The sequence below is a fragment of the Toxorhynchites rutilus genome, chromosome 2 (genome assembly GCF_029784135.1).
Source record: "Toxorhynchites rutilus septentrionalis strain SRP chromosome 2, ASM2978413v1, whole genome shotgun sequence".
Classification (NCBI taxonomy): Eukaryota; Metazoa; Arthropoda; class Insecta; order Diptera; family Culicidae; genus Toxorhynchites; species Toxorhynchites rutilus.
The window spans coordinates 50,866,054-50,935,415 of NC_073745.1; the positions used below are offsets into that span (position 1 = coordinate 50,866,054).

Genomic DNA, 69,362 nt, shown 5'->3' on the forward strand with positions numbered 1-69,362 from the left:
TAGGATCTGAAGTCGCCGTGAACAAAGGAAAAGTAGAAGAACGAACGGGAATATTTGCCTTGAGTATAAACAGTGGATCTCGCAGAGGCAAACTTTCATTCGACATCGGACTGTTGAGCAATCCAGTTCACATTGCTTTCGCTGCGCTTCGATCTAAGATTGGACCCCACCAGTGGTAATCCAACTTGGATATCGTCGTTTGCTTTTTCTGTTCGGTATTCGTTATTCGTATCGTGTGTTTTTCTTCCCGCGTCATGAATTGGACGTTTCGCGTAGTGTGTGATGAGCAAGAAGAAGAGGGAGGCAGGCTCTAGCCCTGCAAAAAACGAACGCATTGCCAGAAGCAATGAAATTCCGAGGCAAGCGTCATCTAATGATGCACGCGATGTTGGTGTAGTGAAAAGCGCTCGCACTGAACCGAGCCTTCGCAAGTGTGACACCGCATCGAACAACAGCAAAATAGGCGATTTCGGCGCGTCGGTCGAAAATGTAAACGGCTTCTTTGGTGCCTTTGAGAATGCATAAATGTATTAAACTGACGTTATGGCGAAGCAGGCGTTAAGGTTATGCTCCAAAAAAATATTTGGGGAATACCAAGCATCTTGAATGTCTTACTGGAATGTTATAAGTTATTTAGGTTCGCGTGCCAGTCGCAAAACTGCCTTCAACTAGGATTGTATTTGCGCTAATATTGATCATAATGAAGCATTGCTACTGTTTTCGAGGTTGTTGATATTAACAAAAAGAGTTTGATTCGCTTGTTTAGTCACCAAGAAAGTAAATGTCGTTCTGGTGTTTTGTATGTGATTAGGTTTCGCTTACCAGTAGCAAAAATTCCTCCACTAAGGGTGACAGCTGCGCTTCTCTCGAGCATGAGAAAGTAATGCAACTTTTTTTGAGGACAGTAATATTAACAAAAGCGTTTCTTTTGAGAATAGCGCAAAATGATGAGAAGTATTTGTATTCCTAGTAGTTTCAAGCCACCAATGTATGGTTCTGTATGCATGCTATGGCGAACGCTTGTTTGGCGCTTGTTTTACGTTATACGAACGATGCCTAGAGGTACGATTTCTTTGAGGTAAAACTTAATAACATGTAGATTGATATTTGATACTTGCAAGTGTTGTCATTGTTGTTGTTTCCATTCGGTGCCAAAGATATATTGATGTAGTTATGAGATGTGGAATAATGGTGCTGGTGTAACATTGCGAAAAAGGCCACCGGAATAGCGTTCGAGGTAAATTTTCAATGCATTGACATGAAATAAATTGCAACATACGATCAGCTAGTGTATTGTTTTGCGAGGGCAAGAATGAATCATCAATCAATTATCGTCAACTGATTCTACAATGAAAAACCATTTCAAAGATTATTCTACTAAGCAGTTGTTTCGAAAATTTCACAGCATTATAAAATAATATCCGAAGGTATAAACAAACGACTTATATAAAATAACAGCGTAGTTCTACGTCAACAATGCGGTTGTATCTTGGAAACAACCTCCTATAATTTTTACTTGATTTGAATTTTTGATTTTTTCAAAAATTCATAACTTTTGAACTACTGGACCGATTTAGATGATCGATATATCTACGAGGACGGTCCGATAAGTGATTAGCCTCATCGCCCGATGGTGTCAGTATCGCAAGAGAGATTACTTATCGTGTAGTACATTCTCGTAATTTCAGCCGAATCGGACACGTAGTTTTGTTTTGACCGTGTGTGGAAGCGTGCTTTGATTCGCTATAGCTGCAAGTTTTTTTTTTAAAGTCGACAGCCATTCCATGCTGAACCAATATAGTGATTCTCTATTTTCGTGAAAAGTGGTAGTTTTGTTCTTTGGCACCCTTGGCAACCCTAATGAAAAAATAAAAAATACGAGTCTAATATGTAACGATAAGGAACACAATTACCAATTTTAATGGAATATTGGTTTGGCATGGAATTGCTGTATACATACACATATTTTATGTAACATGAAGTTGTTTCATTTTTGTTAATGGATTGTTGTTGGTTTTTGGAGTCTGTTATGATTTTATGTTCAAATATACGTACTTGTTATATATGTATTTTTAAATGAAATGAAAAGATAAAATGCATTTTGAATGATAAACATATTCAATAAATTTGGAACCAATCGTATTGAATTTGTATGGATTTGTATCAGAATAATTGATTCCTTATACGGCTTTTCGCTTTGCGGGCAAGTTTCGTGGAACGAATCTAGGCCGTAAAGTGAGGTATGGGTGTATATACCATTAGACGGCAAATTTGTCCAGCATTGTTTTCGCCTGAGTCATCAACAGTGGAAATAATTAAACAAGTGAGCAATTTAACAAATAAAAGAGGTTGAGAGCAATTTAACAAATAAAAGAGATGTTTTGCGAGCGGATGCGAAGGTAAATGTTGTATGCAACACAAAATTGTGTGCAATAATTCGTTCTGTCAAACTAATGACTATGACTAAAACGTCAAATCCCTCTATACTGCCAGTGTACCCAATATTGCTGCGGTTCACTGACATTTTGGTTCTGTCAATTACTGTTGCTCACAACTCGGTCCAGTTATATAGTCGAATAGTGGCTAACCTTAAACTCCATGTTAAATGTGAACACCTCCATGTGAAACCGAAATATGAAAATCGCTCATGCAGTTAGAAATAAAGCAGCGCATTTTTCTTTATTTTTACTATCTCCGTGATTTCAACGATTTCAATCCTCGCAAATGATATGTTGGTGAACAAATGACGCCATATTGATTTTGATTTTGGGTAGCCTATATTCAATTGATGTCTAACCCCTGCTATCAAACAAATTAGCAAGACCTTTTTCGAATGTAACCATGTTGAAGTAATCAGATGAAAGAGTTCATGCATCAGTCAAATTTCATGCAAGATTTCATCAAAGCAACGAGGAAAGTGTCACCCACACAGTGATCGTTCGTCAATTGGGCCGGAAAATCAATACAATTATCGAATTTTACTCGCTAACTGGACTGCAAAACAGCAAAAGCAATAATTCAAATTGAAGTTGACATCTATTATTGATACATAAGCCCAGTTAACGTACGCCCTGTTATAGATAAGTCCAGTTGAAGATAGTCCAGTTAGCGAATGACTTCTGTATATGACAGTCGAGTCTCAAGCGAGTGTTTTCCGGGCTGTGGCAACATTGGCAATTGTATGATATCAATACTAGGAGGATTACAACGATTATCATGCAAGGACTTATTAAGATCGGCATTACATCGCATCACAAAAATGAAATATTATTTGGGCCTGATTATCCTGCGCGAATGGATTGTGACAGAAATGAACTCCTCAAAGTCACATGACCCAAGTCACCGTATCGCCGAAGGCGATTGCTCTGACGTGAGAGGTTCATTTTGGAGTAAAGTACCCAATGGATGATGAAATGGTGCAGTGTCCATTGAAATATTTTGTTTCAAATATTCATTCCTTGTTACAAATATGTACAGGAAATAATTTCGTTCATCTTTATAAATGTTTTCCTCTTATTATTATTGATGAAAAAAAAAATTACTGGGATAAGAAGATAAAAAAATATATTTTCAAATCTGTTTTTGCATACTCCCTTTGCATTAATATGAGTGTATGTTATTTCAATTCTTTTGATTTCGTATCCGTGTTTTGACCTAGTCTCCGGTGCTAATTCCGTAATAATTACGCCAAAAGTTTGGTGAAAGGTTGACTGTTTTTTATAACATTGCAGTGAACATTAATTTTATAGTCGCCTCACATAAAAGTCATCAAGGTAAGATATATTTATTATCGCATTTGAATAAATTTAAAAGCTGAAATTTAACCATAGACAATAAGCCGATAAAAATGATAAAGCTGTCAAGAATCTTGTAATTCTACTGTCCGAAACTGCGCTGTTATCGTCTGGATTCTCACTGGATGAGCCAGGTGTGCACGCATCTCGCATCTCACCACAGTCGCCTTCGGAAATTGAGTGAGGCAATTTTTGCGAGCTGTCACTTCTCATTCGCGCATCAGAATCAGCCCCATTATCTTCATGACTCATATTCCTAATTCTCAATGATTCAATTCCTTCTATGATAGACTTGATTATGATAGTCTGCAAACGAACATTATTTCACCGCGAAAGCTACTGCTCCCGATGCCTTAAAATAAGACTAATAATAAGAACAAGACAATGAGAAGAAATCACAATACCATACTGCCAATGTTTGCATAGGTGACGTAGCCACCAACACCACTCAGTGATGTAACATGCTTTTTTCTTGTTTTTAGCTAAATAACCATGGCTGGAAACAATTTATATTGATTAATCTGTCTCTATTCAACAAATAATAATAGTCAAAAGTGACCCGGAGGAGTGATATGATTTTTGTTATTTTAATTCAATAGGAAAACACAGTTGGCGCTTACGTCAACCATGCATATTTGGGCAGCATAACTATCCATTAAAAATAAAGCAACTTCATGATTTCATGTGTATTTTACCTCAACATATCACGAAATCGTAAGTATTTTAAACTTGTTTTTGGTGCTTCCCCATAAACTTTATACTCAATGTAACCAATGACGATAAACTTTTTTTTGTTTATCGATCCATATATTTTTCATCTTCCATTCCACCCTGTTATGTGTCACACTGATATTCATTAATCATTTTCAGTTAGACAGTTGAACTTCCTGTCAAAAGCTAATTTTCTTTTTCTTTTTTGTTCGTTACAAACCATTTGACGGTTATGAGTACATATAACAAACAGCCCTTTTCAGGGCTACTATTTGTAGTTCCAAAGTTTCAAAAGAGTTAAACTAACAGATTTCTGAACAATGAGGAGAATTACATTTTAAAAACCAACTCTTCTGAACAATGAAAAGAATTGCATTTAAAAAAAAGGGTGGATTATATCTATGATATAACCGCAAGGTTGACGTGGGACTTGCATGTATTTGCAATGCCGATTTCCCCAGACACCTAGGTTTAGAAGTCTGTATTAGTTAAACACATTTCATTCGGAACAAAAATACCCCCGATTTGCATGTGTTTTCAATGTCAATTTCTCCACGCTCCTTGGATTTAAAGTCTGTGTTAATGAAACAAATTTCAGTCGGAACAAAAATGCCTCCGACTTGCATGAATTTTCAATGGCAATTTCCCCATGCTCCATGGATTAGATGTCTGTATTAGGGAAGCACATTTCAGTCGGAAGGAAAATACCCCCGACTTACATGTATTCGCAATGCCAATTTCCTCACGCTCTTTGGATTCCAAGCCTGTGTTAGGGAAACACATTCAGTCGGAACAAAAATACCACCGACTTTCATGTATTTGCAATGCCGATTTCTCCAACACTGTTTGGTTTTGAAGTCTGTGTTAGGGAACACGTTTCGGTGAGAACAAAAGTCTCCATACTTCCATGTATTTGAAATGCTGATTTCCCCAAGACTGCTTGGTTATGATGGCTGTGTTGGGGAAACCGTAAATCGGGCCAATCAAAACGAGGTAGTTAGGGCGTTTAGATAACGCTTAACATTTTGCAGTTATTCGATAGTTTATCTAAGGAAAAATAATATTTCATTTATTGCGATAGAAGTGTAGAAATATTCCCTATCAATTGATGGAAACATCTTTTCGATCCAGTAAGAAAAGTTCGAGTTATAAGCATTAGGAATCTTTCATTTTTTCCTGTATGTTCTGTGTTTAGGTTTTCATTTTACCCCCCATATACTCCGGTTAGACGTAGTCCCACGTCAAAAACCAACTGTTCTGAACAATCACAGTCCTACGTCAAACCTCCGTCCATGCCCCTAGGCTCAGACCTTTCTACTTTTTTATTGTTTTCATGACTTTGGACTAGAGGGCGCTGTATTGTTTTGTATTTTTTCTTGAAAGCTGAGGAGGATTTTTTACATAACACATCTCGATGTCAGAGATGCCATTTTTTTTAGTTTTTGAGATATAATTTTTCAAAGGTAACCGATGGTTCCATTTTTTCTCCTTTTTCTCACTATAAAAATTCATAGCTTTTGAACTACTGAACCGATTCAGATGACCGACACATCAAATTAAAGCTTATGAATTAGTTTTATTTGGAAAAATACTATTTTTGCGACTTTTGGATTTTTGTCGTTATAATTATTGATTGAGTTAGTTTTCCACAGTTTTCTCAGCTAAAGACAGAGAGCGCTATATTTTTTTGCTGGAAAGCTGAGGATTTTTTACATAACATATGTCGATATCAGAAATGCTATTTGTTCGTTTATGAGATATGATTTGTCAAATTTAACATGTTTTAAGTCTTCCTATGTATTCCTGTGACTAGACTAGACCTATGCGACCAGAATCCGATTTCCCCAAGTGGGATATTGTTTCAAAGAAGTTTAGCTCGTTGGCTGCAATTTGATATGCCCTTCATCTGAATCGGCTCAGTAGTTCAAATGTTATGAAAAACGTCATTTTAGCGCCCTCTAGTCCAAAGCCATGAAAACAATTAAAAAAACGGTTACAATCAATAATTACGAAAATAAAATTGATCTTTTTTGCAGGTTTGATATTTTTAAATAAAAAGCTCATTGGCTTTAATTTGATATGTCGATCATCTAAATCGGTTTAATTATTCAAATTAGAGATGGGCAAACTGTTCATGAACTGATCAAAAGAACGAGTTCACCCAAAAGAGTGAACGAACTGCCGTTCTTTTTTGCTGGGCAACAGTTCATATGAACTGTATACCCAGTTCAGAACGAGCTGTGTACGGTGAATGATGAACTGATAATACCGTTCAGAACGTACTGATCGCCGACTGAACTGTGCATGCAGTTCAGAACGAACTGTGTACGGTAAGCGTTGCGTAAGAGGAAAGAAAACGAACGAGTGATAGATGAATGGTGCTGCAAGGTAAATAGTTCTCAAATTAACGAATGGAAACAAACGATAGCCTCATGAAACAACGAAAATAATATGTCGGTATTGTTGCGTTTTTTTATGTTGCGTTCAGGATACGATGGTTTTAAATTGGATTGTTAAATTATTTATAAAATTTCATATTTTGGAGTTCAGGATAAATATTTCAGTAAATTGTTATGCCAATCTACCTCACTTATAAAATATAGTTGAAAGCTGGAAGTTGATTTAAACAGTCTTGTTAAACAGTAAAATTCTCGTCGCTAATATGAAATATGTTTTATATTATATCATATTGTGCTCGATAATTTTGAGATGGACGTTCGCGGTTTGGGTTCAGTTTTGCTATAGCATTTATTGCAATACATCGTAAGCAAAGCAGCACAATGCTAGTTTATGCTGAAAATAATGAATAACGACTCAAACAAAATTAAAATTTCAAAATCAAAGTTTGATTTTCTATTGTGCTAAGTCATTTCTAACAAATATCGGACATATCCCGCCACTGTACAAAAGAGTGAGTGAACTGCTCAAAAGAACTAGTTCACTTAACTTAACTTGGTCACTGAACGGTTCATTAAAGTGAACCGTTTTGCCCACCTCTAATTCAAATGGTTATGATTTTTTAAAGAAAGTCATTTTTGGGATATAATTTGTGGAAAGGTGGAAAAAAGTTGATTTTTTGGACCACCCTAAAATGGAAATGGTCACCCTAACGAAAAATTAAAAAAAAATGGGTGCAAAATAAACAACAAAACTACCACGTTTCATAGAAATCTGAGAACCAGTAGCTTAGAGGCGAATGAACTGCAAAGTTTAAAGCCTCTTAAAAACAAAGAAAGAAGAAGAAGAAGAACCAGTATATCGGTTTGGCATGGAATGGCTGTATGTGTGTCGATAGCTCTTTGAAGCCATGCGTATTTTTATTTGCGTAATCAAATTGTGCCCATTACTTCTTGCTAATATCTACAACATGAGTTTAAATGGATTTCGGCAATCAAAAAGGAAAGATCCCTTGAATATGAATGAATTTAATATAATGCAGTGAGACTACTGTTTCCCTCAATAACAGATGTAAGATATCATTAGTTCATTAATGAGACGACAATTACAAAACTACGAATCTCGCCAGGCTATACTCATACTTTATACAACTGTGCCGATCCGTTAACGATCACCTAGCTGCACCCTTCTTGATCTGTGCAACGTTTACCGTTCTCGTCACGCCTGACATACCGTCCACAAACTTGGTTCGAAACAGAACATTCGCATTGTTAAACATACCATCCTTGAGGGACACGATGATAAACTGGGAATTCGTGAAATGTGCCTTCAGCATGTTACCGATGTTTTGGGTGTGAGACAAATCCAACGCAGCGTCCACCTCATCCAGGATGTAGAGCGGTGCAGGTTTGTATTTCAACATGGCCAAAATTAGCGACAGAGCAACCAGTGACCGCTGGCCTCCGCTTAGCTCCGTTAGAGACTCTTTCCACATACCATTGAAACCGACCTTCACCTCGAGACCCTTCATGAAGTTTACCCCATCCGGAGGAACCAGTTGGGCTTGTGTACCAGGCAGCAGAGTGCTGAAAATACTCCCAAAGTTTTCATTGACTTCGATCCAAGCCACCTTTAATTGTTTCTTTTTCTCCTCGTCCAAGTCGGTGATGATCTTCTGGATCTTTTTCTTATCGTCCTCTACAACTTGCTTTCGACGCATCACCTCTTTGTACTGCTCTTCCTCCCTCTCAAGAAGAACCATTGCCTTCTGGTTGATATTCCTACTCATTTTCTCTTTTGAGTCCTGCAGCTTGTTCAACTTCCTTCCAGCTTCCTGAGGGTCTTCCTTATTGTAATCGTATCGTGTATTTTTCACCCCGAAAAATTCCTTGTCTTCGGTGATCCAAGGGTACTTCTCTTCCAAAGATGAAATCTTATTGTATCCATCTTTATTGTCATTCCTCACTTTCTGAATTTCGTTCTCCTTTTTCTTGATTTCCAGCTCCAGTTCTTCATTTTGTTTCAACAACTTGTCCCGTTGATGGTATCTTGCCTTCAACTCCTTGTTCTGGCTGTTGATCCGGTCTTTGTGTTCCTTGATCTTCTGTTTCACCGCGGCCACGGCAGCCGTCATCTGATTGCTGTTCTCACTTATGTTCTCCAATTTCTGTCCCAACTCCGCTATCGTTTGCTCAAGCTGGGCCGCCTGTTCCTTCGCAGCTGTAATGCCCTTCTGCAGCTCCTCAATTTCGAGCTTCAACGTTTCGAACCCCTGCTCGTGCTTCTTCCAGTTCTTCCGGCTGTCTTCGCTTTTCTTCTTCATCCGCTTCATGTCATCTTCGGCCGACTTAAGTTCCCGCTCGCGATGCCCCTTGCTGTCCGCCAACTTCGCCGTGAGATCCTTGACTTTCTCATTCGCTTGCACTTGCGCCTGGCGAGCATCCACCATGGTCTGCCGGAAGGTTTCTGTGGAAATATTAGCAGGGTTGATGTGGTTTGTAATAAGAACGAGATGGTCGAGTATGCTTACCAGATTTTTGCTTCAATTCTTCAATTTCTTGCTGAGCCTGCTGGAAGGTGGTTTGGGCTAGACGCTGTTGAAGCGTGTTCAGCTCATAGTTAAGCAGGTCGAGCTGTTCCTTCATTTGACCAAATCGATGTGCGATTTTCTCCAGTTTGCTGTGGACATTCGAAAAGAATTCAAAAAAGAAATTTACTCATCGCAGATATTTGAGCTACTCAAAGTTTTTTTTGGTATAAAAAAAACAAAAACAAAAACAATACTCAACTCTTTAATGAGAGACTAACGATTATAACAAATTTCGCTAAAATCAGAACCAAAGACGCCAGATCTATGCAATCATCCGTAGATCGTCAGATTTATCGGACAACACCACTTTTAATATCACGAAGATTTCAAAAAATTTAAACACTGACTACTTCTTGGTCGTTTTTATCGAGAACTATCTGACCCGGCAAACTTCGTCCCGCCCAAAAATCTATGTTTTGTTATCACATCCTCGTTTTCTTACTAAGCGCACGTTCATGGGTCCGGTCGCAGAACTATTCATTGATTGATCTTCTAATCTACCCTTTAAAATTATTTTTTCTATAAATTTCACTACTTCTACCAAAACTCGACATAATAATATCAGATTACACTGGAGTCGCTTTTTACGGATCGGTTTAGTAGATTCCGAGTCCATGAGAATCAGACAGACAGACAGACAGAAATCCATTTTTGTATATATAGATGTCTGCTTGCCAAGGCCCCCGGCCAATGGTGGGAAATCCGCGCTGTTCGATGCCGAATGTTCTTGTTCTTCTTATCGCGAAGGGGAATTAAAAAGAATCTTCGATTTGAATCACCATTTTTGATTTTATTTCTCGTCGATATCTTCTACAACACAGAGCAGTGCAATATTTGCTGGCCTCGCACAGATTACAAAGAAAGTGAAAGGATCCCCTGGTGAAGTTGTGCGATATGTTACAATGGCCGGTTCTTAGAACCTAGTTTTGGAGCTTTCGATTCTCGGGAAAAACAATCTCACTTCAACAGAACATTTCCCACTCAAAAAGTTCTGAAGGTGTTGGTGATACATAATTTGTGGTAATCCAGCGGCATTCACGCGTTAGATGTTGTACAATCGCTGTGATCGATTTCAATAAAACGGTCGCCCGCTATCCGTTAATATACATATCCTAGTGCAACATACCGCACATAAGAATCTATGGAACTCATTGAAGCAAAACTAACAGTTTAACTTTTCTTCCAAATAAAAACATGACTGAAAATATTAAAAGATATCTACTAACTTTTCTCTTTTTTTCATTATAAGTATTTCGCTATGAACGCTTACATTCATGAGGAGTGTTACCGAAAATATTTTTAACTTCAAATAAATTTCAATAAATTACCATTAAACCCAGCCACACTAAGATAAGGAAACAGCTTAGACATCTTGCATAAATTATGTCATTAGGCGTCGTGCACAAACAACGTAACGCTAAAAATCCGGATTTTAGACCCTCTCCCCCCCCCCCACGTCACGCAATTTCCTATCTCTAATACACAGTAAGTCACGCAACTTAAACAAATGAACTGTGGTAAACGTGTAAACTTCCGTTATACAAGGCGACAAAAGTGTAACAAAGTGTAAACTTGCAGAATATACAGTGAAACGTTTATTAAATTACTAGCTGACCCGGCAAACTTCGTCCCGCCCAAAATTTGTTTTTTGTTATCAATACCTTCAAACATTCACGTTTTCTTACTATGAGCAAGTTCATGTGCCCAATCACAGAGCTGTTCATTGATTGATCTTCCGATCGACCCCATTGAATGTACCTTTTACTAAAAAAATTCCTAGTATTTCTAACAAAACTCATCATTATATATCAGATTATTTTCAGAAACAATTATCGTTAAAGATTTTTCAACCACTTGCCAGTAAAATGATTCTCCGTTACATGGAATAAATGTTTTATACAGAAAATACTTTTATTGGTATAGATAGAAGAAGATATAGGAGTGCGTTTTATCGTGCGTAGAACATATGGAAATTTAATTTTCCGAATTTTCCCTTTTTTATTCAGAGTTTTCCGAAAATTTTCAATTGTCATGTTTGGTTGGAATATTTTTGGTTGAAATATGTGTAAAATTTTTATGGAACCCCCTCTCCATTCCAGAGGAGGGAGGGGTTTTATACCATCATAGAAACATTTCTCATTATGCAGAAATTCGTGTTTCATTTTTCTGACAGCCCCACCTAAGAGAGGGGGTGGAGGATCTAACCATCATAGAAACATTCATTGCACCCTAAAACCTATACATGCAAAATTTGGTTCCATTTGCTTGATTAATTCTCAAATAATGCAGACATTTGAGTTTCATTTATATGGCAGTCCCACCCACCTTAGAGAGAGGGGTGGAGAGTCTAACCACCATAGAAACATTTATTGCACTCTAAGACCTCCATATGCCAAATTTCGTTTCATTTGCTTGATTAATTACCGAGTAATGTAGAAATGTGTGTTTAACTTGTATGGCGGCCCCCCTTAGGAGGGGTCTCAAACTATCACGAAAACCTTCCCCGGCCCCAAAAACCCCTACATACCAATTTTCATGTTGATCGGTTCAGTAGTTTCCGAGTCCATAAGAATCAGACAGACAGACAGGGGTTTAGAATGAAAGGGGTGTAGGTGATTTGATCGATTTCTCTACATCGATTCTCTCTTTTCGTCATAACTTAGCTGCAAATACATTCTCAGCTGTATTTGACAATGTGGAAGATAGGTCAGAACCTCATCTATCGGATTCTATAGCAAACTTAAATTGAATCGTTTTTGCAGTTGAGTTATTAACTAAAGAAAACGTTGATGAAGAGAAATCGATCAAGGCATTTACACCCCTTGCATTCTAAGCCCCTCATATATAGATTTATCACATGAGCTGTAATACAGCATGTTATTACACAATGCAACACAACATATCGAGGTTATTTTTGCAAAGCTTTTCTCATATCAATTTCTCGTATATCTCTTAAAAACGCTCGTATACTATAAAAGTGATTTGTTCTGCGCGAATTATTTACTGTCATTCTGTGTGGATCATCTTCTGTGCTGATGTTTTTTTTTATTCTTCACTTGAGAGGTTTTCAGCCTCCTGGGCTGGTTCGCCTCTTTATCGACGGCATTGCAAGGTTTGGTTGGGAAGAGAAAGAGGGAGAGAGTAGAAAGCAGAGAAATTAGAGAGAGTAGAGAACAGAGAGTGCTCCCGTGGCCGAGTGGTTAGCGTCAAACCTAACATGCCGGGGGTTCGGGTTCGATTCCCGTTCTGGTCGGGGAAATTTTTCTTCAAAGAAATTTCCTCTGACTTGCACTGTGGTCACGCGTATTCTAGAGCTTGCCACTCAGAATGCATTCAAGGCGTGTTATTTGGCATAGAAATCTCAACTAAGTACTAATGAAAATGACGCAAGTAATACTACGTTGAGACGGCGGAGTTCCTCTAGGAACGTTAGTGCCATATAAGAAGAAGAAGAAGAGAACAGAGAGAGTACAGAGTAGAGAGAGTAGAGAGTAGAGAGAGTAGAGAGAGTAGAGAGAGTAGAGAGAGTAGAGAGTAGAGAGTAGAGAGTAGAGAGAGTAGAGAGAGTAGAGAGAGTAGAGAGAGTAGAGAGAGTGGAGAGAGTAGAGAGAGTAGAGAGAGTAGAGAGAGAAGAGAGAGAAGAGAGAGAAGAGAGAGTAGAGAGAGTAGAGAGAGTAGAGTAGAGAGAATAGATTAGAGAGAATAGTGAGTAGAAAGAATAGAGAGTAGAGAGAATAGAGAGTAGAGAGAATACAGAGAGTAGAGAGTAGAGAGAGTAGAGAGAGTAGAGAGAGTAAAGAGAGTAAGGAGAGTAAAGAGAGTAAGGAGAGTAGAGAGATTAGAGAGAGTAGAGAGAGTAGAGAGAGAAGAGAGAGTAGAGAGAGTAAAGAGAGTAGAGTAGAGAGAATAGAATAGAGAGAATAGTGAGTAGAGAGTTCCCAGAATAGAGAGTACAGAGAATAGAGAGTAGAGAGTACAGAGAATACAGAGAGTAGAGAGTAGAGAGCAGAGAGGAGAGAGGTGAAAGAGGAGAGCGTAGAGAGTAGAGAGAGTAGAGAGTAGAGAGAGTAGAGAGAGTAAAGAGAGTATAGAGTAGAGAGAGTAGAGAGTATAGAGTAGAGAGAGTAGAGAGAGTAGAAAGAGTAGAGAGAGTAGAGAGAAAAGAGAGTAGAGAGCAGAGAGCAGAGAGGTGAGAGTAAACAGGTGAGAGAGTAGAGAGCAGAGAGGTGAGAGAGTAAAGAGCAGAGAGGTGAGAGAGTAGAGATAAGAGAAAGAAGAGAGGTGAGAGAGTAGAGAGAGAAGAGAGTAGAGAGAGAAGATAAGAGAGAGAAGAGAGTAGAGAGCAGAGAAGAGAGAGAATAGAGAGTAGAGAGTAGAGAGTAGAGATTAGAGAGTAGAGAGTAGAGAGAGTAGAGATTAGAGAGTAGAGAGTAGAGAGAGTAGAGAGTAGAGAGAAAAGAAAGTAGAGAGCAGAGAGGAGAGAGAGAGTAGAGAGAAAAGAAAGTAGAGAGCAGAGAGGAGAGAGAGTAGAGTAGAGAGCAGAGAGGAGAGAGAGAGTAGAGTAGAGAGCAGAGAGGAGAGAGAGAGTAGAGTAGAGAGCAGAGAGGAGAGAGAGAGTAGAGTAGAGAGCAGAGAGGAGAGAGAGAGTAGAGTAGAGAGATAGAAGACAGTAGAAATTAGAGAGTAGAGAGTAGAAATTAGAGAGTAGAGAGATAGAAGAGAGTAGAGAGTAGAGAGCAGAGAGCAGAGAGCAGAGAGGTGAGAGAGAGAGTAGAGAAAGTTGAAAGAGTAGAAAGAGTAAAGAGTAGAGAGAGTACAGAGAGTACAGAGAGTAGAGAGTAGAGAGAATAGAGAGTAGAGAGTAGAGAGTAGAGAGAATGAAGAGTAGAGAGAATACAGAGAGTAGAGAGTAGAGAGAGTAGAGAGAGTAGAGAGAGTAAAGAGAGTAAGGAGAGTAGAGAGATTAGAGAGAGTAGAGAGAGTAGAGAGAGTAGAGAGAGAAGAGAGAGTAGAGAGAGTAAAGAGAGTATAGAGTAGAGAGAGTAGAGAGAGTAGAGAGAGTAGAGAGAGTAGAAAGAGTAGAGAGTAGAGAGTAGAGAGAAAAGAGAGTAGAGAGCAGAGAGCAGAGAGGTGAGAGTAAACAGGTGAGAGAGTAGAGAGCAGAGAGGTGAGAGAGTAAAGAGCAGAGAGGTGAGAGAGTAGAGATAAGAGAAAGAAGAGAGGTGAGAGAGTAGAGAGAGAAGAGAGTAGAGAGAGAAGATTAGAGAGAGAAGAGAGTAGAGAGCAGAGAAGAGAGAGAGTAGAGAGTAGAGAGTAGAGAGTAGAGATTAGAGAGTAGAGAGTAGAGAGAGTAGAGATTAGAGAGTAGAGAGTAGAGAGAGTAGAGAGTAGAGAGAAAAGAAAGTAGAGAGCAGAGAGGAGAGAGAGAGTAGAGAGAAAAGAAAGTAGAGAGCAGAGAGGAGAGAGAGTAGAGTAGAGAGCAGAGAGGAGAGAGAGAGTAGAGTAGAGAGCAGAGAGGAGAGAGAGAGTAGAGTAGAGAGATAGAAGACAGTAGAAATTAGAGAGTAGAGAGTAGAAATTAGAGAGTAGAGAGATAGAAGAGAGTAGAGAGTAGAGAGTAGAGAGTAGAGAGCAGAGAGCAGAGAGCAGAGAGGTGAGAGAGAGAGTAGAGAAAGTTGAAAGAGTAGAAAGAGTAAAGAGTAGAGAGAGTACAGAGAGTACAGAGAGTAGAGAGTAGAGAGAATAGAGAGTAGAGAGTAGAGAGAATAGAGAGTAGAGAGTGTAGACAGAGTTGAGAATAGAGAGAGTAGAGAGGGTAGAGAGAGTAGAGAGGGTAGAGAAAGTAGAGAATAGAGAATGGAGAGTAAAAAGCAGAGAGTGGATAATAGAAAGTTTTAAATGAAAAGCAGAGAGTAGAGAGAAGAAAGAACCAAGTGTAGTGTAGATAGTTGGAAATGAGAAGTAGAGAGTTAAAAGTTAAAGTCAAAGTTGAAAGAGAAACAATTGATCCAGAGAAAGAGTAGAGGACATCGAGACATTTGGACTAAAAAAGAAACATTGAATAAAAAATAGAATGCGAGAGTCTGTTCGAGTGCAACAGCAAAGCTATTCCAATGACTTTACGGTAAACTTGTTAAAATATAGAAATGGGCCGCTAGTTGACGAAATAAAATACTGTGCTACTGACTTTTACACGGATCAAACTTTAGAAACGGCACAGGCCGTACATCTCATTCTAAACAATCAAAGAGAAAGTTGTTCCGAATCATCCATAGTTTTGATTCTGAGCTTATGAAAATAGTACGAGAGGCTTTCGTTTTTTTTCTGCTTAATCCTCATTTTTTGTTCAATAACTCAACAACGAATTGAAATTTGCATATTATTTCATTTGTTTCGAAAATCGTGATATAAACGAAACATTTTCAGTAATTAAATCGAGAGTGATAGAAACGAGACGTGATAAAAACGCCCCGTGATATAATCGAGACGTCACTGCAATTCATTTATAATCATTTTTACGCAAAACAACATTTCAATTTTTTGTAACTGTGATAACTTGGTTGGGGACCTAATAGTTAGAAGAAATAGGGCATATTCTAGATTTGTAACAAGCACGCTACCAATCCTCATTGTGATCAATGGTAAATTTCAAGCAAATTTGAAAACTAATATTTGTATTTAACACGAAAGTACATATTTAGTCGAATTGATGATTTACGTGAAGTATGATTTTTTATTTGGTGTTTTGCAAAAAAATGAAAAATACGTTAACATAGGAGATTCTGGCATCTTTGATCAGGGGCAGATTATTCTCAAATAAATCAACTTACCTTATTTCCGCGCAAACTTCCTGATACTCCGCCTCCTTCTGGGCGAGTAATCGCTGAATCTGATTAATCTCCTCCACCTCAATCAGTACTGCTCCACCCTTCGGCTTAGCGCCACCGGATAGGGTTCCACCCGGATCCACAACATCCCCATCCAGGGTAACCGAACGACACATTATGCTCTTATGATAGGTCACCTGTTTGGCCACATTCATATCTTCCGCCAGGAACGAGTGTCCGAAAACGAACTTCATCGCCGGCTCCAGCTCAGGATTGTAGTCCACACAGGACAGTGACGTCACGGCACGCCCCTTTCCAACCAGATTATCCGCTATCCGAACCGTGTTCGGATCAATCGATCGACTGGAAATCTTATTCAGCGGAATCATCGTTGTTCGCGTCTGCAGTTGACCTCTCTGGAGCAGCTTTTTACCGGTGGTATCTGAGTCCACTACTACACTGTAAAGGCTTCCACCGGCAGCGGTTCCCAATCCAAGGGCATACTTTTTATCTCGAATCGTCACCAATTTGGCAACCATTCCTTTCACTAGCGACCGATCGAAGTTTGGCTCTGGATCGCGATATTGAAAGTCCCACCGATAGGCGTTTCTTCGGTCCAGTTCTCCCCGCAGATTGCGTATTTCGTGGGACAAAACCTGTTTCCTTTCGTGCAGACGCTCAATGCTGCCCTCTTCGTAGTCAATCCGCTGCAACTCCGCCGTTATGGACTGAATCTGCCCTTCGGTTTTTGTCAACTTTTTCTTATCGTCTAAATATGCGGCATCACTGGAGTTCATGTCGCCTTGTTTTTCCTTCAACAGCTGTTGGCAATGTTTCAGCTCCATCTCACACTGTTTGATAGAGGTGGCCGATTCGGCTGACTTCTGTTTGGCAGCAATCAACTGATCCTGCAAGGTAGCAGCCTCTCCGTCTTCGTTTGTGGACAAACCAGCGCTTACCGCTTCGAAACGTTTCTGAGCATCCGCGTAAGCTTTGGCGTCCGCTTCGTCTGCGTCCTTCAAACTTTGGAACGCGTCTCCTGTCCGTTGCATTTCGGATTCTTTCTTGCCCAAAGCATTCTCATCATCCTTAATACTTTTCAAAAGATTCTTAAGTTTCCGCTGCTCCACCCCAATGTTATCCTTGGTGCTGTTTCTCTCAGCCGCCACAGTAGCCTCTTTTTTGCTCTCCACACTCAGTTCTGCTTCCAACTCCGCCAGCACACCTCCCCCTTCCGTGTCGATTGTTTCCTGAAGTGCTTTGGTTCCGATATCGATTTCCTTGCATTCGTTGATATTTCCTTCGATCTTTTTCCGATTGCCCGCATTCACCTCATTCAGGGCTGTGATGTCTTTTTCTGAGTTTTCCACCGCCTTCAGAAACTGCAAATACTTGTGGGAAATATAAAGCCGCGTCAGATACTCAATGTCGCGACAAATTTTCTGATACTCAATATAATGAGCCCGTTCCTTGCGCAGTTTTTCCAGTTTCGGTTCGATTTCCTCCCGTAGTACCTATAAGAAGGAACATTCAAAAAGCTGCTCCTTAGTGTCCAAAACTTTCCCTTACCGTATACAACTCGTTAAGCTTCGCATCCTTCTTCTCGATCAGCTTGATCGAGTGCTCGCGTTTAGCCTCGTAAACACTCGTACCGGCCGCCTCCTCGATCATCGAGAGAATCTCCTGGGGCTTCATATTGAGCACCTTCGTGATTCGACCTTGCATGATCAGAAAGTTAGGATTGTTCACGTTCAGCTGAACCGAGCAGAACAAATCCTGCACCTTCTTGTTCTGAACCGTTTTCCCGTTGATGAAATATTTGTTCTTCCCGCCGACCACAATTTGGCGCGTAATCGATATTTCGTTACATTTTTCGTAACCCAGCGGACACTGGTCTTTGTCGGTGTTGTTAAAAACCAGCGTCACCGTCGCCTTTGTCACACCCGCCTGACCACTCTTGTAGACCAACTCTTGGAGGGATGTGGCTCGGACCTAAATCAAATCAACTCCCATTAACATTTCACGGCACACAACAGATGTTCATAAATACTCACATGAACCAAGTTGGATATCCCCAGCACAAAACAGATCGAGTCAAGAATGTTCGACTTCCCGGTGCCATTGAGCCCCGTTATAGCGTTGAATTCCGGATCGAAACCGTGCACCTCCGTTCGCTTACCGTACGATTTGAAGCCATCTATTATAATCGACTTGATGTACATTGCGTGCCGTATAGATTTAACTCATTGTCTGTTTGAAAAACTATCGTTATGCGTAAACTCTACCACCGCCAGCGATAAGTGGCGTCCACAATTTTTTTTGTTTGACTGGATTGATTGAATAATTTGACAGTAATGGCAGTTGCAAACCGTGCACCGTTTGGGTTGGTGTTTGTGTAATCGATAGCGGGATGAAAGTAAGCTCGGTGTACACCAAGCTAGAATCGTGAAATTTATTAGTCGGGTTGGTGTATAGGATAAAACACCAACACTGAACCTTTATTTTTGTCAGTTTTATTCCCGATAATTTTGGAGGTAAACGCAGGGTACGTTTATGAGAAAGTATCCAGGACTCGAAGTGTGTCGGACACGGTTCACTTATACACTCTCAACTATGACATCTTAGCTTCGACGGAAAGCAGCGATCGCAAAGCAATTCATAACAAGTGTTCTTTTTTTGTTGCGAATACTACGTGTTTTGCCAGGGTACGTTTGTGAAAAGGTAGTCTGGACTGACTAGTGCATCAGTAACAGTGAGGCTGTGACGTGTTAGCTTTGCAAGTATAATGGAGCGGTATAATGAGTTTGTCAAAATAAGTTTATTTCTTTTGTATTTTAGCTAAATTTATACATTTATTTATTGCTGCGTAAAGATAATCTATTTAGATCAAAACCTAGGGGAAATTGTGGTTCGGTAATTCAGAGTTTAGCTTCCTGAAGCTCTCTGTAGCTCTCTGCTTGAATTAAGCTTTCAGAACTAGCAGAATCACTAGGTTTTTATTAGAGATGTTGATAGTGCTGCTCCCGATTTCATTTGACGGAATATCCCTCTCGGGATAGTCATGTTTCGTCCCATTAGAAAAATGGACCAACTCCGCGGATGTTATGGATGATTTATGATTTTTGACTCTTGCTTGATGTCAATTAAGACCTTTCGGCGAGCCATCCGTTTTGATTTCCCGAGGAATGAGAAGCGTTGGCCTTTCTGACAGTAGGAACAGCTAAAAATAAACATTTTTGTGTAATAATTGTAACTATAATATGGATTTGTTCAAATTTACCTGTTTGTATCAGTTTTCGACGATATTGTACTTCCAAACCATCGATATAAACGAAACAATCTGGACTGAAGTGAAGCTTTGTTTATATTGATTCAATTTTTGATTGAATGAAACAATTTCCGAATTCAATATATTGCTTTGTGACTAAACAGATTAAATAAATGCCATGTAAGGTCAACTCATGCATTTTGATAGATTATGTTCTTCGTTACAAGTAAATTCGTTTGGTACGAAGCCTAGGACAAAATATTTGAACGGAAGAATTATCAAACGATTATTTTATAATTTTATTTTACATTTCCCTCTGAAGTTTGCATCTCTCAAGTGTACGTACTTCTCGAACCGCGAATTTGTTTGATTTAATGAACTTCAGGTACTCAGTGCTAGAAATTCAGTGAGTAGAAGATATGAAGGCATATCCTTCAATGCAATCTTGAAAAACCGAGCCAAAGCGTTGTGTTCGTACCCGTTTTTGTAATCCGTGTTAGGAAAACACTTTTCGGAGTGCAAAAAAAAACATGCGGGTGCAGAAGTACCCCCGGCTTGCATGAATCAACAACTTAAACTTATACCGTGTTGAGGAAACATATTCTAGCCTGCACAAAAAGCAAGCGACAAAAGTACTCGCAGTTTGCATTTATTTGCGAAACCGATTTCCCCAGACACCTTGATTTTGAAGTCTGTGTTAGGCAAACACATTTCAGTCGGAACTAAAATACCCCCGACTTGCATGAATTTGCAATGCCAATTTCCCCACGCTCTATGGATTAGAAGTCTGTGTTAGAGAAACACATTTCAGTCGGAACAAAAATACCCCCAACTTTTGCAATGCCGATTTCTCCATGGCTACTTGGTTATGATGGCTGTGTTGGAAAATCTGTAAATCGGGCCAATCAAAACGAAGTAGTTAGGTCGTTCAGATAACGCTTAACATTTTACAGTTATTCAATTGTTTATCTAATGATGAATAACATCTTATTAATAGCGATATATGCGTAGAAATATTCCCTAAAGGGTGTGTCACGTCAAATTGCATCACGGAAAAAACGCTGTAGAAATTTAATTTGTAGGAATTATATCTTCAGCTTTCGCTTATAATCAGATAAGAGTGTATAGATCACGTTGGCCATGCTTCACTGTCAATTTTTCGTAAATTTGGAAAAATGTCGTCGAACGAAAAAGAGCTTCGTGAATTAATCCTGTGCACTCATTTCGAGAATCCGGAGTTGTCACATCGGGACATCGGTAAGAAGCTGGGAATCGTACAATCCACGGTCAGCAGAGTACTAAAACGATACTTCGAGAACCTAACCATCGACCGGAAGGTGAAGAACGGCAAAAATGGATGCTCCGTCAGTGAAAAAAGATCACAAGCGCGTAGTTAAGCAGTTTAGACGTGATCCGAGAAGTTCGGTCCGGGATGTCGCCAATAAGCTGAATTTGTCAAGTTCATTCGTCCAGCGGACCAAGCAGCGGGAGGGCCTGCGTACATACAAGGTTCAGAAGGCTCCTAACCGCGACGAAAGGCAAAACATGGTGGGGAAGACGCGAGCCCGGAAGCTGTACACCGAAATGCTGACGAAGCCGCATTTCCTGGTAATGGACGACGAAACCTACGTCAAAGCGGACTTTCGTCAGCTGCCGGGCCTGTTGTTCTTCTCCGCAAAGGACAAATTCAGCGTTCCGGAGGAGATTCGCAAGCAGAAACTATCCAAGTTTGCCAAAAAGTACATGGTGTGGCAAGCGATCTGCTCTTGCGGAAAGTGGAGCGCCCCCTTCGTGATGACCGGCACGGTAAACGGGCAGGTTTACCTTAAGGAGTGTCTACAGAAGCGCTTACTACCACTATTGAAGCAGCACGAGGGCCCGACCATCTTCTGGCCGGATCTCGCTTCGTGCCACTATTCAAAGGACGTGTTGGAGTGGTACGAAGCCAACGGGGTCACCTTCGTGCCAAAGGAAATGAACCCGGCTAACGCGACGAAGCTTCGCCCAATTAAAGAAATATTGGGCGATTATGAAGCAGGCCCTCCGGAAGAACCCAAAAGTTGTCAAATCGGAGGCTGACTTCAAGAGAAAATGGATTTCTGTTAAAAAAAACTACAACCTGACGTTGTACAGAACCTTATGGACGTGGTAAAGAGGAAGGTGCGAGCATACGGGCTTGGGCTCAAAGTATGAATAAAAAGAAAATGCCAAAAGTTGTTTAATAGTTTTTATTTTACTGTCTAAAATTTTCAAAAGGATCGGTCTACTGGGCGAATTTCTACAGCGTTTTTTCTGTGATGCAATTTGATGTGACACACCCTTTATTAATTGATGCAAACATCTTTCCGATACAGTAAGAAATGTTCGAGTTATCAGCATTTGGAATCTTTAATTTTTTTCCTGCATGTTCATTTTTTTCATTTTACCCCCCTATACTCCAGTTAGACGTAGTCCCACGTCAAAACATAGTTTTCATGCTGAAATATCTTTATTTCGTGTTTGCACCTCATTTTTTAGTCCTTTATCGCGTTATCCGCGATTTTCGTTATGCGTGGTGGCCTAGCCAGACTATTCCGCGGATAATCGGGGTTCTACTGTATATAGATTCAATTGTTACCATCAGGCAGCATTTCGCCCAATGGTCTTAGAACGAATCGAACGAATCGCTTTTGTATGGCTTCAATCCTGTTGACTCCGTCAGATAGTGCGGATTCCAAATTACTGCACAGTATTCCAGGCTTGAGCGAACTTAAGCACTAAACTTAGATCTAAAGCAATATACATCGGTGAAATCCCTCGCGGTGCGCATGATGAATGCAAGACTACGCGAAGCTTTTCCAACTACGTGGTTGACATGTATTTTGAAGTTGAGTTGGCAGTCTAAATACACTCCTAGATCCTTCATGCAGTCGAGTTTAGTCAGCGGAGCATCGTCAAGAGAATAGTTGTAACGAAAAGGATCTTTTCTTCTTGTAAAAGTAATCGTGAATTCTTGATTGGATTCAGCGTCATACGATTTTCCACGCACCAGTTTTGGAAAGTTTCTAATTGTCGCTGGAGAAATAAAGCGTCAGCTTCCGACTTAATGTAGAGAAATAACTTCATATCATCAGCGAATGAAAGATGAGGGCACTCCAGCACGAAATTTACGTCAATGAAATAAATAAGAAATATCAGAGGGACATCATGTGTAGCCGAAATCATATAAAATCCAAAAACACGATTGATGGATTAAATAGTATATCAGTATAACGATCATTCTAGTATCGCGATATGCAGTATTATATACGCACATTCTACTCATGTTATATGGCGCTGTCGGGTCAAACCGCATATCAGTTTGAAAAGCATCGTGTATCGTCATACGGTTATATGTGCGTATAAAATATGACATATACGTATATCGCCTCCACTTATGCGTGTATATGCATCATATATCATAGTAATGTGTCTTGGTTGTATGTATATCGCCTCCAATTATAACTATTCATACAATTTAAAGTTTGCTGGGAAGTTAAAACTAATCTGTAGTAATAAATAAAATCGAGATTTTCGAATTGAAACGATTTTAGATTTACACAATGTATCCTTTGATCGGTATTATCAGCCCTATTCTGTATTTTGGCGGATTTCAATTTCGTTTGAACCCGTTATTTCGTTCGAGTTATAATTTTGCATTCCTTATTTCGAACGTTTTGCCCATTTAATGTTCGAAGAGAAACACGGCCTTATTCTGCGTGGCGTGTGAGGTGAGATGACAATTGTCACTTATGTCACGCGATTCCACCAGGCGTATGCCGTGAGAAATCTCACTTGAATGAACTCTCACTTTATTCCCGCTCTCAAATATACGTGACGATTGTCACATGAACTGGGATTTCTAGGTGACAATCGTCGACATGTCTTGAGGTGTCGACAGTGCATGAAAACAAATGAAAAATTGAAGAGTATTATTATTTTCGCTTATTTTTCGTCGGCCTATTTCCGCCACTTTAGTGCCAATCACCGACATCCGGGAGGCGACTCCACCTGTTCCTACCTATCAGACTCAACAACTCATGAGCCGGGCCAACTTCTTTTACTTCCGCTCCGAAGGAAGACGTAACCAGAGATTTTTCGCCTCAGAAAATCCCAACGACGCCAGCTGGGATAGAACCCAGAAAAATTGAAGAGGAATAATAAGTGTTTTTTGGGTCGTATAGAATCGATAGTAATGGTATTATATGTATCAATAAATTCAATTTATCTTCAATTTTCACAGTACGAGAGACAAATTGCAAGTAGTTTGTTTTTTTTGTTGTGAAAGCGGTAGTGAGTCTGTTATTCCTCAATTGGACGAATAAGCACACCGAAATTATTTTCATTTCATGAAATCTATTTATTTTCTCTAAAATGTATCTATCACATGGATCTTGTGTTTCATCTATCTATCCGCGAGTCATCGTCACCGAACTGCATATCCATTTCAGAAGCCGTGGTATATGCCCGAGCCGGAGCCAGAGCAACAATTTAACACTGAGAGTGCAGAGAGCAGCAGCAACTACGACCAAAACAAACAAAAATGCTAAACTTTACAGGATGCAATCAACTGTTTCACCAAATCTAAATCAAATACCTGCAAATTCGGCAGAATGTCCTGATACACTAACAGGCCAGGTTAAATCAGATCTATAGATACGGTACTGACTGCAGCAAAACAAATATCTGACCTCTCTGAGCGAAACAAATAAAATTCTGGGATGCCAGATGTTTTTTCTCAAATATATGCGATAAAAATTTGAAATATTTGTAAATATGTGCTAATGTCTGACATACTGACCAGCTTCGTTTATCATATGGAATCAATAATGTTTTGTCACTACTTTAAATAGCCTGTAGCAGGAATAAAAGGTTGTGATAAAAGTTAAATGTCTGCAAATTCGTGAACACATGTGCGAATGTGGCACCTTTGATCAGATTTGGCAACCAGCAGAATGAACGCCTTGTCACTTGCTGTTCATCCTCTCACATACATCAAATGAACCTCTCACGGCATCCGAAACGACTGTAGGAATAGAGTGAGGAGAGTTGCGTGATGGTGATGTGACAATTGTCATCTCACCTCACACGCCGCGTAGAATCAGGCCGACAGATCGAACGAAATGCAAAAACTACTCGAACGGAATACAGAATGGAATTTTATCAACTCGTTCGAAATATTTCGAATCGATCGAAATACAGAATAGGGGTGTATAGGTGATTTTGATTCGATCTCTAGTTATATGCAACTTAGAATATGCCACGTTATGCGATTTAATGTTTGTTGGGATGTCATCGGAATCTACTCCAAAAAAATTCCTTAATTACCTTCCTTCCATGTTATACATTTTTTGGAATTGTCATCATGGTGTGATCCACTGGGAAATATTGGATGCACGCGTTCAGGTCTATAATAGTATGAGGAAAAGGGGAATTAAGATCTAAGCAGGAGATAATAAACTCAGATTCATTTTTTCCTAGGAGTCAGCTCAAGACTATGTGGAGGTCCGTTGTAGCAAGTGATGGGAGATACATGCCGTAGGCACACCGGTACAGGATGGTAGGAATAGGGCATTATAACAAGGAAGAGAGGCATCTTAGTCATAAAACTTGCGTCTTGATTAGGTGGCTTCTCTTATTTCTATAATTTCGATTAAGGCGCAGGCCCTTATGTATGAAGCACAGCGTTATACTCGTACTATTAAATCTAACCAGCACCTGCTACGGAAGAGAGCCGCCCAGTACGAGCAACCCTCATCGGCATCAGCGGTCATACCCTGGCATTGGTATCGAGTCCAGTGTAAGAAAGCAATCTTGGAACAATATCAACCCCATAACAGCGAAAATGTGTGAAGTCATCTCCCTCGATGGGAGAGTGATTTTCCTTTTTTTGTTATACTTGAAGGTACTTCGGCTTGCTTCCACCACCAGCTTCAAGGTGGTCCTCCTCGACGGGTACTGGTACCAATTCCGGAAAGAGAAAATTTTTCCGATCGAACAAGGTTTCCCGACTAGCGGTAGAAATATAGTGAGCCATTCCGCCAAGGATAGCTATAGTGAGCTAAATAGCTATGCGAGTAGACGTTGGCGATGTCATGTTTTACACTACACTGGTTTCTTTTCCTACGCGATTTGGCACTGTCTAATCGTCGCCTCGTTGGGAAGAGAAATCCCGCCAGTGTGGCTGTGACGAGTGCGCACCGATGACGGGGAAATTTATTCACACGATTTGCTCGAAATCACGCAATTTTTTTCTGCGTGTAGAAGTTTCCAGCTGTGCTCGTGGAGAACAGTATCCGGAACAACCTCCGAGTCGGGACGAGCTCGGCCGGTCTGCTAGAACACTTCAAGATCATCATAGCCGGAAAATACCGTCTCCATAAGATCAGGTATTCGGACGGCTCAAAACGACCATCATTAGTTGGATTCTGGGTAAGGAACGATAATATTCAATTCCAACTTCCAAGTAAGAAGTCTCCGATTTGGCGAGTGCCTTGATTTATTGGATGGGTACCCAATAGTTTGCAATCAAACGAAACTTTCTGAAACGATTCTTTTTCTTTATCACAGGCTTGGAATAATAGATTTGAGTGAAAAAAAGGATTTCGGAACGAATGAACACATATATACATTCACTCTATGCTTACGTTTATTTTAAAATTTCGTTTTAATGATTGGAAAAATGAGAGAAAAAAAAACAAAAATTGACAAAAGCACAGAATATTGGGAGACGGGTAATGATTTTTACTCGTAGTAGTGTTAATGTTAACCAATAAAACCTTTCTACCAAATAATGAGTTTACGTTAGTCGACTGGATGATGATGATGTATTACCGCTATGAACTACATATTGTTTTATTTGATAAATTGTTCAGTGTTAAAAAAAACCGTTACAACAATGAGCGTATTTTAAGAGAACTTTTTTTAATGTTTTGAACAATATTTTTTTTCTTTTCGTTTTAATTTACTTCTTATAATATAAAAATATATATTTCTTTAACCTCTCTCTTTACATGAATTAAATGAAAATCAAAAATGCATTTATTTTGTTTGCTTATGACAGATGACAGACATAAAGCTAACGAACAAGTTGCTTGAACCATTTTTTCCCTACTATGCTATGTGCTTTTTGATCGCTCATTTTTGATTTCCATCGGGGAACACATTAACTTTTGTTAGAATAAACAAATTGCGCACCCAGTTCCCGTTGGTTGTGGTGGAAATGGCGCGAACCGTACAGTGTCGTAACATATTAAAAAAAAAGTACCGCCATGTGTCGTCGGTAGGTGAATATTTCGCAGCATAAAATGCTGAGTATAATTCGAAGCGATTGCTTCTCACTGAACATTGTTAGTCAAAGGAAAAAGGAAGCTTAAAAATGTCGTTCTCGGTATGGCATTGATTTCTCGTCTCGCAAATAATTTAAACGAGTTTATTCCTTTCTCATGTTGAATACATATAAATCTTCTCTACTCCACATGGTCTATATTTTCCGGTGTAATCAACTAGTAACATAGTATTGATGGACTAAGTAGGAGCTGGACCATTTCGAGATTTACGACAAATTATGACGGGCCCTTTGAATGGTACAGAATAGAACACACTGTACACAATGGTACAGAATAGAATAGCACTACACTTAGGACGCATTTCTGATCAATTAGGATTTCTTCATCCTAGCTGCTTCTCCAGATCGGGTCGAGTAGAACCCTTACGGTCTAATACATATATAAATCAATCTGCTCTATAGTTTTTGCTGCGGTAAGTATGATAGATAGGAGATGGGCTGATCTTGCACACTGCTGCTCACGTTTACTCGTTTTGACATCAGGCGTCGTGTCCTCGTCCGTTATAGGGGGAGAAACATTTGTTTACTCCTCGCATCTCTGTGTCGCTGTTTGTGAGGTGTGTCGGTGTGTAGATATATACGCTTACAATCTAGATTGGAGTACAGGCGCATCTATTCGCATGTTCCTGCCACCCCGTTTACTCTCACATGATACGACACTTTTCCTCGCCCCTAGGTTCCCCCTGAAATTAAAGAACAAAGAATGTGTACTGTGATGATAAATACTATTTGAGATTGGTGTTGAGTATGATCATTGTAAGATTATTACATTACTGGTTAATTTCTGTCGGCGAACGAAAAATCGATCTGTCTATTGTCTATTCACATTGACTTTTATATTCGTTCGATGAATTGACGATTAGAAGCGAATGTTCTGAATAGTTTAAAGCTTTTTCAATACAAGCAACCAATTGACGATACCATAAGAATGATTTTTGAGGTCTTTGAAAATCATCTCTCATCGGTCACGAACGGATTTGATTTGATCTTCTTCTTCTTGGATGGCACTAACGTTCTCAGTGGAACTCTTGCCTTCTCAACGTAAGTATTTACTTGCGTCATTTTTGTTAGTAATACTTAGTTGAGATTTCTATGCCGAAAACACGCCTTGAATGTATCCTGAAGTGGCAAGTTCTAGAATACGCGTGACCACAGTGCAAGTCGGGAGAAATTTCTTCGACGAAAAATATCCCGGCCAGAACGGGAATCGAACCGGAACCCCCGGCCTGATAATGTGTGACGCTAACCACTCGGCCACGGAATTTGGTTTGATAAGCTGCTCAAAACATTGTTCACATAGAAAGGGGATCTTTAGAGCTGTTTGAGTTAGTATTGTCAATATCAACATGAGTTATTGTCTTCCCAAAAATACTTTTTCATACGAAGCGTCATCGAAATATGGATACAATTTACTGGAAATTCATGTCATCCCAAAAGTATTTATTAACACATTGGCTGCCAACTTCAATATAACTCATATGATATTTCATGCCAACTTGAGTGGCCATTGGCAACATCATATCAGATGAAACGTTGTGGGTGTAAAGATATTGGTCATTTAAGCAATTTTGCATACTTGAAATCTAAAAAATGGACGGCTTTTTGGGATTGGAGATAGTTTAAATCTTCATAAAAAAAATCAAAACAAATATAACAAAAAAATTTAAAAAATTAAACTGAAAAAAATGTCTTTAATTTTCAAAACAATTATATGAAGAGCCTATATAATAACCAACAAATCATCCATACATCGAAGGATGAATACTTCTACGACAAGAATGTTTTACTAACAACAACTTTGTATTGCTGTTGCCTTGTTGTTTTCAGTGTTTTGTTATTTTTTAATATTACGAAAATGCGTATTTGTGATTTGCGGTGTTTACGTATGAACGCCACCGGAGCGCAATTTTATTACGAATTTATTTTTTTGTAATAAAATTTATCCTGAGGATAACGTAACGGGAACGAAGTCCTCATCTAACGAGAATAAGGAACCGATGCGGTCCCAAGCCCACAAGGTGACGCAATTCAAGTCGGCTGCCGACTCGCCGTTGGAAGCGGCGGTCTCTCGCAAGAAAACCTGTATTCCACCGATTGCGCGGTTAGTTTGAAACATACGAGACGGTCCTTTAGTTGAACGGCAAACGTTTACGTCGTTTTACTTGTAACATTTTTGTTTTTAAATTCTCGGGACTGACATGTTCCCAAATAGAAAAAAAATTGCAGAACTTGCCAATCGCAATAATTTAAACACAAAATTGTTGTTGAACATTAGTAATAAATGTTCATAGCAAACATGAAATTTTCATTTTTCAAATTAATGTATCGTTGTTGTATTCGAAACGTACTAACTGAAATTAACGAAAGCGGCGAGGTGAAATGCTATGCAGTAGATCAGCATGAATAGTCAGTTACCGGCGCCGGCTATATGGTGGTAAACGTGACTGCTATGCTCTCATATGCCTACTATATTACCACGGTCCTGGACAATTCATTTTGGTGAAATAAAACGGATGAAACTATTAATTGAAGACAATGAGTGTTCTTTCACATGCGAAAATATCTCTTTGACGATGAAAGTTAATATAACCTGTTCAAGTAGTTTCAATCGTGAATGAAAATTTCTACTTCCGAAATTGAAAGGAAACGACTGCAGAAATGACCGAAACTGAAAAATCAATATTTCACTATGTGTAGAGAAGATACTGATTTAGCTTCAACCCGATAGGTTAAAATAAGTCAATCAAAAATGACTCCGAAGCAAAAAAAAAGTTTATTTCTCCAGGGTGTCGACTTAAAATCCGAAAATAAATTCCCTGATATTCCCTGATTTTCCAGTAATTTTTTAGAAAAAAATCCAGGTGTAGACTAGTAATTAAATTATCTAAAAGTATTTTAGCTGTAGCTCCTAAAACATTTAGTTAGCTTCAACAATGAAATTTAAGAACGACTGTCGATATTTTCCAATAAATGAATTGTTTGTGATTTTTAATTGAGTTTAACGACGACTGATAAGTGTCGTAAAAGATTAAAAAACATGGATATACTAATATAGTTTAAAATTATTTTGAAGGAGTCTCAAATACTAGTACAGAAAGAACATTTCCATTTTGATTCGGATCAATTTCATGAAACTGTTACGATTTTAACGAAATGCTTTATCTTGCAATCTTTCAGTCCCCTTCTGTACGTTCTGCCATATTTTCCCCGTTTTACCTCCAGAGATTCCACTTCTGTTTTCCGTAGCCGTTTTATTAACTTTGATTCATATGACGATAAAAAAGCACAACATCTTTATTGATGCTGTCCTTCCAAAGTGAAGTATAGCATCATAAACTTGTCGCATAGCACAACCGGTTCCTCCCACATATTTACATGAAAACATTCGCTAATGGAAAAACCATTTCAACGTTAAGGTTTCTAATGAGAGACAGAAGTCCATTTTGGGCAAAAACTTCCGTAAATCTGTCCTTTTCAAAAATGGTCCAGTCGTTAATTTTTCTGATCATGGTGACCAAACTGGTTTATGTTGCTTGCAATATTCTTTCAATGATAAATCTGTCAAATATCAAGAAGCTAATAGTCAAAAGCTTCTCGAATCGTTTTCCCTCCATTTTCTATCCGAATGAATGATGTAAAGAACAAGGATACATCAACAAAGTGCATCGCATCTCAGACGAAATTTCAAGATTTGTCAGTCGTAAAATTTTGGCGAGTTTTTTTTTAATCCTTTGATGAACCGTGTAAAATATGCAATCCGAAGCTACCCAAATTCAAGAGCTTTTTTTTTCTTCATTTTGAAAAACCAGTTGCAGCTCGCGTATGACCAATTCACGTTTATACCGTCCATCGACACAAAAAAAAAGTTTGTTCAAATATATAATTTCCATGCCTTCTTCAAAAGCTGCAAGTTCATTCCTGATGCTTGAGAATGTCCCACAAACATTAACGTCATGTAACGATTCACATAAACCAACCTCTTCTTCATCCCAAAATCTGACATTCAGATCCATCTGTAGCCTCTTTGTAGTCTTGTTCAAAGACTCGCCGAAACCAACGACAATGTATAGCTTACTAAGTTTCATCGAACCAAAAATCATCATAAACCTCATTTTATCACGCCCTAGTTAGACCTTCTCAGCTTCCTGGTTGTCATGGAACATTCTTCTCAATAGAACCATGTATTTTCCAGCAGTGTGGAGTTATTTGTGCTACATAACTGTTTCCAGGCACCACAGGAGCTCAGCGTTCATAGTATGATTTTCAAGCATTAATTTATCGATAGTTTTCGAAGAAGAAAAGGAAGGGAATTGGTTGAAGCTGAACGACAGATACTGATGTCAAAAATGCCAGAAAAACATCACGAATGTAGAAGCCGTCTACTTTTGCGCTGTTTACCCTTCGGGAGGACTACGTTCACCTACAGGCAAAAGCAAACTGAAAACCTACAGAGGTCAAACTAGTCAAATACAACTTCTTTGGTATCATTAACTTTCTAATTACTGCAATAATCGAAATTCTATTTGACGGGATTCCATTTTTTCCAGATTAGTGACGCACTTCCCTGATATTCCCTGATTTCCCTGACATTGTTTGAATTCCCTGATGTTCCCTGATTTTCAAGGTAGTCGACACCCTGTTTTCAATTTCAAAAATGGTAAGCCTTGATTATGAGCTTCTACGAAGTAATTAGCCGTAAAAAACCAACAGTATTGCTCGCAACTGAACGAAATAACGTCAGCAATCCAGAAAAAATGTCCAAAGTTCTTCTTCTTCTTCTTCAATGGCACTAACGTTCCTAGAGGAACTTCGCCGTCTCAACGTAGTATTACTTGCGTCATTTTTATTAGTACTTAGTTGAGATTTCTATGCCAAATAACACGCCTTGAATGTATTCTGAGTGGCAAGCTCTAGAATACGCGTGATCACAGTGCAAGTCGGAGGAAATTTCTTTGACGAAAAATTCCCCCGACCAGAACGGGAATCGAACCCGAACACCCGGCATGTTAGTTATGACGCTAACCACTCGGCCAAGGGAGCATGTCCAAAGTTAGTCAGAATGAAAAGTCTGGTATTTCACCGGAATAATGCCAACATCATGCCTCTATGACAACCCGGTTTTTCAAGAGGCTAGGCTGGAAGGTTCTACCCCAGAAAATTGTACTGTCATGGAATTATTTAATTAAATAAATTAATTGAAAATGATGATTAGAAATACAACGACTGATATTCATCCAGAACTCCGCTGACAATAATCTCTTAAAATCGAAGTGTCGACTCAAAACCCGGAAAAAGAATTCCTGATATTCCCTGACTTTCCAGAAAAGTTCCAGTTGTAGACTAGTAATCAAGTTTTCTGCTCGTTCTGTAGCTGTAGTTTTGAAACATTTGATTAGCTCAAACAATCAAATTTATGAACGTCGATATCTTCCAATAATTGAGTTAAACGACCGATTTTTCCTTGCGATCTTTTGGCTTCATAGTGAACAAACTTATGACTTTCGTTGCTAGAATTATGGTTCAGTGTTGAGTCCGAAATCTGTGAAATTCGCGATTCAAAACGTTCTCGAATCGTTTGCCCACCCAATTTTTGAACGGAATCAACTCAAATTAAGGTTCAAGAAGAACTTAAACGAGGATACGGCTTTCATCGCAGGATAAATCAACGCATCATAAGCTTTAAAACCAATGCTTTTACATTCCTTCGTATCCCAGACGAAATTGTGGGATTTGTCTGTCGTAAAGTTTTAGCGAGTTTTTTAAATCCATCCATACTTGAATGCATCATGTAAAATATGCAATCCGAAGCTATCCAAATTCATGAGTTTTTCTTCTACATATTGAAAGTCTAGATGCAGCTCGCGTAAATGACGTTGGTGGCGTTCATCAACACCAGAATAAGTTTGTCTAACGCTATATCTTTGTGGCCTTCTTCAAAAACTGCAGGTTGATCTGAAACTTGAGACATCCCAAGAATATTGACGTCATGTAACGATTTATCACCTTTTTTTCTTCATCACAAAATTTGACATTCAGATCCATCTGCAGCATCTTTGTAGTTTTGTTGAAAAATTCGTCGAAACCAACGACAATGTATAGCTTTCATCGCGCTCAGATTTAAAATCTAATCCAGGATCTCAGCTTTGATAGTATGGTTTTCAAGTATGAATTTATCGATAGTTTTCGAAGGAAAAGAGAAGCTGAACTGCAAGTACTGATTGCATAAGTAACTGATCAGTCGCAACACAGCCTGGAGGGGTCTGGTTTGAGCTCTTGGTCTGAATACGGAACATTACGCACATCCTGACTAGTGCCAATCAAACATCCTGACGAGTGTCGATGTAGAGAAATTGATGATGTCATTTACACCCCTTTCATTTGAGCGCTCAGTTGTAATTGGTGAAATTTATTTTTTCCAGATTGGTGATAAAATTCCCTGATATTCCATGATTTTCTCTGATATTTTTTGATTTCCCTGATTTTCAAAAATTTACCGGGTAGTCGACATCCTGAAAATCCAACCGTACCATACGTCTGACATTTTAGTCGGAGTCTTAATAGTAGTCCCAATTCTAGAAAAGAACGCTTCAGCTGGACCTGATGTCACCATCCAATTTCGTCACAATTTTGACTGTCAGCCTAATGAATGTGATGACCCTACTTACAAATCTGCTTCTGTTAAATTTACGGCTACTAATTTGACAACCTTGAAAGAGATCCAATGTTTATGAAATTTATCAGGTGGTTGAGAAAGATTAAAATAAATGTTCACTGAAAAACAAATTTACAAAACAGGAAGTGGGTTATATCTGTGATATAACCGCAAGGGTGACGTAGGACTATCGTTGATTTAGTGATCATTTGTTTTTAGTTGCATCTGAATCAGTTCTGAATGAATGAATAAATGAATATTTCGGGGACTTCGAAAACGAGAGCGTTACGTTGAAGGCACATTATTCAGCAAAAGAAGCAATCACTCGAAAGTTGTACAATACATAATACATTGCTTGTATTGTGATATAATCTGTATTCCATTTCCAATAGACAAAATATCTGTTGCATCAAATCAGTCTACATAATTTTTGCGTTCGCTCATCCTTTCTCGCAACACCCATTTCTCGTTTGTGAAATTGTTGAGTAAACATCGTTTGCCAGTGCGCGTAGAGCGGGAATTCTTCCTTAAGATTCATTGCACCACTAATAAATTGCCGAAAGACGTGGTCTTACGTTGATCGCACTTGATTGAAAAATCACAAAACCAAATGTATTTGGTATACCTATCGCAGTGTTATATGGAAAGAAAACATTAAAATAAACTCTTTCGCTTGAATGTTTTTTTCAATTTCAAGGGGAACTGGTAGATTATTTTTCAGCAACGATGACATCTTTCCAGAACCTTCTCGATGCTGGATGGCAACCGAACGAAAATAGTTCTGCGCGTGTATGTATGTGTGTGGTGACTGCTCCGATGTCTCAAGCGCGCCCGTTTGTGGCATCACTCTCTTCCTGATGGATTCCATTCTGGCCTAAGGTGCACAAACAGGCTCTTGGTGACACCGTTCAGCAGCGCTTTCATGATAAACGAAGTTAGCTTCACCACAACAGCGACAACATGCTCCAATCGCTGTTCAATTATAACTGAGTGGATTTCTGTTCTGTTCTTGTTTTTGAAGGAACTTTAACCTAAAGGTCATTCGTCCCTGCTGAGTGGATTTCAGAGCGGCGCTCGCTTATATACCGATTGGTGATTTCATTAGCATGTTTTGAAAGCAATTTTAACGCTATTGAAACAAGTTTTTGGATGGAAAAGTAACAGGTATATAATGCGTAGACATTTTATCTTTCGAATGAAGTGTTTATCATACCATTTCGTTCGGTTGTTGAGAAGCTATTAACGCTCAAAATCTCGGTCTCCGTCGTAACGCTTTTGTTTCCGAAACTTTGATTTTACACCCCGGTATAGAAATGAAAGACGTAGTCCTACGTCAAAAAACATTACGATCAAAAAAATCGGAAAGATCGAAAAGAAAAGATCAATTTTAGCGATTTTTGGAGACAAAAGAATCAATCCAAAAAATCGGAGATTGGAGAGGAAATCCAAGATCGCAAAATCCTAACCTGGCAACGCAGGATTTTTTATGTAGGTGTACAAAATCAAATCTCTTCACTCGGCTTTTTCAAAACAAACGGATCAACGTGAAGTCCAAAAAAAATCGTGAAAATAAAAAATGTAGGGTGCAAGAAGCTCAATTTTGTTTGCAGGAAAAAGGGATGACCATGAGCATAGTTTTTGTAAAGCTTAAGGTCCTGGAACTTTTCTTAGATGAAACCGTCAGAAATAGATAAATGAATTCTGAAGACATACGACATCCAAGTGCCTCGAACTTGATATATACACAAAAAACGCGTCATATTCAAGAAGCGTCTTCTCCGTCGTTGCAGGAGGACCCACATGAGGCGACGTACGAATGTATGGATAAATTCAATCTCATTTGAACAACTTGTCGATCTTGTCAGTTGAAAAAGAAATTAACAAAGGCGATCCTTTTAATCGCCCGTAGTCTGAAATCCAATCGAGTCAGTATTACCTGAACGGATCTCAATTGTGCATTCCTGAAATTAGATCAAGTCTAAGCCAACCGGGCTTTACGAACATTGCCACTCGATTCGAACATTGGCGGCGTCGAACTTCGAACACATTTCCTGCAAGTGATGATAAAATCTTGAACTACAATTGTATCTGATATCGATTTTATAATACTGATATACTTACAGCAAAAAGGCTAGGTCAATTATAGTAAAATAGTTTAGTAAGGACCAGGACTATAGGTTCAAAATATTTCAATAATATCAAGCAATCATTTTCATTCAAATTTTAACAATTCAAAACTGCCTTCGGGGCTATTAATTTCAGAGTAAATTACTTCACTAATTCGGATGAATTACTTTGACGCTTGTTTTGCGTCAAGGCAAGGATATGCATATGTCGATTGGATTTGAGTCGAACGGATTTTCAGAGTACAAAAATCGATCTCGATCGAATTACGAAATACGTTCGAGTTTTATAACCCGTGAAGGTGAATAATCCTGGTTCAATCAAGGCCCGAAATGTACGTATGTTTGTAGTTTATTTTAATAAAATGTATTTTATAATGTTTATTAAGTTTGTAATGTTTTAGATAAGAGCAATTCAATAATCTTATTTTACCAAAAAATAAAATAAAATTCGGAATATCCACGTGGACAGTAGGTGGAGCGGTATGGGAAATGTCCACGCTTGTCCACGGAGGGGGAGAGAGTGTCTAAAATCATACTTTTTTTTATCCATGTGGTATGTGGACCCTTTTTGAGTTATTTTTTTTTGTGAAGTTATTGCATTATTAACCAATATACTCACACTCACAGCGTTTTACTGCAATTTTAGATGGTGCTGCAAACTTCTAGAACGAGTTGGCATGAAATTCGTCACGTATTAACCTTAACATATAAGAATATAAGTTTATAAGCATTCCCTTTCGAACAACAATACCTTCCACTACGATAAGAAACGATGACCCTAATACGTTCAAGTCGCTATAAAACAGTGGCACTCAACATGTTAAATACGAGTTATCTTGTGTGTGACAGCCAACGTGTGCAAAAGACAACAACTCATCGAGTCCCATGTCCGTAATATAGTTCAGTAAATAATTACCTGCTGGTGGTACAGTTCTTCACCACTGTAGGCACCGAGGTACTCGCGGTGGCGTGTTGCCGCAGTAGATATAGTGCGCTTCAGGCGTTCAGATGCTGCCACTTCCTGAAATTAGAAACCAATTGGAAGATACTATTAATCGTGTACCTCCCGATGACCGATTATGACACATTACCTCCCCATCGGCATTGAACAGCTGGGTGGTCATGTTATCTCCGCAGAACCACTTCTGTCCCTTCATGACGATTGTGCTCGGCGGTTCGTGTGTCTGGCCTAAATCCGATGACCACACCGTGACCATTGCACCACCATCGACTTTCAACGTCCGGTGGAATTTGAAAACAGTTTCGTTGGTACCAACTTTGCGAGTCAATGTCCATCCACCGATTTGCACTTCCTATAATTGGCGGAAAAATAAGAATACAAATTACATTCAACTGAAAGCACACAAAAAATTTACCTTCGCGGACTTGTTGTGCAGCTTCACGAATTTGCCCTCGGGGTCCACTTCGGAAATCTCGATGTCTCCCTTCGCCGAGGAAGTGACCGAGTAGTCCGCCACGCTGCGTTCATCCGATTCTTCGAGAACGGTGCGCTTACGCTTGGCTGCGGCCCGCTGAGGCGTGCGACGAATTGCCGACGAGCGACCGGTGGAGCTGCTCGAGCTGGTTTGGAAAATGGTCGTCTGACTGCCGGGGGTGATGTTCAAACGGTGCTCCTCGGAAGACAGCAGCTTGTCGTACGCGGCAATCTCCATGTCCAGCGATATCTTGATATCCATCAGATCCTGGTACTCCTGCAGTTGCAGCGAGATTTCCTTACGCATCCGCTCGATCTCGTCCAACAGCTTGCTCTTTTCGGCGGCGTGACGCTGGCGCTCGGCATTCAGCAGCAATTCCAGATCGCGGAGACGATTCTAAAATTGAGCGGTCCAAGAATGAATAAACATTGCATTTTTACCTTTACGTGCGTTGTCACTCACCTCATACAGGTCCGAAATTTCATCTCGATTGGAGCGAAGGGTTCCATCATACTGATCGCGTAGCTCCTGCAGCGTCTGTTGCAGTTTAGCCTCATACTGCTCGGACAGGATGCCATCGATTTCACTGATTTCCACCTGGCGGCGGGTCTTAGTTTCGGTGAGTTCCTGCTGATGAACCTGATCCTTGAAGGTCAGCTCCTCGCGCAAACTCTGGACGGTATTTTCCAGATCCACACGGGCCAGAGTTTCCTCTTCTAGGTTCTTGCGTAGGGTATCGAGCTGTTTCTTCAACCTGGCGATTTCCTTTTCCAGCTCCTTCAGCTCGTCCTGTGCCTTCTTGCGCTCGGACAGCACGGTGGTGTATTTGCCGGACAGCTCGTTGACGCGGGCTTCCTGTGCACGAGCGTTGCGCTCGTTGTCGGCGGCTTCCTTCGTTTTGCGATCCAATCTGTGATGTGGGGGGAAAGATGATAGGCATAATAAATTAGTAAACCTGATTCTGTGGTGATGGACGCAAAACAAGTTTGAATATTTGCATAAATTTGTCACACGCAAGTGTGTCATCGATATTATTACAACGCCGTGCGGAGCGCGTAGCTTACATCGTCACCATGTTAGCGTCGAGATTGTTAAGATGACATCATCGTCAATAGTATAATTGTGTACGCCTGGTATTTGCGATGTCATAGTTGTAGAGAATATGAATTCGTAGTTTTATCCAATGAAACGGGTGTATTATGAAACGATTAGGAGTATATAGCTGAAGAAAAAGATCTATTGTCGGAAGGTTTTCTCATGTTTCTACAATTACAAAAGCGAAACCAAAGTTTGATTGAGTAATCGCCATAATCCTCAATTGAAGAAAACAAACAAACCTCATCATCCACAGAGTATGAGGAATATGCATACCAATCAACGTATGGAATTCGGTCTCAAAACGCAGTGTTGTCAGTTACATTCATTTATAGGGGAAGCCGGGGTAAGACGGACCACTTCTAGTTTTATAAGAAATCCTCAGTATTTGGCAAATATGCTACGCAAGAAGCATTCGCAGCATATTTTTGTCATTTCGAAACACCTTGCAACACTTGAGCTCACGAATATCAAAATTGTAAGCAAAACAAGGCTTTCGTCCATTGCGGTTGCAAACGATCTAATTTGCAAGGTAACCAAAATAAGGATTTCTCCAGCAAAAACTGTAGGGGAGCCGCGGGTAAGACGGACAGTGGGGGTATAATGGACAGGTGGTTGATTTGTAAAGTTGCATTATGAATGTCAAATTTCTGTTGATGGGAAACCCTTCTAAATGCTATTCTATAATATTTAAACCATCATATGACAATGAATACTGATCAAAAGTGGAATAGAGAAACAAAAACCGAAAATCGAACATGATCCCGCGTGTGGATGTAACTTTTGCGGCTTAGATATTAAGCATTAAATGGTAAATTTAAATTATTGAAATAATTGCACTGGGGGGTTGAATTGGACAGTCACATCCATAATCACAACCAATGCATGATGGAAAAAGAAGGGAAGAATACTGAACTCTTTTTTATATTGCTTTTTTTTACTGGACGCACAAACACTGAGAAAGAGAGTGAAATTGTTCCTCTCGCGAGCGATAAACCTCTACGCTTCGTATATTATGAACCTGTCTATATCTCCCCACTACATGTCCATTATACCCGCACCGATAAAAATGTTCTACTTTCCGGCTTGTTTTAATTTCAGTAAAAAAAACAAGGAAAAACACATTTTTATAAAACATTTTTTTTATTTCGAAAACCAGTATATTGAACTGTAAGAAACTGCTTTTAAATTTTTGAAAACATGAGCTTCCAAAGATACAATTGAAGTTTTCCTTCACATGTCCGTCTTCCCCCATCTCCCCTATATATCGTTAGTGTTGCCAGTATCTCAGTTCTTCACTAGATTGTTCTGGTCCTGCGTGCAAAAGTATCTATATATATAAATGGATTTCTGTCTGTCTGTGAACCGATCAACATGAAAATTGGTAGTTAGATACTCCTCCCCCTCTCTTAGGGGGAGCAGCCATACAAATGAAACACAAATTTCTGCATTACACGAGAATTAATCAAGCAAATGAAACCAAATTAGGCATATTGAGGTGTTTTAGGGTACATTAAATGTTTCTATGATGGTTAGACCCTCCACCCCCTCTCTAAAGGGGGGCTGCCATACAAATGAATGAAGCGCCTGAGCGGTCTAAGGCACTTTCTTTAGGAAATAAAACAACTTTTTACTTCAAGTTGTGAATTCCAACCGTCGTATATTTGATCCATTTCTCTTAACGATAACATTATTTGTCTTAATTTCTACCGACAAACTTCAGGTAGAGTTTGTTTAATCTGTTACCTACTCTATTTATCTTTCTACCTAGCTCATGATTCATGGAATTTTCCATTTGAAATTCCTTATTGGATTCTTCTCTAGGCTTCGGTTTAGGTTATCTTATTAAAATCTACTTGTAAAGGGGCGCTGCATGAAACACAAATTTCTAGTTTAGGGTGCAATAAATTATTCTATGAAGGTTAGACTCTCCATCCCCCTCTCAAAGGGGGGGAGGGGGCTGCCATACAAATAAAACATAAATTTCTGAATTACTCGAGAATTAATCAAGCAAGCGAAACCAAATTTGGCATGTGGAGGCTTTAGGATGCAATAAATGTTTCTATGGTGGTTAGACACTCCTCCCGCTGTCTAATGGTGGGCTGTCATACAAATGAAACACAAATTTCTGCATAACTCGAAAACTAATCAAGCAAATGGAGCCAAATTTGGCATTTGAAGGTTTCACGGGGCACGGGTAATAGGTAATGGAGAAACATGTTATGTGCAAGTGGTTGAAAAATCTTGAACGAGAATTGTGTCTGAAAATAATCTGACATTATAATGAAGAGTTTTGTTAGAATAACTAAAAATTTTATAGTAAAAAGTAAATTCAACGGGGTCGATTAGAAGATCAATCAATGAACAGTTCTACGATTGGACCCATGAACTTCCTCATAATAAAAAAACGTGAATGTTTGAAGGTATTGATAACAAAAAACAAATTTTGGGCGAGACGAAGTTTGCCGGGTCAGCTAGTATAATATAAAATGCGTTTAAAGTGCAAAATAATGCAAAAGATGCTCTGGGGGGAAGAGGGACCATTTTCGACGGGGTGAAAACGCCACACGTTGTGATATTGAACTGTTTTCATATCAAATAATATACAATCTTTTTGCTTGCCTTTTTACACAGAAATGCCTCGAAAGTATATAAGGAAGTCGTCGCGGATGAAATGTACGTTGGATAAGCTGAATATGGCTAAAGCGGAAGTAGATAACGGCATGTCCATCAGGACAGCATCAGTCAGTTTTAGAATTCCTAGAACCTCCAACAAATCAAAGGCAATAAATCACAGACGATGAAGCATTTGGTGGAGCATTTGCTGCAGCTGGAGAATCGATTCTACGCCATCACAATGCGAAATGTCAAGGAGCTGACTGATATCTACTTCGGGGTCATTCAGACTTCACGTGAACATATTTTGAGAGATTTTAGACCCACGTAGATAATCGTCCTTATAGATTCCGAAAATTTAGTAAATTCTTCACGAATATTTTTAAAACTCTGCACGTGGCATATGGATGGTCTTTTGAGAAGTTTGTGTGTAGTTTATGAACAACCCTAAACATTTATTAACTTAGACAACACAGTTCCAGTTATTTTTACTAGACTTAACTGTTTGAAAATAGCATCCCTCTGTCTTACCCCATCGTGGTCCTTCTTACGCCGTCAGCAAAATAAAAAGCATTTTTTTATCATTTCAAAAAATAATGAAAAAACGCAAAAAAACTTCAACATCAACAATCAACAGTTACACATTTTTAGTAGTAGATTATTATATACTCAATGATATGCAGCACAGTAGATAGTGGAGATTCTAAAGGACGTTTAACTGAAAAATGGTTTTCTTGAGGGCGGTCTTACCCCGTCATCCCCTACAAAAGAAAGACATTATTTTTGTAGATTCTATAAAAAAAAACCACTTTTTTTTCAGAGTTCTGCATAGCGGATTTAAAGACCATCTAATGAAACGTAGAAATAGCATAGGGTAATAATTATAAATGTAATTTTGAGAACTTTTTGAAAAAGTAACGTTAGAAAGATGATATTCAATCTCAATTTGAAGACGGCATGAAAGATCAGGAGAAAATTTTAAATAAAATAGAAGGATCTGTGTCTAGAACACGTCCTGGAGCATGACGTGGAACTGTCATTGTTAGGAACAATTGCTTTTAAATTAATCTTCTTTTCGGTTTATTTATCTTCTTAAAATATAAAAATGAATTCCTTGGTTTAGCTCTTTCAATACTTCAACCGACGGCCCTGAAAAAAGCCGTGCCAGTTTGCAAATGGAACCGGAATTTCTTCTTTAAAAATACATGTTTATTTTTGTTAAATGGTTGCTGATATTCAAAGTAACGCCCATTTGTACATTTTTCTCATCCTTCACGCACAATTAAAGGCTGTGCTGCCTTTTTCAATATTCTGGTCGTTTTTGGTTAAGAGCACGAATCAATTCGGTTGTTTCCGGTGACGTTAACTGTTAAAAGGTTCGTCAGTTTTCAAAAGGTCGTACCAGGTAACACTTCGTTGATCCCAGAAAACACACAATACTGTCATCTCTCAAAAGAGCTCTGGCCTTGCAGCAATCGATGTGCCCAGGGTGATTTTTTACGTTTGGGGATTTTAAAATGTATCCACGTTTCATACCAAATCAATATACAATTAAATATTGATTTGGTAATGACTTTCTCTTGTACCTGGCAAGCAAAATTTCGCAAATGCTTCTCCAGATTTTTCGTTGCTTGTAGATCAAATCATGTGGAACCGATCTACCAACCTTCCGAATCTTTACCACGGCTTTTGAACGTCTGGAAATGATTGATAGATTAACATTTAACCTTTCTGCGAGTTTTTGATGACTTGGACATAATTTTCGTCCGATAAAGTCTAGAATTCGACGTATTTAAATACCTTTGGCGATTACTGCCACTTTTAAACTTTTTGGATCATCCAAAAGATGGCGATTTTCCGAGAAGAGGCGCTCGCCCTAAACTTCCACCAACATCCTATGCGTATCTAAATTGAAAACTTAGAACAAAAATTTAATCTTTCATTTACAGCACACTATCGACCTTCCTAAGCGATTCCGCTCTCAGACCTCGCGCCATGCATGTGACTGTTACCTCCTTACTTGCTGGAACGAAAATACAAATGATGATGATGATTTTTTGAACTCTCAGTTCAGTCACCTCTAGCCTTAAGAAGGCCAATTTGGAAAATTAATATATACTCTCGACCTCGAAGAGGTCATATGGGTAGCCACGCTGCCGCTACCGCTGCCGTAAGGTTGCTAGCTGGATAACTTATGAATCATGGATGAGAATACAAAACGCGAAAGAATTCAATTCTATACTCTATAATTGAATGCAAAAGTTTGCGCAGTGGCGATATCGTAACCAATGAAGTTTTACCGAGGTGTGATTATTACTAGTTGAGAACCAATAAACCCGGTGCAAAGGCAGAGCTTACGTTGTAATATTTTTCTTCTTCGGCACTGTATTTGCATATCGAGCGAACGATTTACGGGCGACTGATGTGCACAGCAGGTTTTTTCGCGATGGTGGAGGTATATAAAAACACAAGCAGAACACGAAATCGATTTGGTATTGCCAGTGGCGTCTCGTCCGTTCAAAGGACCGTTAGACAATCTCAGAAAAAAAATTAAAATATATATATTTTTTTATTATTATTCCACATTTGTGTCATGGATAAGGAATCTTCGAAGGTCATTTATTTGTAATTTTAAAACTATCTTCACCGTGAATAATGTAATCTGATGGCTACCCTTGATATCACACAACTCGCACACAACACAACACATCGAATTAAGCAGTAATGACCTTTCATCTGAACCCAACCTTTCAAACATTTTATCTGAACCCGACGTCATTCAAACACTCGTGTGTATCTTCAAGCGCGTCAGCTATGTATGAATCGATCACTACTACTAATGCGCTGCCTCGCGTATAAATATTAATTGTGGTTCAATGTTTACTACTGAACAAAGCCGATGCAACATACGTCGTCGTCACAATTTCAAGTTATATTCGTTCACGTGGAAATTCATGGCCTTTTATACTTCCTCTCTCTTTATGCAACGTAACATGTACTGGAGTCGGCAATGCAAAGTTTTGAGTCTCTTTAATACAAACCAGTAAAGTGGCATGTGCGGAATCGTTTCTCAAATCCGTTTCACTGCGTCACTGCGTCATTAATAAAAAAATAAAAATAGTTTAAACTATATCCTAAAAATTTGATCAATTTTTTGATTTGGCACCTTCACTCAAAGACTTAATCCTACGTAAAAAATAAGTTCTACTGAGATTTAGATGTTTTATGCAAAAAAAAATTCTAAAACTGATATGGACACTGAAGCCTCCTTAGGTGTAGGTATTTTGAAAATTAGGAGTGGGTTGTATCTGTGATCAATCGCGATGTTGACGTAGGACTATCGTTGGCTTAATAATCATCTGTTTGAATTTGCATCTGAATCAATTCTCAATGAATGATTATTTTGAAAGATTCCTGACAAGTCCAAGCAAGTGCGAGTACAGAGCTTATTGCGTGCATATTCTGCAGGTGCGTTCTGAAGTGAAAAAACTTTGAACGTCCATTCGACACGGTATCATAATAGGAACGGGATTGACCAGATATAGATATTGATTTTTGTGATTTCAATATTTTATTTTCAAATTTTTTTTTTATTATTGAAACAAATTTTTGGATGCGTTAGTAACAAACAAAATCCATAGACCTTTCTTCTTTCGAATGAAATGTTTGTCATACCACATCCCTCAACCGGCAAAAAGATATTGGATAGTCGAAAGAGTCTCTTGATAAAATCGCACCGCATTGGGTTTATTTCACAAATATGAATGGTTGGCGGATACTAAGGGGATAGATCATGAAGACAATGATTCCAAAATTCCAGAATCCATACAAGCTTCTGCACAAATCCACCCAAAGCGTTCAGTAACGTTGGTGTACAGATATCCAGCGCAAAATTATTTCCATTCTGTTCAGTTATTGTTTTTAAGCGATCTTAACCCGAAGGTCATTCGTTAATATACAACTTTCGAGAATAATCTCTCTCTCGTTTACCCTCTCATTATCTTTCTCTCTCTCTCTCTCTCTCTCTCTCTCTCTGTCGTGCACTTGTGGACGTTCTAATTTGGCTATGAAGGAGTGCAATGTACAGTGTAACGTTTCCAATTGCGTTTTCTCAGCGTAAAACATCGTAAAATGAGACATACAAAAGATTTCCACTAAAATTTTATGCTATTACATCAAGTGTTTTTGTCATGCGAAAAGAATATCAATTTATAACACCAAATTGTATTCGAATGTTTCCACATAAATAATAGACGCATTATTTTTTATACAAAACTACGTTTCCACCGGGTTGCAACCCATTTATTGAACACCCAGTTAGCGAACGACTACTGCACAATGATTATTTCACAAAAAATATTACTTTATCAAAGAAAGCATCGCCAAGACCAGAGGACACCACCTGACACTCATCTTATAGCCAGATAAAACTACAACTTCTAGACTTCTCCTTTATTTTTATTTTTATATTAACTCTGGCAACACTCCTCAATCCAGGCCCGGGAGTGGAGAAATATCAGTACAGGAGCAAGCGACTTCACACTGAAAAGCTCGTCCTCAATGATTTTCAAAATGAAAAAACAGGAAGTGGGTTATATCTATGGTATAACCGCAATGGTGACGTAGGAGTATCGTTGATTTAGTGATCATTTATTTGAAGTTGAATCTGAATCCATTCTGTATGAATGAATAAATGAATACTTGGGGGACTTCGAAAACGAGAGCGTTACGTTTGAGGTACAAGGTTTTATGCATCCAATATTGGACACGAAAATATCCCACTGATGGGGAGGAATAATCTTCAGAAGCTTTCCTGCTAATTACACTTGATTGAAAAATGACAGAACCAAATGTATTTGGTCGCAGTGTTATATGGTTAGAAAACATTAAAATAAACTCTTTAGCTTGCATGTTATTTTCAATGCCAAGGGGAACTGGCGGATTATTTTGCAGCAGCGATATTTTTCCGGATTCTTCTCGAAGTCCGCCACCAGTGGTTAATGCTAACTCAATAACCACCTCTTAATTGCACTTGATTGAAAAATCACAAAACCAATTGTATTTGGTCGCAGTATTATATGGATAGAAAACGTTAAAATAAACTCTTTCGCTTGAATGTAATTTGCAATTCCAAGGGGAACTGGCAGATTATTTTGCAGCAACGATCACTTCTTTCCAGATTCTTCTCGATAACCAGCAAACGTAAAAAGTTGCGCGCGTGTATGTGTGTATGGCGGTTGCTCCGATGTCTCAAGCGGAACCAATTTTCAATGCTGGTATTCTCTCGGTCGTCTTTTCTGATGGATCGGCAAACAAACTGAATGCGTTTCAGGTCAGGTCAGGCGATATAATAAATCCCTCGATCCCTCGCCGTCCAGCTCATCCAGCCCGTTCAGTTCGTTCAGTTCGGTCAGCTCGTTCAGTAACGATGTTGTCTTGTCGATGTCCTCACGAAAAATGAATGCGATCACCACCAGAATATCGCTTAAGTATGCTTTTTGTCCGTGATTGAATCGACAGAAGGTGTGGTTTACGATGGCAATTTGGAAGGCAAACTAGAGGCGAATGAACTCTGAGTTTGAAACTTTCGGCGACTGAGCAATAATTGATTGAAAATTATATGATTTTCGCGATGCGAAACATTTTCCATTGCGCGCGCAAACTGTATTCGATACGAAAATATTCTACCGATGGGGGAGAATAATATTCAGAAGATTTCCTGCTAATTAATTGCACTTGATTGAAAAATTACAAGACCAATTGTACTCGATCGTAGCAGTACTATGTGGATAGAAAACATTAAAATAAACTCTTTCGCATGAATGTTTTTTTCAATTGCCAGGGAATTGGCAGATTATTTTCAGCAACGATTAGATTTTACTCGATACTCGAAGCCCACCAGTAGTTAACACTAACTCGATAACCAACTGTTAATAGAACTTGATTGAAAAACATTTGATCGCAGTGTTACATGGATAGAAAACATTAAAATAAACTCTTTCACATGAATGTATTTTTCAATTCCCAGGGGAACTGGCACATTATTTTTCAACAACGATTAGATTTTTCCAGATTTTCCTCGATACTCGAAGCCCACCAGTGGTTTGAAAAAAAAACTCAGATGTTAACTCAATAACCACCTGTTAATAGCACTTAATTGAACAATATTTGGTCGCAGTGTTACATGGATAGAAAACATTAAAATGAACTCTTTCGCATGCATGTATTTTTCAGTTCCCAGGGGAACTAGCAGATTATTTTTCAGCAACGATTGAATCTTTCCGGAATTTTCTCGATGCTGAATGGCATCAAAACGAAGAGTTCCGCGCGTGTGTGTGTGTGTGGCGGCTGCTCCAATCTCTTCCTGGGGAACCGTTTGTGGCATCGCTCTCCTCCTGATAGAATCCCTTCTGGCCTAAGGTGCACAGGCTCTTGGTGACACCGTTCATCCGCGCTTTCATGGTAAACGAAGAGCTTCACCACAACAGCGACAATATGCCCCAATCGCTGTTCAATTATAACTGAGTGGATTTCCGAGCGGCGCTCGCTTATATACCGATTGGTGATTTCAATAGCCTGTTTTGAAAGCAATTTTAAGACAATTGAAACAAGTTTTTGGATCAAAAAGTAACAAATATATAACGCGTAGACATTTTATCTTTCGAATGAAGTGTTTATCATACCATTTCGTTCAATTGTTTAGGAGATATTAACGCTCAAAATCTCGGTCTCCGGCGTAACGCTTTCGTTTTCGAAACTTTGATTTTACATCCCGGTATAGAAATGAAAGACGTAGTCCTACGTCAAAAAAAAATCTAGCACGCACGTTTCGATTCTGTTACGTCAACATACACAACAAACCTGAAACAAGTTAGTCAAGTCAGGGTGCTTCAAGCTTGGAACCATATGCGCTGCCACTGGCGGGATGATGGAATTGAAGTGTTTGGTTGGGAACTGTGAATAGATCGCCGAATGACATCATTTCCATTTGCGTTTAGTTACACACGGAGGCTACGGACAACGCTTTCGGGGTCACTGATTTGTGAGCGGCTCTTACTTGTGGTATTTCCGACTGCAGCACGTGCCGTGGGAGTGAACCAGTATTGAACTTGTGTGGGTTCTTTGGGAAGGAATAGTTGTGAGGAAGAACGTAATAAAAATTTCGGAACAATTCAACAAGATGAAAAAAGTGATGAAAGTAATGCAAATGCGAATGGCTCTGACAAACTGACTTTCAGTTGATTTTGATGTATGACAGATCCCGCCCTTTTAGTAAAAATAATGGTGGTGATGATGCGTCAATTCGTCAGACCAGAAACAAACTTATTTTTATAATGTTCACCAACCTTCGAAGTCATACCCAAACATGCAACAAGCGTCCCTAACTAAATACAACGATAGGCAAGTCAAATTCACTTTGCACGGAGACGACAAGAAAAGAAAAGATGGAAAAAATAATAACACGATGACCGTTGCTTCGTCGTTTTGGGTCGAATTTCCCAAGTAAAATAACACCGAGTATGAAACAGTTTAATTCAGTTGTCGCGCGCGTTTTTGTTCATTCCCTCGTTTCGAAACGTTTACGCACCCATGAAGCAACATTTCCGTTCCCTCCATGCTGTGTTGCATGCATCCGCGAATACCCCAGACAGAGAGAGTGGAGAACGCGAGAAGAAAACATGAAATAAAAACAATTAAACGGCGGTTAGTCGATTTTCCTATATACAAACAACCGCGTGCTTTTGCTGAGGTGGGGTGGTTTGGTCGAAGCCGAACAAATAAACTAAATGGCGAAAGAAGAGGGAATCAGTGGGAATGATGCAATTTCGCCTGTAACTGTAAGTTGAATGATAGATGAGACCAAGTGTGGCTCCAACCGATTGACACGGAGGGAAACGAACGAGTGAAAATGAAAGAAGACTTGACTGAGAAGTCAAGTCTCGTTAGGATGTATAGTGGAAATGGGGGTAAAGTGGCCACTAATTTGATTGGTAGTATGACTATTTATAATTGACGCCGTATTGATAGTCATCTTATGTTTGAAGAGTTTCATGACTTTTGAGTCACCCTGTATTTCAGTAGAGCTGTCGCATGTCAAAATATAAGTAAAACAGAAATCTCTCTCTCGGTAATCGTTCGGCCGGAGTTTTGTGTATCATGTTTGAGATGATTCTCTTCATTTTTTTTATTTGACCTGATATCTTGGACAAATCATCAGTTTCGGCCAGGCCCCCTGACATTTGCGACATGGGTTCAAATTATCTCCTTTGGAAATGTTGATCACCAACACAAAAGGAAAATATTAACAAATAAACAAAGAAAGGAAAGTATAGAGAAAGGGAGGATGACGAGTACATAGGAAAAGTATTGAAATTATTATTAAAAACAAAAGCATTTGTGCAAGTTAGATAGAAGAGCCCATTATTAATTACAAGGAAAAATTCACCAATGGTAGAAACCATTGTAAATAATAGAGGAATTAAATAGTAGTGAAAAATAGGAATTCAAAAGAAATAAAGTGTTATCCATCGTAAAACATCCTATATTTATTGCAAAAGGAGCCACCGAAAACAGATTAAAATTCCAAATGCGAATATCGGGGATATATCGCAACCCAGGAGGAACCAGGTCAAGGGTCCGTATTCCGAATAAACAGTTGTGCTTCTGGCGTGAAAATTTGATTCTTTGCAATATGTAGAATAATTCGTGATGAAGAACTGTTTCTCGAGTAAGCGTGAAACGTTCGTTCAGCGTATTGGAACTGATTCTAACTAAACATCGGACACTGCTCAATGATGAAAATCTACAGAATACCTTGTTTATTAAACCAAGAAATTCTTCAAAAAGTTGATTTTAATCAGTCCAAAATACCTAAGATACTCTTGTATCACCTTACTGTTGTTGTTTATTATATTTCTTCCTACTAAGCATGAATAAATACATTTCACTGTCTTTAATTCATTACGTTCTTTGGGATCCGTAAGAACAATCGGAATGACCAAATCAAGTTATCATGGGTAGCTGAAATCCGCATAACTTTGAAATATCGAATCATAAGCACGCATACCGATTGAAGGTACATCTGAAGCTCATATTCAACATAACTTTCAATCAATATTTTTCCAGTGAACCGAGTCATGAACTGGACTATTATAATCATATTTATTATTCCTTAGCTGACTTTGAGATTCTAACAATAATAATTTTTATTTCTAGATTGTATAGATTGTATCATTTAGAATACTCATCCGATCAACTCTTATATATTCAAATCGCATTACGCAGCAAATTAAACTTCCTCTTTTAGCTGGAAAATATGTTTTTAGAAGGGTACACGAGACGAACCAAAGAGAAAAAGCGCACGGGCTGTTTCATGTACATAAAACTCGTGCTCCTCGCTCGGCCTGGAAAGGAACGATATTTGATTATGTGACGTGCGCAGAAGTTTCCATGCCGGTGCTAACGTCTCGCTTGGCTGTATTCTACCTTGCTTATTTGTTTTTGCACAAAGTTCATAATGACTTTCGGGTTACGAGACTGGATAGCGTAAAGCACACTGTCTGTTTTACATGCTTTGCGAGATCTCGGAAGGTCTTTGTACAAGAATAACGCGGACGGTTCCATTAAATTTACTTGTAACGAAGAACATAATCTATCACAATACATGAATTGACATAACATGGGATTCATTCAAACTCATTACTTACAAAGTAAATATGTTGAATTCGAGAATTGTTTCATTCAATCAATTATTTAATCAATACAAACAAATGATTACTAAGCTAATGATAGTCCTACGTCAACCTTGCGATTATATAATAGATATAACCCATCCTTTGTTCTCATTTCGGTACATACGATTTAACACCACCGGAGTCGAAATACAATAGATAGCCATTTTATTATTCGCACGGGCACTCAGTTATCTTTTGTATCGTTGTTTGCAGTGTTGTGTTTGTTTTCAGTGCTACGAAAATGGGTATTTGGGATTTGGGGTATTTACGTATGAACGCCGCAGGAGCGAAGACTCCGTTTTTCATCATAACCAACAAGATGAACGGACTATACAGGAGAGGAGAGGATTTAAAATCACAATATTGTACCTTTAACCTTTTATAAGGTAGTGGGAACTAGGCAAGGAACCGACTCAAATTTCAGTAAAACATAATTCAAGAGGAAGGAACACATATTTATCTTTGATCAAAAATTTAACTAAGGTATACCAATACACCGGGCAAATTGAAACGGAAGCTATTACTTTTACTAGAAATGATGGCCTCCTATGTTTCAAACTAACTGAGCAATCGGTGGAACACAGGTTTGCTTGCGAGAGGGCGCCGTTCCCGACGGTGGGTCGACGGCCGACTCGGATTGCGTCATCTTGGCGGTTTCGGGCCGCCTCGGCTTCTTTTTCTCGTTAAATGGAAACACCGTCCCCATTACATTGACCCCAGAATTTAAATTGCATTACGAGTGCGAGAGCCACGCAAACAATGACATTGCTATCTATTGAATTTCGGCTCCGGTGGCGTTAATACGTAAGTCCCCTTATTTCTTTCCATGAATTAAAAAAAAATCTCTCATTGAAAGAGTCGAAACTTGGAAAAATCATAATATTTGAAGGTTAATTAAGTACTACGTCTTTCGGTTTAAATTCAAAGTTTCGAAAACAAAAGCGATACGTCGGAGCAACCAGATTTTGAGCGTTAATACCTCCTGAACTAATTGGTATGATAAACACTTTATTCGAAAGATAAAATTTTTACGCGTTATATGCTTGTTACTTTTTGATCCAAAAACTTGTTTCAATAACTCGGAAATCCACTCTGTTATGATTGCGCAACGATTGAGGTACGATTGTCGGAATGAATGGATGTTTCACTAACACAGACTTCAAAACCATGGAGCCAGGGGAAATCGGCATTGCAAAATAGATGCAAGCTGCAGGTACTTTTGTACTCGATTGCGTTTTTGCCAATCGGAATGTTTCCCTAACTCCGACTTCAAAACCACGGAGCCGGGGAAATCGGTATTGCTAAATAGATGCAAGCAGCGGGTCTTTTTGTACTCGTTTGATTTTCTTCAAATCGGAATGTTTCCCTAACACATATTCTAAACCATGGATCGTGGGGAAATTGGCCTTACAAATTAGATGCAAACTGCGGTGACTTTTGTACTCGCTTGCATTTTTACACACCGGAATGGGCATTCCCAACACAGAGTCCGAAATCTAGAAGTTTGGAAAATCGGCATTGCAGATACATGCAAGTCGGCAGTACTTTTATACCCCTATACATTTTTACGCTGCGGAATTCGTTTTGCTAAAACGGTCTATAAAAGTGGGTACAAATGTTATGCAAGACCGTATTGGAAGATATCCTTTCATGTCGCCAGCTCACTGAACTTCTACACATAACGTTTGATGATTAGGCTAAATGTTGATAATTATTTGTTGCGATAACTACTGCCATAATTGTATGAATCAATAATTTAATCAATACACATAAAAGCTTTGAGTAGCGGCGATATCGTACCCAATGAGGACCATCCGAGGTGCGACTATTGCTAATTGAAGAAAGATAAATGATTACTAAGTCAACGGCAGTCCTACGTCAACCTTGCGATTATATCATCCATAATTTTTCATAAGAATTTCGAATCGAATGTTTTAAAATACTCATGCTAATTAAATGTTATGGAATATTCTAACGATTTATTCGAATGTATGATTTTTCAGAGCTCAATTATTTTTATTCTTCTGAGAAAAATCGAGAAGAAACGCCTGCAAATTTGATCATCCCTCAAAAATTTTCGATGTGTGACCAATATTTTGAAATAAAATGATAGTTATTGGAGACCAACTGGATCTTTAGCTGTTGTTTGGTTTGACTTCTTGCCGTGTATAGAGATACTATATGAGAAGAGACAGTTCCATGAAGTGACAATAAAATCAAACATTGCGATTGGATAGTTTATGAAAATTTCTCTCCGTGCTACAATCGCTCCATCCAATAAGAATAAAATATTCATTCAAAACAGACACGCACACACGGAGTCAGTACTGAACAACACCACGCGGACTAAGATTAGAACACGCCGAGCAACAACCAGTATAAACATATCGCTGCCGTTGGGAAGACTCTCATAGCCGTTGAATGAATAGCTATTAAAACCATGTAACTACTTTTTTATATGGGGGGCCAACCGCCGGCATGTGGACCATGTGGTGGTCGTCGTCTTCGTCGTTGGTATTCTCCAAGTATGGCAGAAATAGATGGAAGTGTGCACTCACTTTTTTATGATTCTTTCTTGTTTGATTCCCCCCGGAGCTTCACGCATTAAAGGTTGTTTCTATTGCAAATCGGAAATAGAAAACGAAAGTCCCTGTGGAACGGGAAACCACTCTGTGTTACAGCGAAAACATCAATCGACTCCAGCAATCGATCACTGTGATGAAGCGCCGCTATAGCGGCGGGAGAATGGAAGTGATTCATATTCCATCACTTGTTTGGAATTCATATGCGCGCGCAAGCACAAACATTATTCAGCGGTTTTGCTGCGAATTCCATCAACTCTCGGGCTGACCCTGGAAACGAGCACCACGAAGGGGCAAAGGGAAGTGTTTGGGGATGGCAACGGAAGACCTTCACCGTTGAAATGGATTACTATCTTTCCGGCGGTTTTCCACGCGAATAAGCGATAAACTTTGTTCGCGTGAGTGTGCCCAGGAAGATGGGTGGCTTACTTAGAAGAAGGAACTGGTGCAAATCGCGAATCATAAACTTTTAATAAATGATTTTTCAAGGATTAGCCTTGTCGGAAACACCTTCCGCCGTCATCGATGATGTAGCAGATGACGTAAGCATACTTCGTTCCACTTTGCGGCCCGAACTGATCGACTGCTGCTGCTGCTGTTGAAAATACTCGGATGACATCACGCTTCGCGATCGCAACCTTAACCATTTTATGTTTGGCTGGAGCAAGCTTCGAGAGGAATTTGTCAACCACTGGATAGGACACCGATCACGGTTGGTGTCAAGGTTCTTCCTCGAATCAGCTTCTATTTGCCACTAACCGATTCCTATTGTATATCGAAGTGAGAATGCAAATAATGAACACGTTGGAATGTGTACTTCATTGAGATTGGTGGAAAAAACATGATATCATCCAGATTGTAACGATCTTATCATTAGGAGGTACACGCAAATTTCGTGTTATTGCAGTTAGAAAAATAGGGTATATTCCGCCAATATAACAGAAAGGTTTGCAATATTGAATTTTAGAGAGTGTCATATTTTTCGGAATATGCGAAAAAACACGCACAAATTTTGTCTAAATTTACGCTTATCAAAAAAAACTTTAACGATATAAGATAATCCAATTTATGACTTTTTCGTGATAACAAACACGACTCAACATAAACTCGCCAACTGCCCCATCATCAAGGCTAGAGATGTCTGATTAATCGAAGACTTCCTACAAAAATCAATTATTAATCGAACAATACTGTGCCACCGAAGCATCGAAGCGAATGAGTAATCAAGGGGCTGTCCACATACCATACCACGTGGACAACTTTAGGGAGGGTAGGGGGTAAAAAAATGTTCACGCTTGTCCACGGAGAGGGGGGAAGGGGGTACAGACATAATCCACGTGGACAGGAAGAACAAATATATATTTTGAATACAATCACCTATACATTCAAAATTAAATAAAATCTGTTACATTTTTAAGAATTTCGAAACTCTCCGTATTTATCAATAAACGAATTGAGCCGACTGTGTATAGAGGCGAATGAACTGCAAAGTTTAAAGCCTCTTAAAAACAAAGAAAGAAAGAAGCCGACTGAGAGTGCAGCCCAGTCAAACGTGCATAATTTTTTCTCATATCATTGAACTTTTTCAGTGGAATCTACATTCTAAAAATATCTCATGTAAACTTCCTTTGATCGTACTTTCATAGTTACGGAGTATGCATAGACGCCCATAACCCAAAACTATAAAAATTAAACGATTCCAAGGGATTGAGATTGAGATTTCATGGTATGCGTAAATGGTTTTTCATGAGATATAACTTTCTATACATGTTTTTTACATCGAGAATAGTTAGTCTTAAGGTACTATTATACTATCAGGCAGGTAGCGTAACCAGCACGACACGTTTCATGCAAGCCAAATATTATTGCGTGTGCTTCAAATGTGTATGCGTATATATAGCGGAGCGGCTCCGGGCATACACAGCACGTTTCAGACAAATGCATGGAGGAATTCTCGAAAAGAATATTTTGCCGGTGCCGGGCACGAACTACACGGGCGAGTAGCACCATACATACATATCAAACGTCGAAGTTCGTGGTATGGGTGCGTTCGTCGCTCTTCGGTACGACATCGGTTCAATCATCAGAAGCTACGCTTGTCAACGCGAACTAACTTTCCCGCTCCGGAAACAAATTTCTCCGCACCGCATGCGCTACGTGCTGGATAATATAAAACGGCCTTTAGGATAATAATGTCTGTATAGTTTTTCATACAGAATTGTGTGTAAAATGAATGCAGTTGTAAAATATTCAAATTTATGGAACCAAGTATCTTTTAGGATTAACGAAGAAACTTAAAATTTTGTGTTTTTATGGGTTTTTACTAATTTTCCAAAAATGCATGATATTGTTTTTATCAACCAAATTGAAGCGACCATTTTGTCTCAAATTCCGATCACTTCATTGTAAAAATTAATTTATTGAACATCAATGTTATTTTGATACCTATAAATGTTGTTATACAGAAAGGTTTACCCTAAAGAGGGTTTTCATTATTCAATTATTGATAACATTGATGTTCAGTAAGTTTAATTTCAAAATAAAGTGTTCGGAATTTGAGTCTGATCGGAATATAAGTCAAAACGGTACAGCGTTCCGAAATCACTTAAAAATTTCGACCCTTCACTCCTCTATCCTTTGTTAAATGTAGATCTATAGATATCAGTGCATGCTCTTCCTACTTTATCTTTTCTTTCCTTGAGATTATTTTTTATTAATAAAAAATAATTTATGTATTATGTATTGTTCTGTTCGTTTGGGTGCGCTCGAAAAGTTCGGTACTGATGGGGCTCACATTATGACAAAATATACAACACACTTCAAGGATGTTTTTGCTACTGCCAACACCTTAGGAAGCTTTATGATTTCCAGATGGAATGAGCACACTTCTGAAATAAAGCTTTGAACGTAAATGTACTTTCTAGTACTGAATATGTATTCTATGTGATAGCAACATATCTTTTGAAAGTGTTTAAAAAATCGTGAACTAAAATTGTATCTGATGATGATTTTAAATCCATTTATTTTTATTCGATTGGCGTTACTTCTTCTTTGTTTTTAAGAGGCTTTAAACTTTGTAGTTCATTCGCCTCTCATTGGCGTTACTCAATCTTTGCAATTGTGTTGTTTAAATTCGGATGCGGATTGTTCAACTGTATTTTGCACGTTTCCGTGTTGGGAAACAAGATAGACTTTATATCTTCGCAGATAATACAAAAACAAAGTATGTCAAGTATTGAAAATTCAACTCACACGAAACATCCGCTTTTGCTAATCGTTTTTCTGCCATAAAACCTCAATGTGCTACAGCAAAGCGTGACAGAGTACAGCTAGTAAAATTTGAAACAAATAAACTTGAATAGAATTAAAACATAATTTATGCGCATTTCAGTTATTTCATCCATTATTCTAGTAAAATAAGGGAAAATGTCCACGTGGACAACAGGGGGAGGGGTATGAAAGTATCCACGCTTGTCCACGGAGGGGGAGGGGGAGTCTAAAATCGTACTTTTTCTGTCCACGTGGTATGTGGACAGCCCCCAAGTGGTGAGTGGTATGATCATTATTTCATTCAAAAGACAAAATGTCAAAGGGTTATATGCTTGCTACTTATTGACTCGAAAAATTGTTTTAGTAGCATAAAAATAACTTAGAAAACAGGTTATTGCCATACAAATGAAACACAAGTTTCTGCATTGCTCGAGAATCAGAGCTGCATTTATCCATCAATGTCACTGACAACTGACGAGCCACGTTAGTCACATCCTACTGACAAAAATGTTGGTCAAATGGTGACTGACGGAGTACGATGCAACACTATGCCTGCTACTGAACTTCGTCAATACGTTTTGACCGACCAAGTAGGCGGTAAAATTGTCAGCATCGAATTGAAGATTGTCGGAGACTGCATTTTATCTTCATCGAGCAAGGGTTCGATTTTTGTTCCGATTGTTATTTCCATTATTTACTGAAGTTAACGCTATGTCGAACACACGGGAACGTGTGAGCAATAGCAAATCATTTAGGCAACGGAATATATAATTGATCGAAAAATATCTATATGTTGAAATAACGAAGAAATTTATCTTCCGTTCAAATTTATACCCGAGATCGAAGTTCACGTATTTGAAAGTCCGTTTAGTTTTAGTACTCGAAGTTTTAGCATTTTGTATAAGAATGGTATTCAGGTAGCCCAACGTAAACAAATGCACCCTGGTAAACGTGTAAACTTCCATTACATCAAGTGACATAGTATTTCCCGTCTTGACGATCATAGAGCACTGACTTGCAACATGCTTTGGTTGTCAACACACTCTGACAAGCTATTTAGTATCGAAGAGTGAGGAATTTGATTTGTCGGTTTATATTTTGTTGCACGTCATTTGGTGGTAATGTTGCAATGGTCGTCATAGTAGCCCAAATATATGCAGTGACAATGACAAATTGCAGCTCTGTCGAGAATTAATCAAGCAAACGAAATCACTTGGTATGTGAAGGTTTTAGGGTGCAATAAATGTTTCTACGGTGGTTACACTTCTTCCCCCTCTCTAACGGGGGGCTTCCATACAAATAAACAAAATTTTCTGCATAACTTGAAAACTTATCAAGCAAATGGAGCCAAATTTGGCATGTGAAGGTGTTTCTATATGTCAAATCACCATAGAAACATTGATTGCCTCCTAAAATATACTTTACATTAGAAGATCAATTAATGAACAGTTCAGGCGATTGGTCCCACGAACGTGCGCTTAGTAAGAAAACGTGGATGTGATAACGTAAAATAAATTTTGGGTGGGACGAAGTTTGCGGGGTTAGCTAATAAGGAAATAAAAATGGTACTTTCATATTAGCGTCATCGGAGCCGAAATACAACAGATAGCTATTTTATTGTACACACTGGCACTCAGATATCTTTTGTATTGTTGCTGCCTTGTTGTTTGTAGTCCGAGTCGGTCGCCGACCCGTCTCCTATGTTTCAAACTAACCGCGCAATCGATGGCGGGTCGGCGGCCGACTCGGATTGCGTCACCTCGGCGGCTTGGGGCCGCCTCTGTTCCTTATCATCGATTGATGGGGACTACGTCCCTATTACGTCAGAATAAATTTGTTAACGAAAAAAAACATAATGAAAATTGCACTCCTGTGGCGTTCATACTCAAATACCGCAAATCATAAAATCGCATTTTCGTAACAATAAAAAATAACAAAACACTACAAACAACAGGGTAGCAACAATACAAAATATATCTGAGTGCCAGTGTGTACAATAAAATTGCTATCTATTGTATTTCGCCTCCGGTGACGCTAATACGAAAGTACCGAAATTATTAATAGTTCATTGATTTTCCAACAATTTTGAAAAAAAAAATATTTTGGATACGCCCTTATAAAAATCATTCATGATTAAAATTAATCATTTGATAGTGAAAATTGTGATTTTTGGGTAACTGTCATCATACGTACAATGTTAAAAAATTCAATAATTAAATAATTTTTCATCATCTGCAAAGAGATGTATTGATTTATTTGCTATTATATTATGCTTTATTTGTTTTTCATTTTTGCGGCCGATGAAGAAATGTTACGAATACGTTGGTAAACCAAAAAGCAACAGCAGCACCACTAGTAACTCAAGTTATTACAGATAATAATAATTATAACGGCAAAAAAATCAAGAAACCTAGGACAATGTCGTACTAGATTGATGAACAAAATCATATCGCTAGAAGTGTGAATGCAAGTATAAAATTCCAGATAAACAATAATCGAAAAACTAACAAATTCAATCGAATATTAACAAAAATGTGTAAAAATAATTATGCATATGCAGCAATACGCTTGCAATAGATAATCGACTCAGCTCTCACTTGATGAAGCATTTCATATGTATAGAACTGAACATTTATTTCGATATATCGTTCCACCCATCGAGCATATTTTGTTCCACCTGTCTGATGTATGTTGTGTCTCATGTCAAAGCAACGCGATTTTCGCAGCCAAAGCTTGGAGAGTTCTATTTTTTTTCGCACTATCATGGGTGATTTCGCGCTTTACTCTAATTGGTTGACGAATAAAATTCGTTATTGATGTAAAAAAATCGCGTTCATTGTGAAGGATTGTAAATCCGGCATAACAAACAGTTGAGAAACATTCAATTAATTGATGAACGATAAATTTCAAAAATCGGACATCACTGCTCAAGGCAAACGTCATCTGTCCAAGCTCGAAGGATGACATCACCGCGTACCGTTGTTTGCATAAATCGGCTCGCGTTGGAGTTTCTCTTCGCTTCAGATTGAAGATTGTTTGATATTTACGCTCATATATCCCACCAATTCATCGTCGGATACCACACAAACGCCGTGTGTGAATGTGTGTAAACCAGCATAATTTGGTACATATTGGGCATGACGTCACCCCCACGAAAATAAATGAAAAATACTCAAATTCGTGGGACATTCCACATCGTATCGCATTCGAATTATTGAACTACTCTTTAAACTTCATCGCAACAGCAGCGCGGTAATGCCCACACTCACCTCTTCTTCAGCTCGTCATTTTCCTCCCATATCCGCTTGGCATCAATTTCGAGCTTGGCCTTCTCGCGAGCCGTCTCGTCCAGCAGCTTGCGGGCGTCCGTCAGCTCGTGCTCGTACATCTGCTTGATGTTGGACACCTCCCGGGTGACCGTTTCCTGCGAGGTGCGAATCTCGAGCGTGAGGCGCGAGTTTTCCTGCTCGAGAAAGCGCACCCGGTCGATATAGCAGGCCAGACGGTCATTCAGATTCTGCAGATCGGCTTTCTCCTGCAGCCGGCTGTGACGCGTCGGGCTGAGTGGGCTCGCCGGTCGCCCTATGTGGACCGAGCTGGAGCCACCCTGCACCGGAGTGCTGGCCGTAACCGGTATGGGCGTCGAAACGCCCGATCGTTTCGTCTTCTGGGACATTTCAAAATCCTCCTCACAAACACAACCTCAAACACAAGGGAAACGAGGGCACGAAAATATATTCCTTCTGCTTCTTCTAGATAATCCTGTCAGCGCGTTTCTGCAGCAGCGGCGAAAAATCGATTTTATTCCCTGGCGATCAAAAATTGCACCACATCACACAACACGGGCACTGTTTGGGAAGCGGTTTATTGTCGAGTTAAAAACATAAAATATCACTCACGGAGATGAAGCTTTCGAATGCTCTTTTCACTATTTTTCCTTTCTATATTTTGCAACAGCGAACAAATGACACACCACCGTCACCACGAAGCAGAGCCGATTTGAGGCAAAACCCACGCCTAGCCGAAACTGCTTGAAAAAGTTTCCCTCTTCCTCTTCTTCGTCAACTCTACTTTCGATGAGTTCTTCCCTCCTCAATGTGCGCACACACAGATGAACACGGCGGGAGCACACACCACCAACGGAGGCGGTAAACAATAATAAATTTAAAAAAAAAGGTATTGGTGCGTTCTCGAGTTACGCTAGCGGAGCCAAATGGAAACACATCCGACTTTCACGAGTGCACGCGTCTGTTTAAAAGCAAAAAGGTGCGAGAAAGAGAGGTAAATGACTCGTTTTAGTGGAAGCGGCCGGCGAAACGGCAAAAGTCGCACGCACACACCGGTGTGTAAAAAATCTACTCGAAATACTGTTATTTGACAGCCACGGCACTGAAGTTCGTTGGAAAATCGATCAGATGCGTAATTCTCGGAAACGACACTAGCGCCGTAGCGTCCAATGAAACAAATGCTAATAAATGGTGCATGCACTCAAGGGTTATCTCGAATGAGGTACATATAGAGGTGGAGCAGTAAGCGAAGTATATCTGTATTGCAAGCAAAATATCGTGTAATTATTTGCATTCAATATGGAATGTATATGGAAGAAACAAAACAATTTTGAAAGTACTCACGGTTGCATGATAATTTGAGCCAAAATTCTAATGAAATCATTCAACTGTTTGTTTTTTAACAGGTGTCAATTGTATCGTGGCTTATTTCGATTATTTATATGGTAAAAAGGTCCAGAGAGCAATCGTATGCTTAGTTCTCGAAAGCAGTAACATTTTCGGTGAAATTTTTATTAATTGACGATTATTCTCTCACAACATACAAACCGACACTGGGAGCCTTCGAAAAATAAACTTCATAACGTTAAAATAATGAAACTTCGTTTGTTTATATGAACGTTAGGGAGTGAAAATGGCACATGGGAATATCATGTTTGTCCGTCTTTTTCGACGTAATTTCACAAATATTCACTGCACGCTATCACATTAGCCCCATATTTAGCGGGAACTCTAAATTCGACACTAATTCGAGTTCAGTTAAAAGGCAAACAATTGGGATCAATGCATAAGACTTAATGTGTTGTTTTTATATAAAAATATATGCTATAATTCATATGATATCTTTCGAAACAATCCTCAAAATGCAGTTCAGGTTTTCGCTTGTATCACAAAAAAAAAATAGTTTGGCGTTTTCCGCCTTTTATCTTTCTGTTTGAACATACAGAATAATGTTCTTTGCCGCAATACATGGAGTTTTCCATTAAGCCTTTCTTCAAGCATGGTTGTTGGTTTGCTTGTTCTGTTCTGAGAAAGCACCGTTTGGATTCGTGAACATATTGACTAGACATTAACATACTTTTAGGAAAAGTGTGAACTGATATATTGTTGCATAAATTACAAGATTAGTATACTTCCTTGCTGTGTTGGCTGCGAGCAGACAAACGACCTCAAAGGGTTAAAGGAACATCGGCTGTTGCGTTTCGTTTTTTGCTCATTTTCCAAGGTTTTTTCGTTTTCAAAATCTTGTTAGGTATAAGTATTGAAACAGGCAAAGAATTTCAATATTTTGAATAAACGTTTCCTGAATTTCCCATATCCATCTCTTGAATCCAAAATAGTTGCTGCCACAAAATTGCGATATACAGTAAGCCACCTTTGTTTCGACATCTAGCTAAGGAGTCGTGCACAATTTACGTCACGCGTGAAGGGAGGGGGGTTGAAGTTGCGTTACTTAATATGACATAGGGAGGAGGGGGGTTACCGTAATCGTTACTTAACCAAATTTCATTTTTATTCCTAGATAAATCAATGCGTCCCTATATGCTTCAGCAGCTGGCTTTGATTCTGGGACCGAATGAGGTATATTTCCTTAGCCAAGATGATAAAGCATGTGTTGTAATGGGCTTAACAGTTATAGATTTGTGATTCATCATTTTGTGATTTCAACCGAGTTGAACGTCGGATGGTTCCTTTTTTCTGGGAGTGAGCACATGTCTGATTTTTTTTACGCTGATATTGTTCAGGATTAGGTTGACTATACATTCCGTGCCCTAAATGATTTACTATCGCTTACAAATCGATCGCACAGATAAAAAACTCTAAATCTAATTTGCATATAGCACAAAGCAGATAACAGGTTTCTAATTCTTATTGTCTCTAAGTGAAAAGACGGATTGATAAAATAGGATGCGACGATAGCTTCAGCAGAGAAGAGAAGTGGAACATGAGAGAAAAAAGTGGCAACGATCTGTGGCAAGAAAATGTAAACATTGAAAAAATTGACAGATGATTTACGCTCTAAAAATTGAACATAATGTTAAGATGTCTCTAAAACGGTGGGAGACGTCATATATAAGGTGGGAGGTTCATATATAATGTTATTAATGTTAACCTCATCATGATAAATACGGCGATAGAAATTACGAACTGAACATTGAATAAAATATATTGGGTTGGGAGAAAAAAAAAGTCGTATTTCTGATCGAAATTTGACGCTATATTTAACATACCAATACCATTTAACATACCAATACCATTTAACATACCAATACCACAAAATTATCCAATTTAATTCAAATATGCGCCGTTTTGTTCGCAAACTGGTTGCCATTTAGAAGGCAACATCATAATCCCCCCCTTTATAAACCCTGACAAAGGCAAAAATGCATCTCAAGCTGCCAATAAAATTTGTGCAGTTTATGGACCCGATACATTTTCCATTTCCACCGCACAACGATGGTTTCAACGTTTTCGTTCTGGTGTAGAGGTCGTCGAAGATACGCCACGCTCCGGAAGGCCTGTCGTCGAAAATTGCGACAAAATCGCTGAATTAGCCGTGAAAGACCGGTATAGTAGCAGCTGTAGCATCGGCCAAGAGTTGGGGATAAGTCATCAAACCGTTATTAACCGTTTGAAGAAGCTTGGATTCACAAAGAAGCTCGATGTATGGGTGCCACACACGTTGACGCAAAAAAACATCTTTGACCGTATCGACGCATGTGAATCGCTGCTGAATCACAACAAAATCGACCCGTTTCTGAAGCGGATGGTGACTGGCGATGAAAAGTGGGTCACTTACGACAACGTGAAGCGCAAACGGTCGTGGTCGAAGCCCGCTGAAGCGGCTCAGACGGTGGCCAAGCCCTCATTAACGACCAGGAAGGTTCTGCTGTGTGTTTGGTGGGATTGTCAAGAATAATCTATTATGAGCTGCTTCCCTATGGCCAAACGCTCAATTCGGACCTGTACTGCCAACAACTGGACCGCTTGAAGGTAGAACTCATAAAGAAGGGGCCATCTTTGATAAACAGAGGCCGCATTGTCTTCCATCAGGACAACGCCAGGCCACACACTTCTTTGGTGACGCGCCAGAAGCTCCGGGAGCTCGGATGGGAGGTTCTTTTGCATCCGCCGTATAGTCCGGATCTTGCACCAAGTGACTACCACCTGTTTTTGTCCATGGCGAACGAGCTAGGTAGTCAGAAGTTAGCCACAAAAGAGGCCTGTGAAAATTGGCTATCCGAGTTTTTTGCCAATAAGGAAGCGAGCTTCTATGACAGGGGTATTATGAAGTTGGCATCTCGTTGGGAACAAGTCATCGAACAAAACGGCGCATATTTGACTTAAAACAGATGATTGTAACTAATTTTATGAACAAATGAAAATTCAAAAAAAATACCGCAGGACTTTTTTGACAGTTTCTTTTTTAGTTTCTGGATACAAATAAACAAAGAATTCTCCAAGAAACTAAATTGCAATAAGTTTATTCACTATCAACACTTTTAGGAACTACCAGTATTTTTGTTCTGATTAGTATAAAGTCATCCTTATCACTTGAGCATTCTCGATGCGATTCTGGTTCAACAGTCGACGAATTCGGGAAAATCTCAGATTCGACTTTAGACTCAGTGATAAAAGATTCAATTAACAGCTGCGTAGATTTGTTTTGCTTTATTTATCCTTAAATTTATTGAAGAGATTTCCAGCCGAAAGCCGAAAAATATAACTTTCCTTTACTTTTCATTTTTGTCGATATTGTTGTCATTCTAAGAGCTTGAAAAATTGACACAAATCACACATCAAGACTCCAAAAATGATAGTAAATTGATAACCTGCCAGTTCAGGAACATAAAATCGCACTCGTAGTCAAATCTATGATCCTATTCTACTTGCTTACATGTGAACTACATATATACATTTTTCAAGTTTTTCAAAATTTGTTATTTAATAAACCGTGTAAAACCGGAATCGTGTAAAACGGGTAGCGTGTAAATAGGGGGATAGGTGTATAGAGCTGAATAATTTCATTGTTTCGTTTCGACTACTAATTCGCCCCAATAGTGTACTGTCCACAATCCGGAGAACCAGGTTATGTTAAATGTCTTAGAATTGCACCGTCCACCGTCCACCGAAGCACCGTCAAAAAGTGGATCCCGGATAATAAAATCAACATCATGGAGTGGCCAGCGCAGTCACCGGATCTGAACCCTATAGAGACCTATCAGAAGTTGAAGAATAAGCAACAACTGTGGAATGGGATCCAAGGTTGTTGGTACGCCATCCTGGTCACCACGTGCCAGAAGCTGAAGGTTACTCGACCAAGTACTAACCCTTGAAGCTTTTCACGATATTAATTTTGCTTATCTTTTTTATTTTTTTACCATGAATTTTAAAAACGAGTCGGTTTTTTTGTCGCATCATTTTAGTTGTTAAGTATACTTAAAACGCATTTTAATGAATGACTACTGTGTAAACTACAGATGTTATAATTTTTTTTGAACAATGCAAATAAATTATTATAAATGGATTGAAGTACTGGATTGGATCATGTTTTTTTTAAAGTTTTGTCACTTTCTTTGTTTGCTTTTGCTATGGTTTTAATGTTTTGCCCGACACTGTATATACACATATATGTTTTTTTCAAACCCCTATCAATATGAGTATCAAATGAGAAGGGCTTGAAAAGAAACGAGTCTTTCATTAAGGACTTGTAAACTTTTTTTTTAATATAACACAGGTTTTTTTAGATATTGTTTTAGATTTATTCTGGTTGTAGTTCAACTCTCACATTTTAAGAATGGAATTCGATTTCGGTAAGATCACACACATGGGCCCGTTTACAGAGATCGATCCATTGGACCCAGTTTTCCACTACACGTCCACACATTTCGACCAGAATGTTGCGAACTTGGTGTTGGATATTGTCTTTGAGCTGAATGAAGAAAAGCACTGTTAAAGTTGCAACTACCGACTCCGAATGTCGGTAGTAAGTTTTAATAATTATTATGCGTTTGCTCGTTCGTGTATTTCACCATGATAAAATGTGGATTTCGATTAATGTTTTGACAATGACAGATCAGTGAAATGTTTTAAGGGTTCGTTCACGCGAAGACACTAAACTGTGAAGTCGCTAATGTATGATTCTTTATATCGTTATTATGAACTATGCTTATTCTTCAATTCTGCCAGGTCTCATCTATCGGAACCACTCAGGGTACTTGGGAGGTAATCTCACTTAACGGTTAGATACATCTTAGCTAGTCGCGACATCAACCTAATGCTCCCTTTTTACCAATTTCATAAAGGAAATTATATCACTCTTTGATATGCTTATTAGGCTATAATCGAAGAATTATTAATGCTAATGAAATCGGCTCGAACTTTTGTGCACGCAGATTTTAATTTGTAAACCTACTCCAGCCAGACTTCACAGATATCCTCGTGCAGACGATCAGAGTGCGAAAGCTTTGCCACCAACACAAAAGATTCATACGGAAGCAAAACGATATCATTTGTTGCCATAACACCCCTAGAAAGGAAACATTACAAATCATCCACCATATGATTCTATAAAATAATCATAAATACCCTTTAATGTGGTGAGAAGACGTTCCAACAACCTCGAATCTCATCTTCGATGGTAACCGACTGGCTAAACCGACTCCGTCGAGCACTTCAATTTTCGTCCCGAGATTCACTAACGTTATGTAAGTGTTGTGATCCTCCAGTTCTCGCACAATCGCCAACACGTTATCGTTGTACGCTCGGGTTTTCACTGACCCGTGACGGAAGGTTTTATACTCTCGTAGTTTCATCATTGCTTTGTACACATTCAGATGACTTTTGGTCACGGCTTCCTCTACCTTCACGTTTATGGATCTGTAGTTTGATCCTACCGGTAGCCAAGTTCTATTTCCGCTAGTGAATCCTGCCATCGCGGAATCATCCCACTGGAACGGAGTTCGGCAAGGATCTCTTGACTTCGTGGCATACAGTGCTTCACCTGCATTACAAGCTGCTGGATCTACGGTTTCCTCCCATGAAATACGGACATCTGTCATCCCTATTTCTTCCCCCTGATAGGTAACTGTAGCACCCGGTAGACTCAGCAGGATCATATTCATTGCATCGATTCGCTCTTCACCGAATCTCGTACCCACACGAGGCCGATCGTGATTACCCATCTTGTACAGTGTTGTTAGTGTGAATAATCATCTAATTATAAATTTTTAAATACTTACAACCCAGTTCGCTGCATGGCCCTGCGGCACAATATTCATCCACGACTGAATGACCTTGACGATATCGAATGCCCCAGAGGTTCGATTTAAGTCCGCAATAAAACCAAAATTAAACGGCATATGCGAACCATGTTTTTTAGTCGTAGTGCTTACGTAGTACTCTCTTAGAATTTCCAAACTTGTATAACCCTCGGTCATGAGTACCCTTGTTTCCCCACCATTTTCCTGCTGGTATTGATCGACCAGCTCTCGCCACTGGTAGACCATGTCCAAAGTTTCTGGTTGATTCTGGGTATAGATATGATCGAGGTAGTCGAAGTCTTCCGGGTCAATCGTTAATCCACTCGTCGGTTCATTCGGGTATGAACCGTTTTGAAGTTTCACAACTTCAAACAGGAAAGGCACGGCATCAACACGGAAGCCATCAACGCCTTTATCCAACCAGAACCGAATGACATCTTTCATCTCTCTTACTACAACGGGATTTCTGTAGTTCAAATCCGGTTGCTCAACAGTGAATTGATGCAGGTAGTACTGCTGCCGATTCTCGCTCCACTGCCAGGCACTGCGACGAAATGCCTGCAGCCAGTTTGTAGGTGGTAAATTTCGTCCACCTGCCGGGTTCGGAATACCGTCGTCCCACACGTAGAAATCTTCATACCCGGATTCACGCGCTTCCGATTTGATAAACCACTCATGCTTATCGCTGGAGTGGTTCGGCACAAAATCCATAATCACTTTCAAGTTGAGGCGGTGCGCTTCCTTCACCAAGTTTTCAAAGTCCTGCATCGTTCCATATTCTGGTTGGATCGCTCGGAAGTCTGAGATGTCGTAGCCGAAATCCACCATAGGAGATTTGTTGATTGGAGACATCCAGAATGCTCTGACGCCTAGCTCCTTCAGGTATGGGAGCTTGGAAGTTATTCCATTCAAATCACCAATCCCATCGCCATCACTGTCCTTGAACGAGCGTGGGTAGATCTGATAGAAACCGGCTTTCTCCCACCAATCTTTGGGGGTCAGCTCCACTCCTAATGTAGCGACGCATAACGACAGATAATATACCACTAGCGGTACTTGCATTTCGAACGAGAAAATTTACCGAGTAACAGCGTACAATGGGGATCGTGAGCCACTTATATAGTTTCCGAAGAGTTTTCATAGGTGATAACGAACCACTTTAAAATGATTAACCCTCTCTGTTAGCTATGGCGTGAGAATTGTACTGATAAAGAATGTTTTGTGATAACAAGTTTTCATTGTGCATAATAAGTGAGATTGTGACTAGATGATCCACCGAAGTGGTTGCACGAAAGTTTTGAAGAATTCTATACGTATACTCGAGGGGAAGACGGCTTACCCAGCAAACATTAAATTGCATAATTTTGCACCTGCCAAGTCTTACAAGAAATCCGAATAAATCAAAATTGCATATAATATCAATCAAAGTATGTATCGTGTATATTTGAAATCGCATAAAATGTAAAAACTCGATTTTATATACCATTATCAAATTATGTCGTAATTCAGTATAATAAACATCAATTTTATGATGTATATTGTCGTAAAATATATTTAATCCGCATCATATGCGTATATTAAGCTGATGCAGTTTATGTGTCGTATAAGCGTATAATTTTAATCGATTCAGTACTGTAGTAAATCGTGTTGCATGCTGAAAAAAATCATGGAACAGTAATCATATTAGATCCTAATAAAGGACATATTACATCATATTGAAATGTCAATGAAATGCTGATGCACTTGAAAGTTTTAACCGCTGTTGAATTGAATTTCAGATAGCCGCGCGAGATAGCGCGTAACATATGATGTTATATATACGTTTGCTATGCGATTTAATGTTTGCTGGGTATGCCCTAAATTTTGGTTGGCATATAATGCGCCTAATTGGCATATGCATGCAAAAGTGGAGGCCATATACATACATGGCAAATGCTTACCGAATTAGTTTGGATGAATATAAAACTTTGGCCGACTATAATAGCGATTATGTTGATATTGAATTGCGATCTAATATGAATATATTCATGAATTGTCAACGCACCTAATACGACTTTTGCCATACTCATATACGATTTATTACAGACATAGAAAAAAAAACAAATGGTGCAAAATATTCTCATAAAATGTTTATTATAACCTCACGAATCGCCATTTTTTTATATGAGTATTTATATTTGTAGAAATAATAATTATTAAATTTACTTGTGTTGGGAGTGGAATATAAATGTTTAAAATGGCACAGATTGATGTTTGGTGAAAACTGATCCGATGTAGGTTCGAACTCCGGTTGTCTGTATTATCGTTTTGCTGCATGTTTCATTAGAAGCATGTTTCATCGAACATCAG

The 69,362-nt window shown here is 39.0% G+C and overlaps 3 protein-coding genes and 2 pseudogenes across 3 annotated transcripts; 2 read left to right on the plus strand and 3 right to left on the minus strand.

Annotated features, from left to right (window-relative positions):
• Positions 1-7,763: 7,763 nt before the first annotated feature.
• On the minus strand, positions 7,764-18,674 carry LOC129770147 (structural maintenance of chromosomes protein 2). The gene is made up of 5 exons (XM_055772802.1): positions 18,374-18,674; positions 17,889-18,311; positions 16,323-17,833; positions 9,433-9,581; positions 7,764-9,368 (listed from the first exon to the last, which is right to left on the minus strand). The coding sequence occupies exons 1-5, from the start codon at positions 18,539-18,541 to the stop codon at positions 8,074-8,076; spliced, it is 3,546 nt and encodes a 1,181-aa protein (XP_055628777.1). The 5' UTR covers positions 18,542-18,674; the 3' UTR covers positions 7,764-8,073.
• A 7,562-nt stretch (positions 18,675-26,236) lies between these two features.
• Positions 26,237-60,726, minus strand: LOC129768678 (lamin Dm0-like). The gene is made up of 6 exons (XM_055770463.1): positions 59,734-60,726; positions 37,630-38,077; positions 37,108-37,563; positions 36,823-37,044; positions 36,648-36,752; positions 26,237-27,636 (listed from the first exon to the last, which is right to left on the minus strand). The coding sequence occupies exons 1-6, from the start codon at positions 60,138-60,140 to the stop codon at positions 27,598-27,600; spliced, it is 1,677 nt and encodes a 558-aa protein (XP_055626438.1). The 5' UTR covers positions 60,141-60,726; the 3' UTR covers positions 26,237-27,597.
• Positions 43,138-43,286, plus strand: LOC129772219 (U4 spliceosomal RNA; annotated as a pseudogene).
• On the plus strand, positions 52,387-52,539 carry LOC129772270 (U4 spliceosomal RNA; annotated as a pseudogene).
• Positions 60,727-65,703: 4,977 nt separating the features above from the next.
• On the minus strand, positions 65,704-68,108 carry LOC129767969 (maltase A3-like). Its single transcript, XM_055769295.1, has 3 exons — positions 66,993-68,108; positions 66,340-66,935; positions 65,704-66,280 (listed from the first exon to the last, which is right to left on the minus strand). The coding sequence occupies exons 1-3, from the start codon at positions 68,073-68,075 to the stop codon at positions 66,163-66,165; spliced, it is 1,797 nt and encodes a 598-aa protein (XP_055625270.1). The 5' UTR covers positions 68,076-68,108; the 3' UTR covers positions 65,704-66,162.
• Between the last annotated feature and the right edge of the window lie 1,254 nt (positions 68,109-69,362).

Excerpts from the sequence above, each read along its gene's own strand:
- LOC129770147 (XM_055772802.1), bottom strand. The coding sequence starts at position 18,541 with ATGTACATCAAGTCGATTATAATAGATGGCTTCAAATCGTACGGTAAG. Across the intron at positions 18,312-18,373 it reads GGATATCCAACTTGGTTCAT|GTCCGAGCCACATCCCTCCA; the intron begins GTGAGTATTTAT and ends GATTTGATTTAG. Across the intron at positions 9,582-16,322 it reads GAAGTTTGCGCGGAAATAAG|CAAACTGGAGAAAATCGCAC; the intron begins GTAAGTTGATTT and ends GAATGTCCACAG.
- LOC129768678 (XM_055770463.1), bottom strand. The coding sequence starts at position 60,140 with ATGTCCCAGAAGACGAAACGATCGGGCGTTTCGACGCCCATACCGGTT. Across the intron at positions 37,564-37,629 it reads AAATTTCGGACCTGTATGAG|AATCGTCTCCGCGATCTGGA; the intron begins GTGAGTGACAAC and ends GCTCAATTTTAG. Across the intron at positions 27,637-36,647 it reads AAGAACTGTACCACCAGCAG|GGGGAACCTAGGGGCGAGGA; the intron begins GTAATTATTTAC and ends CTTTAATTTCAG.
- LOC129767969 (XM_055769295.1), bottom strand. The coding sequence starts at position 68,075 with ATGCAAGTACCGCTAGTGGTATATTATCTGTCGTTATGCGTCGCTACA. Across the intron at positions 66,936-66,992 it reads GCCATGCAGCGAACTGGGTT|ATGGGTAATCACGATCGGCC; the intron begins GTAAGTATTTAA and ends ACACTGTACAAG. Across the intron at positions 66,281-66,339 it reads TCTTCTCACCACATTAAAGG|GGGTGTTATGGCAACAAATG; the intron begins GTATTTATGATT and ends TTTCCTTTCTAG.